The sequence below is a fragment of the Hippocampus guttulatus genome, chromosome 10 (genome assembly GCF_054856545.1).
Source record: "Hippocampus guttulatus isolate MCC_2025c chromosome 10, RoL_Hgut_1.0, whole genome shotgun sequence".
Lineage (NCBI taxonomy): Eukaryota > Metazoa > Chordata > Actinopteri > Syngnathiformes > Syngnathidae > Hippocampus > Hippocampus guttulatus.
The window spans coordinates 21,552,078-21,624,166 of record NC_141270.1 but is presented as its reverse complement, the minus strand read 5'-3'; positions in this window follow the sequence as shown (position 1 = coordinate 21,624,166).

The following is a 72,089-nucleotide window of genomic DNA, read 5'->3' as shown; positions in this document are numbered from 1 at the left end:
CATAGGAATGAGTTGTGTGGTCAAATTAATGCTCATATGGGCTTCAGGAGGTCATCCTGAACAAAATACATGTTGAAGTGTGTGCATAAGTCCTTTGGTTTAGGTGTGACACTCAATTTGAGTTTTTATTGCTTTAAATGCATTTTCAGCCCGAGCTGAGCACGTTTTTTGAGTTTGAATGTATCTTCATAGGAATGAGTTGTGTGGTCAAATTATTGCTCATTTAGGCTTGAGGAGGTCATCCTGAACAAAATACATGTTGAAGTGTGTGCATAAGTCCTTTGGTTTAGGCGTGACACTCGTTTTGAGTTTTTATTGCTTTAAATGCATTTTCAGCCCGAGCTGAGCACGTTTTGTGAGTTTGAATGTATCTTCATAGGAATGAGTTGTGTGGTCAAATTAATGCTCATTTACGCTTCAGGTGGTCATCCTGAACTAAATACATGTTGAAGTGTGTGCATAAGTCCTTTGGTTTAGGCGTGACACTCAATTTGAGTTTTTATTGCTTTAAATGCATTTTCAGCCCGAGCTGAGCACGTTTTGTGTGTTTGAATGTATCTTCATAGGAATGAGTTGTGTGGTCAAATTAATGCTCATATGGGCTTCAGGAGGTCATCCTGAACAAAATACATGTTGAAGTGTGTGCATAAGTCCTTTGGTTTAGGCGTGACACTCAATTTGAGTTTTTATTGCTTTAAATGCATTTTCAGCCCGAGCTGAGCACGTTTTGTGTGTTTGAATGTATCTTCATAGGAATGAGTTGTGTGGTCAAATTAATGCTCATATGGGCTTCAGGAGGTCATCCTAAACAAAATACATGTTGAAGTGTGTGCATAAGTCCTTTGGTTTAGGCGTGACACTCAATTTGAGTTTTTATTGCTTTAAATGCATTTTTAGCCCGAGTTGAGCACGTTTTGTGAGTTTGAATATATCTTCATAGGAATGAGTTGTGTGGTCAAATTAATGCTCATTTAGGCTTCAGGTGGTCATCCTGAACTAAATACATGTTGAAGTGTGTGCATAAGTCCTTTGGTTTAGGCGTGACACTCAATTTGAGTTTTTATTGCTTTAAATGCATTTTCAGCCCGAGCTGAGCGCGCTTTCTGACTTTGAATGTATCTTCATAGGAATGAGTTGTGTGGTCAAATTATTGCTCATTTAGGCTTCAGGAGGTCATCCTGAACAAAATACATGTTGAAGTGTGTGCATAATTCCTTTGGTTTAGGCGTGACACTCAATTTGAGTTTTTATTGCTTTGAATGCATTTTCAGCCCGAGCTGAGCACTTTTTGTGACTTTGAATGTATCTTCATAGGAATGAGTTGTGTGGTCAAAATAATGCTCATTTAGGCTTCAGGTGGTCATCCTGAACTAAATACATGTTGAAGTGTGTGCATAAGTCCTTTGGTTTAGGCGTGACACTCAATTTGAGTTTTTATTGCTTTAAATGCATTTTCAGACCGAGCTGAGTGCGCTTTCTGACTTTGAATGTATCTTCATAGGAATGAGTTGTGTGGTCAAATTATTGCTCATTTAGGCTTCAGGAGGTCATCCTGAACAAAATACATGTTGAAGTGTGTGTATAAGTCCTTTGGTTTAGGCGTGACACTCAATTTGAGTTTTTATTGCTTTAAATGCATTTTCAGCCCGAGCTGAGCGCGCTTTCTGACTTTGAATGTATCTTCATAGGAATGAGTTGTGTGGTCAAATTATTGCTCATTTAGGCTTCAGGAGGTCATCCTGAACAAAATACATGTTGAAGTGTGTGCATAATTCCTTTGGTTTAGGCGTGACACTCAATTTGAGTTTTTATTGCTTTGAATGCATTTTCAGCCCGAGCTGAGCACTTTTTGTGACTTTGAATGTATCTTCATAGGAATGAGTTGTGTGGTCAAATTAATGCTCATTTAGGCTTCAGGTGGTCATCCTGAACTAAATACATGTTGAAGTGTGTGCATAAGTCCTTTGGTTTAGGCGTGACACTCAATTTGAGTTTTTATTGCTTTAAATGCATTTTCAGACCGAGCTGAGCGCGCTTTCTGACTTTGAATGTATCTTCATAGGAATGAGTTGTGTGGTCAAATTATTGCTCATTTAGGCTTCAGGAGGTCATCCTGAACAAAATACATGTTGAAGTGTGTGTATAAGTCCTTTGGTTTAGGCGTGACACTCAATTTGAGTTTTTATTGCTTTAAATGCATTTTCAGCCCGAGCTGAGCACGTTTTGTGAGTTTGAATGTATCATCATAGGAATGAGTTGTGTGGTCAAATTAATGCTCATTTAGGCGTCAGGTGGTCATCCTGAACAAAATACATGTTGAAGTGTGTGCATAAGTCCTTTGGTTTAGGCGTGACACTCAATTTGAGTTTTTATTGCTTTAAATGCATTTTCAGCCCGAGCTGAGCACGTTTTGTGAGTTTGAATGTATCTTCATAGGAATGAGTTGTGTGGTCAAATTAATGCTCATTTAGGCGTCAGGTGGTCATCCTTAACAAAATACATGTTGAAGTGTGTGCATAAGTCCTTTGGTTTAGGCGTGACACTCAATTTGAGTTTTTATTGCTTTAAATGCATTTTCAGCCCGAGCTGAGCACGTTTTGTGAGTTTGAATGTATCTTCATAGGAATGAGTTGTGTGGTCAAATTAATGCTCATATGGGCTTCAGGAGGTCATCCTGAACAAAATACATGTTGAAGTGTGTGCATAAGTCCTTTGGTTTAGGCGTGACACTCAATTTGAGTTTTTATTGCTTTAAATGCATTTTCAGCCCGAGTTGAGCACGTTTTGTGAGTTTGAATTTATCTTCATAGGAATGAGTTGTGTGGTCAAATTAATGCTCATTTAGGCTTCAGGTGGTCATCCTGAACAAAATACATGTTGAAGTGTGTGCATAAGTCCTTTGGTTTAGGCGTGACACTCAATTTGACTTTTTATTGCTTTAAATGCATTTTCAGCCCGAGCTGAGCACGTTTTGTGAGTTTGAATGTATCTTCATAGGAATGAGTTGTGTGGTCAAATTATTGCTCATTTAGGCTTGAGGAGGTCATCCTGAACAAAATACATGTTGAAGTGTGTGCATAAGTCCTTTGGTTTAGGCGTGCCACTCGTTTTGAGTTTTTATTGCTTTAAATGCATTTTCAGCCCGAGCTGAGCACGTTTTGTGAGTTTGAATGTATCTTCATAGGAATGAGTTGTGTGGTCAAATTAATGCTCATTTACGCTTCAGGTGGTCATCCTGAACTAAATACATGTTGAAGTGTGTGCATAAGTCCTTTGGTTTAGGCGTGACACTCAATTTGAGTTTTTATTGCTTTAAATGCATTTTCAGCCCGAGCTGAGCACGTTTTGTGAGTTTGAATGTATCTTCATAGGAATGAGTTGTGTAGTCAAATTAATGCTCATATGGGCTTCAGGAGGTCATCCTGAACAAAATACATGTTGAAGTGTGTGCATAAGTCCTTTGGTTTAGGCGTGACACTCAATTTGAGTTTTTATTGCTTTAAATGCATTTTCAGCCCGAGCTGAGCACGTTTTGTGAGTTTGAATGTATCTTCATAGGAATGAGTTGTGTGGTCAAATTAATGCTCATTTAGGCTTCAGGTGGTCATCCTGAACTAAATACATGTTGAAGTGTGTGCATAAGTCCTTTGGTTTAGGCGTGACACTCAATTTGAGTTTTTATTGCTTTAAATGCATATTCACCCCGAGCTGAGCGCGCTTTCTGACTTTGAATGTATCTTAATAGGAATGAGTTGTGTAGTCAAATTAATGCTTATTTAGGCTTCAGGAGGGCATCCTGAACAAAATACATGTTGAAGTGTGTGCATAAGTCCTTTTGTTTAGGCGTGACACTCAATTTGAGTTTTTATTGCTTTAAATGCATTTTGAGCCCGAGCTGAGCACGTTTTGTGAGTTTGAATGTATCTTCATAGGAATGAGTTGTGTAGTCAAATTAATGCTCATATGGGCTTCAGGAGGTCATCCTGAACAAAATACATGTTGAAGTGTGTGCATAAGTCCTTTGGTTTAGGCGTGACACTCAATTTGAGTTTTTATTGCTTTAAATGCATTTTCAGCCCGAGCTGAGCACGTTTTGTGAGTTTGAATGTATCTTCATAGGAATGAGTTGTGTGGTCAAATTAATGCTCATTTAGGCTTCAGGTGGTCATCCTGAACTAAATACATGTTGAAGTGTGTGCATAAGTCCTTTGGTTTAGGCGTGACACTCAATTTGAGTTTTTATTGCTTTAAATGCATATTCACCCCGAGCTGAGCGCGCTTTCTGACTTTGAATGTATCTTAATAGGAATGAGTTGTGTAGTCAAATTAATGCTTATTTAGGCTTCAGGAGGGCATCCTGAACAAAATACATGTTGAAGTGTGTGCATAAGTCCTTTTGTTTAGGCGTGACACTCAATTTGAGTTTTTATTGCTTTAAATGCATTTTCAGCCCGAGCTGAGCACGTTTTGTGAGTTTGAATGTATCTTCATAGGAATAAATTGTGTGGTCAAATTAATGCTTATTTAGGCTTCAGGACGTCATCCTGAACAAAATACATGTTGAAGTGTGTGCATAAGTCCTTTGGTTTAGGCGTGACACTCAATTTGAGTTTTTATTGCTTTAAATGCATTTTCAGCCCGAGCTGAGCACGTTTTGTGAGTTTGAATGTATCTTCATAGGAATGAGTTGTGTGGTCAAATTAATGCTCATTTAGGCTTCAGGTGGTCATCCTGAACTAAATACATGTTGAAGTGTGTGCATAAGTCCTTTGGTTTAGGCGTGACACTCAATTTGAGTTTTTATTGCTTTAAATGCATATTCACCCCGAGCTGAGCGCGCTTTCTGACTTTGAATGTATCTTAATAGGAATGAGTTGTGTAGTCAAATTAATGCTTATTTAGGCTTCAGGAGGGCATCCTGAACAAAATACATGTTGAAGTGTGTGCATAAGTCCTTTTGTTTAGGCGTGACACTCAATTTGAGTTTTTATTGCTTTAAATGCATTTTGAGCCCGAGCTGAGCACGTTTTGTGAGTTTGAATGTATCTTCATAGGAATGAGTTGTGTAGTCAAATTAATGCTCATATGGGCTTCAGGAGGTCATCCTGAACAAAATACATGTTGAAGTGTGTGCATAAGTCCTTTGGTTTAGGTGTGACACTCAATTTGAGTTTTTATTGCTTTAAATGCATTTTCAGCCCGAGCTGAGCACGTTTTGTGAGTTTGAATGTATCTTCATAGGAATAAATTGTGTGGTCAAATTAATGCTTATTTAGGCTTCAGGACGTCATCCTGAACAAAATACATGTTGAAGTGTGTGCATAAGTCCTTTGGTTTAGGCGTGACACTCAATTTGAGTTTTTATTGCTTTAAATGCATTTTCAGCCCGAGCTGAGCACGTTTTGTGAGTTTGAATGTATCTTCATAGGAATGAGTTGTGTGGTCAAATTAATGCTCATTTAGGCTTCAGGTGGTCATCCTGAACTAAATACATGTTGAAGTGTGTGCATAAGTCCTTGGGTTTAGGCGTGACACTCATTTTTAGTTTTTATTGCTTTAAATGCATTTTCACCCCGAGCTGAGCGTGCTTTCTGAGTTTGAATGTATCTTCATAGGAATGAGTTGTGTGGTCAAATTAATGCTCATTTAGGCTTCAGGTGGTCATCCTGAACAAAATACATGTTGAAGTGTGTGCATAAGTTCTTTGGTTTAGGCGTGACACTCAATTTGAGTTTTTATTGCTTTAAATGCATTTTCAGCCCAAGCTGAGCACGTTTTGAGAGTTTGAATGTATCTTCATAGGAATGAGTTGTGTGGTCAAATTAATGCTCATATGGGCTTCAGGAGGTCATCCTGAACAAAATACATGTGGAAGTGTGTGCATAAGTCCTTTGGTTTAGGTGTGACACTCAATTTGAGTTTTTATTGCTTTAAATGCATTTTCAGCCCGAGCTGAGCACGTTTTGAGAGTTTGAATGTATCTTCATAAGAATGAGTTGTGTGGTCAAATTAATGCTCATATGGGCTTCAGGAGGTCATCCTGAACTAAATACATGTTGAAGTGTGTGCATAAGTCCTTTGGTTTAGGCGTGACACTCAATTTGATTTTTTATTGCTTTAAATGCATTTTCAGCCCGAGCTGAGCACGTTTTGTGAGTTTGAATGTATCTTCATAGGAATGAGTTGTGTGGTCAAATTAATGCTCATTTAGGCCTCAGGTGGTCATCCTGAACAAAATACATGTTGAAGTGTGTGCATAAGTCCTTTTGTTTAGGCGTGACACTCAATTTGAGTTTTTATTGCTTTAAATGCATTTTCAGCCCGAGCTGAGCACGTTTTGTGAGTTTGAATGTATCTTCATAGGAATGAGTTGGGTTGTCAAATTAAAGCTCATTTAGGCTTCAGGTGGTCATCCTGAACAAAATACATGTTGAAGTGTGTTCATAAGTCCTTTGGTTTAGGTGTGACACTCAATTTGAATTTTTATTGCTTTAAATGCATTTTCAGCCCGAGCTGAGCGCGCTTTCTGACTTTGAATGTATCTTCATAGGAATGAGTTGTGTGGTCAAATTATTGCTCATTTAGGCTTCAGGAGGTCATCCTGAACAAAATACATGTTGAAGTGTGTGCATAAGTCCTTTGGTTTAGGCGTGACACTCAATTTGAGTTTTTATTGTTTTAAATGCATTTTCAGCCCGAGCCGAGCACGTTTTGTGAGTTTGAATGTATCTTCATAGGAATGAGTTGTGTAGTCAAATTAATGCTCATATGGGCTTCAGGAGGTCATCCTGAACAAAATACATGTTGAAGTATGTGCATAAGTCCTTTTGTTTAGGCGTGACACTCAATTTGAGTTTTTATTGCTTTAAATGCATTTTCAGCCCGAGCTGAGCACGTTTTGTGAGTTTGAATGTATCTTCATAGGAATGAGTTGTGTGGTCAAATTAATGCTCATTAGGCTTCAGGTGGTCATCCTGAACTAAATACATGTTGAAGTGTGTGCATAAGTCCTTTGGTTTAGGCGTGACACTCAATTTGAGTTTTTATTGCTTTAAATGCTTTTTCAGCCCGAGCTGAGCGCGCTTTCTGACTTTGAATGGATCTTCATAGGAATGAGTTGTGTGGTCAAATTAATGCTCATATGGGCTTCAGGAGGTCATCCTGAACAAAATACATGTTGAAGTGTGTGCATAAGTCTTTTGGTTTAGGCGTGACACTCAATTTGAGTTTTTATTGCTTTAAATGCATTTTCAGCCCGAGCTGAGCACGTTTTCTGACTTTGAATGTATCTTCATAGGAATGAGTTGTGTAGTCAAATTAATGCTCATTTAGGCTTCAGGAGGACATCCTGAACTAAATACATTGAAGTGTGTGCAAAAGTCCTTTGGTTTGGGAGTGACACTCAATTTGAGTTATTATTGCTTTAAATGCATTTTCAGGCCGAGTGGAACAAGTTTTCAAAATGTGTCTTGAATCATGTTATAGTCTATGTTTCCCTCTACTGACCAAAGTCCGTTATTGTCTCCGAGGCCTGAAACCATTTTACGTTTATATGACTGTATAACTGTACTCTTGAGCCAATTATTCAATTTTTCTTTGTTCTTGAACCAATTATAACTCAACGCGGGTACCATGACTATACACAATTTCAGTTTTTATTGCTTTAAGTGCAGTTTCGGGCCGAGCTGAGCACGTGTTCTGAGTTTGAATGTATCTTCATAGGAATGAGATGTATGATCATATTAATGCTCATTTAGGCTTCAGGAGGACATCTTGAACAAAGTACATGTTGAAGTGTGTGCATAAGTCCTTTGGTTGGGGCGTGACACTCAATTTGAGTTTTTATTGCTTTAAATGCATTTTCAGGCCGAGCTGAGCATTTTTTGTGAGTTAGAATGTATCTTCATAGGAATGAGTTGTGTCGTCAAATGAATGCTCATTTAGGCTTCAGGAGGTCATCTTGAACAAAATACATGTTGAAGTGTGTGCATAAGTCCTTTGGTTTAGGCGTGACACTCAATTTGAGTTTTTATTGCTTTAAATGCATTTTCAGCCCGAGCTGAGCGCGCTTTCTGACTTTGAATGTATCTTCATAGGAATGAGTTGTGTAGTCAAATTAATGCTCATTTAGGCTTCAGGAGGACATCCTGAACTATATACATGTTGAAGTGTGTGCATAAGCCCTTTGGTTTAGGCGTGACACCCAATTTGAGTTTTTATTGCGAAATGCATTTTCAGGCCGAACTGAGCGCGTTTTCTGAGTTTGAATGTATCTTCATAGGAATGAGTTGTGTAGTCAAATTAATGCTCATTTAGGCTTCAGGAGGACATCCTGAACTAAATACATGTTGAAGTGTGTGCATAAGCCCTTTGGTTTAGGCGTGACACTCAATTTGAGTTTTTATTGCGAAATGCATTTTCAGGCCGAACTGAGCGCGTTTTCTGAGTTTGAATGTATCTTCATAGGAATGAGTTGTGTGGTCAAATTAATGCTCATTTAGGCTTCAGGAGGTCATCCTGAACAAAATACATGTTGAAGTGTGTGCATAAGTCCTTTGGTTTAGGCGTGACACTCAATTTGAGTTTTTATTGCTTTTAATGCATTTTCAGCCCGAGCTGAGCGCGCTTTCTGACCTTGAATGTATCTTCATAGGAATGAGTTGTGTGGTCAAATTATTGCTCATTTAGGCTTCAGAGGTCATCCTGAACAAAATACATGTTGAAGTGTGTGCATAAGTCCTTTGGTTTAGGCGTGACACTCAATTTGAGTTTTTATTGCTTTAAATGCATTTTCAGACCGAGCTGAGCACGTTTTGTGTGTTTGAATGTATCTTCATAGGAATGAGTTGTGTGGTCAAATTAATGCTCATATGGGCTTCAGGAGGTCATCCTGAACAAAATACATGTTGAAGTGTGTGCATAAGTCCTTTGGTTTAGGCGTGACACTCAATTTGAGTTTTTATTGCTTTAAATGCATTTTCAGCCCGAGCTGAGCACGTTTTGTGAGTTTGAATGTATCTTCATAGGAATGAGTTGTGTAGTCAAATTAATGCTCATATGGGCTTCAGGAGGTCATCCTGAACAAAATACATGTTGAAGTGTGTGCATAAGTCCTTTGGTTTAGGCGTGACACTCAATTTGAGTTTTTATTGCTTTAAATGCATTTTCAGCCCGAGCTGAGCACGTTTTGTGAGTTTGAATGTATCTTCATAGGAATGAGTTGTGTAGTCAAATTAATGCTCATATGGGCTTCAGGAGGTCATCCTGAACAAAATACATGTTGAAGTGTGTGCATAAGTCCTTTGGTTTAGGTGTGACACTCAATTTGAGTTTTTATTGCTTTAAATGCATTTTCAGCCCGAGCTGAGCACGTTTTGTGAGTTTGAATGTATCTTCATAGGAATGAGTTGTGTGGTCAAATTAATGCTCATTTAGGCTTCAGGTGGTCATCCTGAACTAAATACATGTTGAAGTGTGTGCATAAGTCCTTTGGTTTAGGCGTGACACTCAATTTGAGTTTTTATTGCTTTAAATGCATTTTCAGCCCGAGCTGAGCACGTTTTTTGTGTTTGAATGTATCTTCATAGGAATGAGTTGTGTGGTCAAATTAATTCTCATATGGGCTTCAGGAGGTCATCCTGAACAAAATACATGTCGAAGTGTGTGCATAAGTCCTTTGGTTTAGGTGTGACACTCAATTTGAGTTTTATTGCTTTAAATGCATTTTCAGCCCGAGCTGAGCACGTTTTGTGAGTTTGAATGTATCTTCATAGGAATGAGTTGTGTGGTCAAATTAATGCTCATTTAGGCTTCAGGTGGTCATCCTGAACTAAATACATGTTGAAGTGTGTGCATAAGTCCTTTGGTTTAGGCGTGACACTCATTTTTAGTTTTTATTGCTTTAAATGCATTTTCAGCCCGAGCTGAGCGTGCTTTCTGACTTTGAATGTATCTTCATAGGAATGAGTTGTGTGGTCAAATTATTGCTCATTTAGGCTTCAGGAGGTCATCCTGAACAAAATACATGTTGAAGTGTGTGCATAAGTCCTTTGGTTGAGGCGTGACACTCAATTTGAGTTTTTATTGCTTTAAATGCATTTTAAGCCCGAGTTGAGCACGTTTTGTGAGTTTGAATGTATCTTCATAGGAATGAGTTGTGTGGTCAAATTAATGCTCATTTAGGCTCCAGGTGGTCATCCTGAACAAAATACATGTTGAAGTGTGTGCATAAGTCCTTTGGTTTAGGCGTGACACTCAATTTGAGTTTTTATTGCTTTAAATGCATTTTCAGCCCGAGCTGAGCACGTTTTGTGAGTTTGAATGTATCTTCATAGGAATGAGTTGTGTGGTCAAATTAATTCTCATATGGGCTTCAGGAGGTCATCCTGAACAAAATACATGTTGAAGTGTGTGCATAAGTCCTTTGGTTTAGGCGTGACACTCAATTTGAGTTTTGATTGCTTTAAATGCATTTTCAGCCCGAGCTGAGCACGTTTTGTGAGTTTGAATGTATCTTCATAGGAATGAGTTGTGTGATCAAATTAATGCTCATTTAGGCTTCAGGTGGTCATCCTGAACTAAATACATGTTGAAGTGTGTGCATAAGTCCTTTGGTTTTAGGCGTGACACTCAATTTGAGTTTTTATTGCTTTAAATGCATTTTCAGCCCGAGCAGAGCGCGCTTTCTGACTTTGAATGTATCTTCATAGGAATGAGTTGTGTGGTCAAATTATTGCTCATTTAGGCTTCAGGAGGTCATCCTGAACAAAATACATGTTGAAGTGTGTGCATAGGTCCTTTGGTTTAGGCGTGACACTCAATTTGAGTTTTTATTGCTTTAAATGCATTTTCAGCCCGAGCTGAGCACGTTTTGTGAGTTTGAATGTATCCTCATAGGAATGAGTTGTGTGGTCAAATTAATGCTCATTTAGGCTTCAGGTGGTCATCCTGAACAAAATACATGTTGAAGTGTGTGCATAAGTCCTTTGGTTTAGGCGTGACACTCAATTTGAGTTTTTATTGCTTTAAATGCATTTTCAGCCCGAGCTGAGCATGTTTTGTGAGTTCGAATGTATCTTCATAGGAATGAGTTGTGTGGTCAAATTAATGCTCATATGGGCTTCAGGAGGTCATCCTGAACAAAATACATGTTGAAGTGTGTGAATAAGTCCTTTGGTTTAGGTGTGACACTCAATTTGAGTTTTATTGCTTTAAATGCATTTTCAGCCCGAGCTGAGCACGTTTTGTGAGTTTGAATGTATCTTCATAGGAATGAGTTGTGTGGTCAAATTAATGCTCATTTAGGCTTCAGGTGGTCATCCGGAACTAAATACATGTAGAAGTGTTTGCATAAATCCTTTGGTTTAGGCGTGACACTCAATTTGAGTTTTTATTGCTTTAAATGCCTTTTCAGCCCGAGCTGAGCGCACTTTCTGACTTTGAATGTATCTTCATAGGAATGAGTTGTGTGGTCAAAATATTGCTGATTTAGGCTTCAGGAGGTCATCCTGAACAAAATACATGTTGAAGTGTGTGCATAAGTCCTTTGGTTTAGGCGTGACACTCAATTTGAGTTTTTATTGCTTTAAATGCATTTTCAGCCCGAGCTGAGCACGTTTTGTGAGTTTGAATGTATCTTCATAGGAATGAGTTGTGTATTCAAATTAATGCTCATATGGGCTTCAGGAGGTCATCCTGAACAAAATACATGTTGAAGTGTGTGCATAAGTCCTTTGGTTTAGGTGTGACACTCAATTTGAGTTTTTATTGCTTTAAATGCATTTTCAGCCCGAGCTGAGCACGTTTTGAGAGTTTGAATGTATCTTCATAAGAATGAGTTGTGTGGTCAAATTAATGCTCATTTAGGCTTCAGGAGGACATCCTGAACTAAATACATGTTGAAGAGTGTGCATAAGCCCTTTGGTTTAGGCGTGACACTCAATTTGAGTTTTTATTGCGAAATGCATTTTCAGGCCGAGCTGAGCACGTTTTGTGAGTTTGAATGTATCTTCATAGGAATGAGTTGTGTGGTCAAATTAATGCTTATTTAGGCTTCAGGAGGTCATCCTGAACAAAATACATGTTGAAGTGTGTGCATAAGTCCTTGGGTTTAGGCGTGACACTCAATTTGAGTTTTTATTGCTTTAAATGCATTTTCAGCCCGAGCTGAGCACGTTTTGTGAGTTTGAATGTATCTTCATAGGAATGAGTTGGGTTGTCAAATTAAAGCTCATTTAGGCTTCAGGTGGTCATCCTGAACAAAATACATGTTGAAGTGTGTTCATAAGTCCTTTGGTTTAGGTGTGACACTCAATTTGAGTTTTTATTGCTTTAAATGCATTTTCAGCCCGAGCAGAGCGCGCTTTCTGACTTTGAATGTATCTTCATAGGAATGAGTTGTGTGGTCAAATTATTGCTCATTTAGGCTTCAGGTGGTCATCCTGAACAAAATACATGTTGAAGTGTGTGCATAAGTTCTTTGGTTTAGGCGTGACACTCAATTTGAATTTTTATTGCTTTAAATGCATTTTCAGCCCGAGCTGAGCGCGCTTTCTGACTTTGAATGTATCTTCATAGGAATGAGTTGTGTGGTCAAATTATTGCTCATTTAGGCTTCAGGAGGTCATCCTGAACAAAATACATGTTGAAGTGTGTGCATAAGTCCTTTGGTTTAGGCGTGACACTCAATTTGAGTTTTTATTGTTTTAAATGCATTTTCAGCCCGAGCCGAGCACGTTTTGTGAGTTTGAATGTATCTTCATAGGAATGAGTTGTGTAGTCAAATTAATGCTCATATGGGCTTCAGGAGGTCATCCTGAACAAAATACATGTTGAAGTGTGTGCATAAGTCCTTTGGTTTAGGCGTGACACTCAATTTGCGTTTTTATTGCTTTAAATGCATTTTCAGCCCGAGCTGAGCACGTTTTGTGAGTTTGACTGTATCTTCATAGGAATGAGTTGTGAATTCAAATTACTGCTCATTTAGGCTTCAGGAGGCCATCCTGAACAAAATAAATACATGAAGTGTGTGCATCAGTCCTTTGGTGTAGGCGTGACACTCAATTTGAGTTTTTATTGCTTTAAATGCATTTCCAGCCCGAGCTGAGCACGTTTTGTGAGTTTGAATGTATCTTCATAGGAATGAGTTGTGTGGTCAAATTAATGCTCATATGGGCTTCAGGAGGTCATCCTGAACAAAATACATGTTGAAGTGTGTGCATAAGTCCTTTGGTTTAGGCGTGACACTCAATTTGAGTTTTTATTGCTTTAAATGCATTTTCAGCCCAAGCTGAGCGCGCTTTCTGACTTTGAATGTATCTTCATAGGAATGAGTTGTGTGGTCAAATTATTGCTCATTTAGGCTTCAGGAGGTCATCCTGAACAGAATACATGAAGTGTGTGCATCAGTCCTTTGGTTTAGGCGTGACACTCAATTTGAGTTTTTATTGCTTAAAATGCATTTTCAGCCCGAGCTGAGCACGTTTTGTGAGTTTGAATGTATCTTCATAGGAATGAGTTGTGTGGTCAAATTAATGCTCATTTAGGCTTCAGGTGGTCATCCTGAACTAAATACATGTTGAAGTGTGTGCATAAGTCCTTTGGTTTGGGCGTAACACTCAATTTGGGTTTTTATTGCTTTAAATGCATTTTCAGCCCGAGCTGAGCACGTTTTGTGAGTTTGAATGTATCTTCATAGAAATGAGTTGTGTGGTCAAATTAATGCTCATTTAGGCTTCAGGTGGTCATCCTGAACAAAATACATGTTGAAGTGTGTGCATAAGTCCTTTGGTTTAGGCGTGACACTCAATTTGGGTTTTTATTGCTTTAAATGCATTTTCAGCCCGAGCTGAGCGCGCTTTCTGACTTTGAATGTATCTTCATAGGAATGAGTTGTGTGGTCAATTTATTGCTCATTTAGGCTTCAGGAGGACATCCTGAACTAAGTACATGTTGAAGTGTGTGCATAAGTCCTTTGGTTTGGGCGTGACACTCAATTTGAGTTTTTATTGCTTTAAATGCATTTTCAGCCCGAGCTGAGCACGTTTTGTGAGTTTGAATGTATCTTCATAGGAATGAGTTGTGTGGTCAAATTAATTCTCATATGGGCTTCAGGAGGTCATCCTGAACAAAATACATGTCGAAGTGTGTGCATAAGTCCTTTGGTTTAGGTGTGACACTCAATTTGAGTTTTATTGCTTTAAATGCATTTTCAGCCCGAGCTGAGCACGTTTTGTGAGTTTGAATGTATCTTCATAGGAATGAGTTGTGTGGTCAAATTAATGCTCATTTAGGCTTCAGGTGGTCATCCTGAACTAAATACATGTTGAAGTGTGTGCATAAGTCCTTTGGTTTAGGCGTGACACTCATTTTTAGTTTTTATTGCTTTAAATGCATTTTCAGCCCGAGCTGAGCGTGCTTTCTGACTTTGAATGTATCTTCATAGGAATGAGTTGTGTGGTCAAATTATTGCTCATTTAGGCTTCAGGAGGTCATCCTGAACAAAATACATGTTGAAGTGTGTGCATAAGTCCTTTGGTTGAGGCGTGACACTCAATTTGAGTTTTTATTGCTTTAAATGCATTTTAAGCCCGAGTTGAGCACGTTTTGTGAGTTTGAATGTATCTTCATAGGAATGAGTTGTGTGGTCAAATTAATGCTCATTTAGGCTCCAGGTGGTCATCCTGAACAAAATACATGTTGAAGTGTGTGCATAAGTCCTTTGGTTTAGGCGTGACACTCAATTTGAGTTTTTATTGCTTTAAATGCATTTTCAGCCCGAGCTGAGCACGTTTTGTGAGTTTGAATGTATCTTCATAGGAATGAGTTGTGTGGTCAAATTAATTCTCATATGGGCTTCAGGAGGTCATCCTGAACAAAATACATGTTGAAGTGTGTGCATAAGTCCTTTGGTTTAGGCGTGACACTCAATTTGAGTTTTGATTGCTTTAAATGCATTTTCAGCCCGAGCTGAGCACGTTTTGTGAGTTTGAATGTATCTTCATAGGAATGAGTTGTGTGATCAAATTAATGCTCATTTAGGCTTCAGGTGGTCATCCTGAACTAAATACATGTTGAAGTGTGTGCATAAGTCCTTTGGTTTTAGGCGTGACACTCAATTTGAGTTTTTATTGCTTTAAATGCATTTTCAGCCCGAGCAGAGCGCGCTTTCTGACTTTGAATGTATCTTCATAGGAATGAGTTGTGTGGTCAAATTATTGCTCATTTAGGCTTCAGGAGGTCATCCTGAACAAAATACATGTTGAAGTGTGTGCATAGGTCCTTTGGTTTAGGCGTGACACTCAATTTGAGTTTTTATTGCTTTAAATGCATTTTCAGCCCGAGCTGAGCACGTTTTGTGAGTTTGAATGTATCCTCATAGGAATGAGTTGTGTGGTCAAATTAATCCTCATTTAGGCTTCAGGTGGTCATCCTGAACAAAATACATGTTGAAGTGTGTGCATAAGTCCTTTGGTTTAGGCGTGACACTCAATTTGAGTTTTTATTGCTTTAAATGCATTTTCAGCCCGAGCTGAGCATGTTTTGTGAGTTTGAATGTATCTTCATAGGAATGAGTTGTGTGGTCAAATTAATGCTCATATGGGCTTCAGGAGGTCATCCTGAACAAAATACATGTTGAAGTGTGTGAATAAGTCCTTTGGTTTAGGTGTGACACTCAATTTGAGTTTTATTGCTTTAAATGCATTTTCAGCCCGAGCTGAGCACGTTTTGTGAGTTTGAATGTATCTTCATAGGAATGAGTTGTGTGGTCAAATTAATGCTCATTTAGGCTTCAGGTGGTCATCCGGAACTAAATACATGTAGAAGTGTTTGCATAAATCCTTTGGTTTAGGCGTGACACTCAATTTGAGTTTTTATTGCTTTAAATGCCTTTTCAGCCCGAGCTGAGCGCACTTTCTGACTTTGAATGTATCTTCATAGGAATGAGTTGTGTGGTCAAAATATTGCTGATTTAGGCTTCAGGAGGTCATCCTGAACAAAATACATGTTGAAGTGTGTGCATAAGTCCTTTGGTTTAGGCGTGACACTCAATTTGAGTTTTTATTGCTTTAAATGCATTTTCAGCCCGAGCTGAGCACGTTTTGTGAGTTTGAATGTATCTTCATAGGAATGAGTTGTGTATTCAAATTAATGCTCATATGGGCTTCAGGAGGTCATCCTGAACAAAATACATGTTGAAGTGTGTGCATAAGTCCTTTGGTTTAGGTGTGACACTCAATTTGAGTTTTTATTGCTTTAAATGCATTTTCAGCCCGAGCTGAGCACGTTTTGAGAGTTTGAATGTATCTTCATAAGAATGAGTTGTGTGGTCAAATTAATGCTCATTTAGGCTTCAGGAGGACATCCTGAACTAAATACATGTTGAAGAGTGTGCATAAGCCCTTTGGTTTAGGCGTGACACTCAATTTGAGTTTTTATTGCGAAATGCATTTTCAGGCCGAGCTGAGCACGTTTTGTGAGTTTGAATGTATCTTCATAGGAATGAGTTGTGTGGTCAAATTAATGCTTATTTAGGCTTCAGGAGGTCATCCTGAACAAAATACATGTTGAAGTGTGTGCATAAGTCCTTGGGTTTAGGCGTGACACTCAATTTGAGTTTTTATTGCTTTAAATGCATTTTCAGCCCGAGCTGAGCACGTTTTGTGAGTTTGAATGTATCTTCATAGGAATGAGTTGGGTTGTCAAATTAAAGCTCATTTAGGCTTCAGGTGGTCATCCTGAACAAAATACATGTTGAAGTGTGTTCATAAGTCCTTTGGTTTAGGTGTGACACTCAATTTGAGTTTTTATTGCTTTAAATGCATTTTCAGCCCGAGCAGAGCGCGCTTTCTGACTTTGAATGTATCTTCATAGGAATGAGTTGTGTGGTCAAATTATTGCTCATTTAGGCTTCAGGTGGTCATCCTGAACAAAATACATGTTGAAGTGTGTGCATAAGTTCTTTGGTTTAGGCGTGACACTCAATTTGAATTTTTATTGCTTTAAATGCATTTTCAGCCCGAGCTGAGCGCGCTTTCTGACTTTGAATGTATCTTCATAGGAATGAGTTGTGTGGTCAAATTATTGCTCATTTAGGCTTCAGGAGGTCATCCTGAACAAAATACATGTTGAAGTGTGTGCATAAGTCCTTTGGTTTAGGCGTGACACTCAATTTGAGTTTTTATTGTTTTAAATGCATTTTCAGCCCGAGCCGAGCACGTTTTGTGAGTTTGAATGTATCTTCATAGGAATGAGTTGTGTAGTCAAATTAATGCTCATATGGGCTTCAGGAGGTCATCCTGAACAAAATACATGTTGAAGTGTGTGCATAAGTCCTTTGGTTTAGGCGTGACACTCAATTTGAGTTTTTATTGCTTTAAATGCTTTTTCAGCCCGAGCTGAGCGCGCTTTCTGACTTTGAATGGATCTTCATAGGAATGAGTTGTGTGGTCAAATTAATGCTCATTTAGGCTTCAGGTGGTCATCCTGAACTAAATACATGTTGAAGTGTGTGCATAAGTCCTTTGGTTAAGTCGTGACACTCAATTTGAGTTTTTATTGCTTTAAATGCATTTTCAGCCCGAGCTGAGCACGTTTCGTGAGTTTGAATGTATCTTCATAGGAATGAGTTGTGTGGTCAAATTAATGCTCATTTAGGCTTCAGGTGGTCATCCTGAACTAAATACATGTTGAAGTGTGTGCATAAGTCCTTTGGTTTAGGCGTGACACTCAATTTGAGTTTTTATTGCTTTAAATGCATTTTCAGCCCGAGCTGAACACGTTTTGTGAGTTTGAATGTATCTTCATAGGAATGAGTTGTGTAGTCAAATTAATGCTCATTTAGGCTTCAGGAGGACATCCTGAACTAAATACATTGAAGTGTGTGCAAAAGTCCTTTGGTTTGCGAGTGACACTCAATTTGAGTTATTATTGCTTTAAATGCATTTTCAGGCCGAGTGGAACAAGTTTTCAAAATGTGTCTTGAATCATGTTATGGTCTATGTTGCCCTCTACTGACCAAAGTCCGTTATTGTCTCCGAGGCCTGAAACCATTTTACATTTATATGACTGTATAACTGTACTCTTGAGCCAATTATTCAATTTTTCTTTGTTCTTGAACTAATTATAACTCAACGCGGGTACCATGACTATACTCAATTTCAGTTTTTATTGCTTTAAGTGCAGTTTCGGGCCGAGCTGAGCACGTGTTCTGAGTTTGAATGTATCTTCATAGGAATGAGATGTGTGATCATATTAATGCTCATTTAGGCTTCAGGAGGACATCTTGAACAAAATACATGTTGAAGTGTGTGCATAAGTCCTTTGGTTTGGGCGTGACACTCAATTTGAGTTTTTATTGCTTTCAATGCATTTTCAGGCCGAGCTGAGCATTTTTTGTGAGTTAGAATGTATCTTCATAGGAATGAGTTGTGTCGTCAAATGAATGCTCATTTAGGCTTCAGGAGGTCATCTTGAACAAAATACATGTTGAAGTGTGTGCATAAGTCCTTTGGTTTAGGCGTGACACTCAATTTGAGTTTTTATTGCTTTAAATGCATTTTCAGCACGAGCTGAGCGCGCTTTCTGACTTTGAATGTATCTTCATAGGAATGAGTTGTGTAGTCAAATTAATGCTCATTTGGGCTTCAGGGGGTCATCCTGAACAAAATACATGTTGAAGTGTGTGCATAATCCTTTGGTTTAGGTGTGACACTCAATTTGAGTTTTTATTGCTTTAAATGCATTTTCAGCCCGAGCTGAGCGCGCTTTCTGACTTTGAATGTATCTTCATAGGAATGAGTTGTGTGGTCAAATTATTGTTCATTTAGGCTTCAGGAGGTCATCCTGAACAAAATACATGTTGAAGTGTGTGCATAAGTCCTTTGGTTTAGGTGTGGCACTCAATTTGAGTTTTTATTGCCTTAAATGCATTTTCAGCCCGAGCTGAGCGCGCTTTCTAACTTTGAATGTATCTTCATAGGAATGAGTTGTGTAGTCAAATTAATGCTCATTTAGGCTTCAGGAGGTCATCCTGAACAAAATACATGTTGAAGTGTGTGCATAAGTCCTTTGGTTTAGGCGTGACACTCAATTTGAGTTTTTATTGCTTTAAATGCATTTTCAGCCCAAGCTAAACACGTTTTGTGAGTTTGAATGTATCTTCATAGGAATGAGTTGTGTGGTCAAATTAATGCTCATTTAGGCTTCAGGTGGTCATCCTGAACAAAATACATGTTGAAGTGTGTGCATAAGTCCTTTGGTTTAGGCGTGACACTCAATTTGAGTTTTTATTACTTTAAATGCATTTTCAGCCCGAGTTGAGCACGTTTTGTGAGTTTGAATGTATCTTCATAGGAATGAGTTGTGTGGTCAAATTAATGCTCATTTAGGCTTCAGGTGGTCATCCTGAACAAAATACATGTTGAAGTTTGTGCATAAGTCCTTTGGTTTAGGCGTGACACTCAATTTGAATTTTTATTGCTTTAAATGCATTTTCAGCCCGAGCTGAGCATGTTTTGTGAGTTTGAATGTATCTTCATAAGAATGAGTTGTGTGGTCAAATTAATGCTCATTTAGGCTTCAGGTGGTCATCCTGATCTAAATACATGTTGAAGTGTGTGCATAAGTCCTTTGGTTTAGGCGTGACACTCCATTTGAGTTTTTATTGCTTTAAATGCATTTTCAGTCCGAGCTGAGCGCGCTTTCTGACTTTGAATGTATCTTCATAGGAATGAGTTGTGTGGTCAAATTATTGCTCATTTAGGCTTCAGGAGGTCATCCTGAACAAAATACATCTTGAAGTGTGTGCATAAGTCCTTCGGTTTAGGCGTGACACTCAATTTGAGTTTTTATTGCTTTAAATGCATTTTCAGCCCGAGCTGAGCACGTTTTGTGAGTTTGAATGTATCTTCATAGGAATGAGTTGTGTGGTCAAATTAATGCTCATTTAGGCTTCAGGTGGTCATCCTGAACAAAATACATGTTAAAGTGTGTGCATAAGTCCTTTGGTTTAGGCGTGACACTCAATTTGAGTTTTAATTGCTTTAAATGCATTTTCAGCCCGAGCTGAGCACGTTTTGTGAGTTTGAATGTAGCTTCATAGGAATTAGTTGTGTGGTCAAATTAATGCTCATTTAGGCTTCAGGTGGTCATCCTGAACTAAATAAATGTTGAAGTGTGTGCATAAGTCCTTTGGTTTGGGCGTGACACTCAATTTGAGTTTTTATTGCTTTAAATGCATTTTCAGCCCAAGCTAAACACGTTTTGTGAGTTTGAATGTATCTTCATAGGAATGAGTTGTGTGGTCAAATTAATGCTCATTTAGGCTTCAGGTGGTCATCCTGAACAAAATACATGTTGAAGTGTGTGCATAAGTCCTTTGGTTTAGGCGTGACACTCAATTTGAGTTTTTATTACTTTAAATGCATTTTCAGCCCGAGTTGAGCACGTTTTGTGAGTTTGAATGTATCTTCATAGGAATGAGTTGTGTGGTCAAATTAATGCTCATTTAGGCTTCAGGTGGTCATCCTGAACAAAATACATGTTGAAGTGTGTGCATAAGTCCTTTGGTTTAGGCGTGACACTCAATTTGAATTTTTATTGCTTTAAATGCATTTTCAGCCCGAGCTGAGCATGTTTTGTGAGTTTGAATGTATCTTCATAAGAATGAGTTGTGTGGTCAAATTAATGCTCATTTAGGCTTCAGGTGGTCATCCTGAACTAAATACATGTTGAAGTGTGTGCATAAGTCCTTTGGTTTAGGCGTGACACTCCATTTGAGTTTTTATTGCTTTAAATGCATTTTCAGTCCGAGCTGAGCGCGCTTTCTGACTTTGAATGTATCTTCATAGGAATGAGTTGTGTGGTCAAATTATTGCTCATTTAGGCTTCAGGAGGTCATCCTGAACAAAATACATCTTGAAGTGTGTGCATAAGTCCTTCGGTTTAGGCGTGACACTCAATTTGAGTTTTTATTGCTTTAAATGCATTTTCAGCCCGAGCTGAGCACGTTTTGTGAGTTTAAATGTATCTTCATAGGAATGAGTTGTGTGGTCAAATTAATGCTCATTTAGGCTTCAGGTGGTCATCCTGAACAAAATACATGTTAAAGTGTGTGCATAAGTCCTTTGGTTTAGGCGTGACACTCAATTTGAGTTTTTATTGCTTTAAATGCATTTTCAGCCCGAGCTGAGCACGTTTTGTGAGTTTGAATGTAGCTTCATAGGAATTAGTTGTGTGGTCAAATTAATGCTCATTTAGGCTTCAGGTGGTCATCCTGAACTAAATAAATGTTGAAGTGTGTGCATAAGTCCTTTGGTTTGGGCGTGACACTCAATTTGAGTTTTTATTGCTTTAAATGCATTTTCAGCCCGAGCTGAGCACTTTTTGTGAGTTTGAATGTATCTTCATAGGAATGAGTTGTGTGGTCAAATTAATGCTCATTTAGGCTTCAGGAGGACATCCTGAACAAAATACAGGTTGAAGTGTGTGCATAAGTCCTTTGGTTTAGGCGTGACACTCAATTTGAGTTTTTATTGCTTTAAATGCATTTTCAGCCCGAGCTGAGCGCGCTTTCTGACTTTGAATGTATCTTCATAGGAATGAGTTGTGAATTCAAATTACTGCTCATTTAGGCTTCAGGAGGCCATCCTGAACAAAATAAATACATGAAGTGTGTGCATCAGTCCTTTGATGTAGGCGTGAACTCAATTTGAGTTTTTATTGCTTTAAATGCATTTCCAGCCCGAGCTGAGCATGTTTTGTGAGTTTGAATGTATCTTCATAGGAATGAGTTGTGAATTCAAATTACTGCTCATTTAGGCTTCAGGAGGCCATCCTGAACAAAATAAATACATGAAGTGTGTGCATCAGTCCTTTGGTGTAGGCGTGACACTCAATTTGAGTTTTTATTGCTTTAAATGCATTTCCAGCCCGAGCTGAGCACGTTTTGTGAGTTTGATTGTATCTTCATAGGAATGAGTTGTGTGGTCAAATTAATGCTCATATGGGCTTCAGGAGGTCATCCTGAACAAAATACATGTTGAAGTGTGTGCATAAGTCCTTTGGTTTAGGCGTGACACTCAATTTGAGTTTTTATTGCTTTAAATGCATTTTCAGCCCAAGCTGAGCGCGCTTTCTGACTTTGAATGTATCTTCATAGGAATGAGTTGTGTGGTCAAATTATTGCTCATTTAGGCTTCAGGAGGTCATCCTGAACAGAATACATGTTGAAGTGTGTGCATCAGTCCTTTGGTTTAGGCGTGACACTCAATTTGAGTTTTTATTGCTTAAAATGCATTTTCAGCCCGAGCTGAGCACGTTTTGTGAGTTTGAATGTATCTTCATAGGAATGAGTTGTGTGGTCAAATTAATGCTCATTTAGGCTTCAGGTGGTCATCCTGAACTAAATACATGTTGAAGTGTGTGAATAAGTCCTTTGGTTTGGGCGTAACACTCAATTTGAGTTTTTATTGCTTTAAATGCATTTTCAGCCCGAGCTGAGCACGTTTTGTGAGTTTGAATGTATCTTCATAGAAATGAGTTGTGTGGTCAAATTAATGCTCATTTAGGCTTCAGGTGGTCATCCTGAACAAAATACATGTTGAAGTGTGTGCATAAGTCCTTTGGTTTAGGCGTGACACTCAATTTGAGTTTTTATTGCTTTAAATGCATTTTCAGCCCAAGCTGAGCGCGCTTTCTGACTTTGAATGTATCTTCATAGGAATGAGTTGTGTGGTCAAATTATTGCTCATTTAGGCTTCAGGAGGTCATCCTGAACAGAATACATGTTGAAGTGTGTGCATCAGTCCTTTGGTTTAGGCGTGACACTCAATTTGAGTTTTTATTGCTTAAAATGCATTTTCAGCCCGAGCTGAGCACGTTTTGTGAGTTTGAATGTATCTTCATAGGAATGAGTTGTGTGGTCAAATTAATGCTCATTTAGGCTTCAGGTGGTCATCCTGAACTAAATACATGTTGAAGTGTGTGAATAAGTCCTTTGGTTTGGGCGTAACACTCAATTTGAGTTTTTATTGCTTTAAATGCATTTTCAGCCCGAGCTGAGCACGTTTTGTGAGTTTGAATGTATCTTCATAGAAATGAGTTGTGTGGTCAAATTAATGCTCATTTAGGCTTCAGGTGGTCATCCTGAACAAAATACATGTTGAAGTGTGTGCATAAGTCCTTTGGTTTAGGCGTGACACTCAATTTGAGTTTTTATTGCTTTAAATGCATTTTCAGCCCGAGCTGAGCGCGCTTTCTGACTTTGAATGTATCTTCATAGGAATGAGTTGTGTGGTCAATTTATTGCTCATTTAGGCTTCAGGAGGACATCCTGAACTAAGTACATGTTGAAGTGTGTGCATAAGTCCTTTGGTTTGGGCGTGACACTCAATTTGAGTTTTTATTGCTTTAAATGCATTTTCAGCCCGAGCTGAGCACGTTTTGTGAGTTTGAATGTATCTTCATAGGAATGAGTTGTGTAGTCAAATTAATGCTCATATGGGCTTCAGTCGGTCATCCTGAACAAAATACATGTTGAAGTGTGTGCATAAGTCCTTTGGTTTAGGCGTGACACACAATTTGAGTTTTTATTGCTTTAAATGCATTTTCAGCCCGACCTGAGCACGTTTTGTGAGTTTGAATGTATCTTCATAGGAATGAGTTGTGTGGTCAAATTAATTCTCATATGGGCTTCAGGAGGTCATCCTGAACAAAATACATGTCGAAGTGTGTGCATAAGTCCTTTGGTTTAGGTGTGACACTCAATTTGAGTTTTATTGCTTTTTAATGCATTTTCAGCCCGAGCTGAGCACGTTTTGTGAGTTTGAATGTATCTTCATAGGAATGAGTTGTGTGGTCAAATTAATGCTCATTTAGGCTTCAGGTGGTCATCCTGAACTAAATACATGTTGAAGTGTGTGCATAAGTCCTTTGGTTTAGGCGTGACACTCATTTTTAGTTTTTATTGCTTTAAATGCATTTTCAGCCCGAGCTGAGCGTGCTTTCTAACTTTGAATGTATCTTCATAGGAATGAGTTGTGTGGTCAAATTATTGCTCATTTAGGCTTCAGGAGGTCATCCTGAACAAAATACATGTTGAAGTGTGTGCATAAGTCCTTTGGTTGAGGTGTGACACTCAATTTGAGTTTTTATTGCTTTAAATGCATTTTCAGCCCGAGTTGAGCACGTTTTGTGAGTTTGAATGTATCTTCATAGGAATGAGTTGTGTGGTCAAATTAATGCTCATTTAGGCTCCAGGTGGTCATCCTGAACAAAATACATGTTGAAGTGTGTGCATAAGTCCTTTGGTTTAGGCGTGACACTCAATTTGAGTTTTTATTGCTTTAAATGCATTTTCAGCCCGAGCTGAGCACGTTTTGTGAGTTTGAATGTATCTTCATAGGAATGAGTTGTGTGGTCAAATTAATTCTCATATGGGCTTCAGGAGGTCATCCTGAACAAAATACATGTTGAAGTGTGTGCATAAGTCCTTTGGTTTAGGCGTGACACTCAATTTGAGTTTTGATTGCTTTAAATGCATTTTCAGCCCGAGCTGAGCACGTTTTGTGAGTTTGAATGTATCTTCATAGGAATGAGTTGTGTGGACAAATTAATGCTCATTTAGGCTTCAGGTGGTCATCCTGAACTAAATACATGTTGAAGTGTGTGCATAAGTCCTTTGGTTTTAGGCGTGACACTCAATTTGAGTTTTTATTGCTTTAAATGCATTTTCAGCCCGAGCAGAGCGCGCTTTCTGACTTTGAATGTATCTTCATAGGAATGAGTTGTGTGGTCAAATTATTGCTCATTTAGGCTTCAGGAGGTCATCCTGAACAAAATACATGTTGAAGTGTGTGCATAGGTCCTTTGGTTTAGGCGTGACACTCAATTTGAGTTTTTATTGCTTTAAATGCATTTTCAGCCCGAGCTGAGCACGTTTTGTGAGTTTGAATGTATCCTCATAGGAATGAGTTGTGTGGTCAAATTAATGCTCATTTAGGCTTCAGGTGGTCATCCTGAACAAAATACATGTTGAAGTGTGTGCATAAGTCCTTTGGTTTAGGCGTGACACTCAATTTGAGTTTTTTTTGCTTTAAATGCATTTTCAGCCCGAGCTGAGCATGTTTTGTGAGTTTGAATGTATCTTCATAGGAATGAGTTGTGTGGTCAAATTAATGCTCATATGGGCTTCAGGAGGTCATCCTGAACAAAATACATGTTGAAGTGTGTGAATAAGTCCTTTGGTTTAGGTGTGACACTCAATTTGAGTTTTATTGCTTTAAATGCATTTTCAGCCCGAGCTGAGCACGTTTTGTGAGTTTGAATGTATCTTCATAGGAATGAGTTGTGTGGTCAAATTAATGCTCATTTAGGCTTCAGGTGGTCATCCGGAACTAAATACATGTTGAAGTGTGTGCATAAGTCCTTTGGTTTAGGCGTGACACTCAATTTGAGTTTTTATTGCTTTAAATGCATTTTCAGCCCGAGCTGAGCACGTTTTGTGAGTTTGGTTTAGGCGTGACACTCAATTTGAGTTTTTATTGCTTTAAATGCCTTTTCAGCCCGAGCTGAGCGCACTTTCTGACTTTGAATGTATCTTCATAGGAATGAGTTGTGTGGTCAAAATATTGCTGATTTAGGCTTCAGGAGGTCATCCTGAAAAAAATACATGTTGAAGTGTGTGCATAAGTCCTTTGGTTTAGGCGTGACACTCAATTTGAGTTTTTATTGCTTTAAATGCATTTTCAGCCCGAGCTGAGCACGTTTTGTGAGTTTGAATGTATCTTCATAGGAATGAGTTGTGTATTCAAATTAATGCTCATATGGGCTTCAGGAGGTCATCATGAACAAAATACATGTTGAAGTGTGTGCATAAGTCCTTTGGTTTAGGTGTGACACTCAATTTGAGTTTTCATTGCTTTAAATGCATTTTCAGCCCGAGCTGAGCACCTTTTGTGAGTTTGAATGTATCTTCATAGGAATGAGTTGTGTGGTCAAATTAATGCTCATATGGGCTTCAGGAGGTCATCCTGAACTAAATACATGTTGAAGTGTGTGCATAAGTCCTTTGGTTTAGGCGTGACACTCAATTTGAGTTTTTATTGCTTTACATGCATATTCACCCCGAGCTGAGCGCACTTACTGACTTTGAATGTATCTTAATAGGAATGAGTTGTGTGGTCAAATTAATGCTTATTTAGGCTTCAGGAGGGCATCCTGAACAAAATACATGTTGAAGTGTGTGCATAAGTCCTTTTGTTTAGGCGTGACACTCAATTTGAGTTTTTATTGCTTTAAATACATTTTCAGCCCGAGCTGAGCACGTTTTGTGAGTTTGAATGTATCTTCATAGGAATGAATTGTGTGGTCAAATTAATGCTTATTTAGGCTTCAGGACGTCATCCTGAACAAAATACATGTTGAAGTGTGTGCATAAGTCCTTTGGTTTAGGCGTGACACTCAATTTGAGTTTTTATTGCTTTAAATGCATTTTCAGCCCGAGCTGAGCACGTTTTGTGAGTTTGAATGTATCTTCATAGGAATGAGTTGTGTGGTCAAATTAATGCTCATTTAGGCTTCAGGTGGTCATCCTGAACAAAATACATGTTGAAGTGTGTGCATAAGTCCTTTGGTTTAGGCGTGACACTCAATTTGAGTTTTTATTGCTTTAAATGCATTTTCAGCCCGAGCTGAGCACGTTTTGTGAGTTTGAATGTATCTTCATAGGAATGAGTTGTGTGGTCAAATTAATGCTCATTTAGGCTTCAGGTGGTCATCCTGAACAAAATACATGTTGAAGTGTGTGCATAAGTTCTTTGGTTTAGGCGTGACACTCAATTTGAGTTTTTATTGCTTTAAATGCATTTTCAGCCCAAGCTGAGCACGTTTTGAGAGTTTGAATGTATCTTCATAGGAATGAGTTGTGTGGTCAAATTAATGCTCATATGGGCTTCAGGAGGTCATCCTGAACAAAATACATGTTGAAGTGTGTGCATAAGTCCTTTGGTTTAGGTGTGACACTCAATTTGAGTTTTTATTGCTTTAAATGCATTTTCAGCCCGAGCTGAGCACGTTTTGAGAGTTTGAATGTATCTTCATAAGAATGAGTTGTGTGGTCAAATTAATGCTCATTTAGGCTTCAGGAGGACATCCTGAACTAAATACATGTTGAAGTGTGTGCATAAGCCCTTTGGTTTAGGCGTGACACTCAATTTGAGTTTTTATTGCGAAATGCATTTTCAGGCCGAGCTGAGCACGTTTTGTGAGTTTGAATGTATCTTCATAGGAATGAGTTGTGTGGTCAAATTAATGCTTATTTAGGCTTCAGGAGGTCATCCTGAACAAAATACATGTTGAAGTGTGTGCATAAGTCCTTGGGTTTAGGCGTGACACTCAATTTGAGTTTTTATTGCTTTAAATGCATTTTCAGCCCGAGCTGAGCACGTTTTGTGAGTTTGAATGTATCTTCATAGGAATGAGTTGGGTTGTCAAATTAAAGCTCATTTAGGCTTCAGGTGGTCATCCTGAACAAAATACATGTTGAAGTGTGTTCATAAGTCCTTTGGTTTAGGTGTGACACTCAATTTGAGTTTTTATTGCTTTAAATGCATTTTCAGCCCGAGCAGAGCGCGCTTTCTGACTTTGAATGTATCTTCATAGGAATGAGTTGTGTGGTCAAATTATTGCTCATTTAGGCTTCAGGTGGTCATCCTGAACAAAATACATGTTGAAGTGTGTGCATAAGTTCTTTGGTTTAGGCGTGACACTCAATTTGAATTTTTATTGCTTTAAATGCATTTTCAGCCCGAGCTGAGCGCGCTTTCTGACTTTGAATGTATCTTCATAGGAATGAGTTGTGTGGTCAAATTATTGCTCATTTAGGCTTCAGGAGGTCATCCTGAACAAAATACATGTTGAAGTGTGTGCATAAGTCCTTTGGTTTAGGCGTGACACTCAATTTGAGTTTTTATTGTTTTAAATGCATTTTCAGCCCGAGCCGAGCACGTTTTGTGAGTTTGAATGTATCTTCATAGGAATGAGTTGTGTAGTCAAATTAATGCTCATATGGGCTTCAGGAGGTCATCCTGAACAAAATACATGTTGAAGTGTGTGCATAAGTCCTTTGGTTTAGGCGTGACACTCAATTTGAGTTTTTATTGCTTTAAATGCTTTTTCAGCCCGAGCTGAGCGCGCTTTCTGACTTTGAATGGATCTTCATAGGAATGAGTTGTGTGGTCAAATTAATGCTCATATGGGCTTCAGGAGGTCATCCTGAACAAAATACATGTTGAAGTGTGTGCATAAGTCCTTTGGTTTAGGTGTGACACTCAATTTGAGTTTTTATTGCTTTAAATGCATTTTCAGCCCGAGCTGAGCACGTTTTTTGAGTTTGAATGTATGTTCATAGGAATGAGTTGTGTGGTCAAATTAATGCTCATTTAGGCTTCAGGTGGTCATCCTGAACTAAATACATGTTGAAGTGTGTGCATAAGTTCTTTGGTTTAGGCGTGACACTCAATTTGAGTTTTTATTGCTTTAAATGCATTTTCAGCCCGAGCTGAACACGTTTTGTGAGTTTGAATGTATCTTCATAGGAATGAGTTGTGTAGTCAAATTAATGCTCATTTAGGCTTCAGGAGGACATCCTGAACTAAATACATTGAAGTGTGTGCAAAAGTCCTTTGGTTTGGGAGTGACACTCAATTTGAGTTATTATTGCTTTAAATGCATTTTCAGGCCGAGTGGAACAAGTTTTCAAAATGTGTCTTGAATCATGTTATGGTCTATGTTGCCCTCTACTGACCAAAGTCCGTTATTGTCTCCGAGGCCTGAAACCATTTTACATTTATATGACTGTATAACTGTACTCTTGAGCCAATTATTCAATTTTTCTTTGTTCTTGAACTAATTATAACTCAACGCGGGTACCATGACTATACTCAATTTCAGTTTTTATTGCTTTAAGTGCAGTTTCGGGCCGAGCTGAGCACGTGTTCTGAGTTTGAATGTATCTTCATAGGAATGAGATGTGTGATCATATTAATGCTCATTTAGGCTTCAGGTGGTCATCCTGAACAAAATCCATGTTGAAGTGTGTGCATAAGTCCTTTGGTTTAGGTGTGACACTCAATTTGAGTTTTTATTGCTTTAAATGCATTTTCAGCCCGAGCTGAGCACGTTTTGTGAGTTTGAATGTATCTTCATAGGAATGAGTTGTGTGGTCAAATTAATGCTCATTTAGGCTTCCGGAGGTCATCCTGAACAAAATACATGTTGAAGTGTGTTCATAAGTCCTTTGGTTTAGGCGTGACACTCAATTTGAGTTTTTATTGCTTTAAATGCATTTTCAGCCCGAGCTGAGCGCGCTTTCTGACTTTGAATGTATCTTCATAGGAATGAGTTGTGTGGTCAAATTATTGCTCATTTAGGCTTCAAGAGGTCATCCTGAACAAAATACATGTTGAAGTGTTTGCATAAGTCCTTTGGTTTAGGCGTGATATTCATTTTGAGGTTTTATTGCTTTAAATGCATTTTCAGCCCGAGCTGAGCACGTTTTGTAAGTTTGAATGTATCTTCATAGAAATGAGTTGTGTAGTCAAATTAATGCTCATATGGCCTTCAGGAGGTCATCCTGAACAAAATACATGTTGAAGTGTGTGCATAAGTCCTTTGGTTTAGGTGTGACACTCAATTTGAGTTTTTATTGCTTTAAATGCATTTTCAGCCGGAGCTGAGCACGTTTTGTGAGTTTGAATGTATCTTCATAGGAATGAGTTGTGTGGTCAAATTATTGCTCATTTAGGCTTCAGGAGGTCATCCTGAACAAAATACATGTTGAAGTGTGTGCATAAGTCCTTTGGTTTAGGCGTGACATTCAATTTGAGTTTTTATTGCTTTAAATGCATTTTCAGCCCGAGCTGAGCACGTTTTGTGAGTTTGAATGTATCTTCATAGGAATGAGTTGTGTAGTCAAATTAATGCTCATATGGGCTTCAGGAGGTCATCCTGAACAAAATACATGTTGAAGTGTGTGCATAAGTCCTTTGGTTTAGGTGTGACACTCAATTTGAGTTTTTATTGCTTTAAATGCATTTTCAGCCCGAGCTGAGCACGTTTTGTAAGTTTGAATGTATCTTCATAGGAATGAGTTGTGTGGTCAAATTAATGCCCATTTAGGTGTCAGGGGGACATCCTGAACAAAATACATGTTGAAGTGTGTGCATAAGTCCTTTGGTTTGGGCGTGACACTCAATTTGAGTTTTTATTGCTTTAAAATTCATTTTCAGGCCAAGCTGAGCACGTTTTGTGAGTTTGAATGTATCTTCATAGGAATGAGTTGTGTGGTAGAATTAATGCTCATATAGGCTTCAGGAGGTCATCCTGAACAAAATACATGTTGAAGTGTGTGCATAATCCTTTGGTTTAGGTGGGACACTCAATTTGAGTTTTTATTGCTTTAAATGCATTTTCAGCCCGAGCTGAGCACGTTTTTTGAATTTGAAATCTTCATAGGAATGAGTTGTTTGGTCAAATTAATGCTCATTTAGGCTTCAGGTGGTCATCCTGAACAAAATACATGTTGAAGTGTGTGCATAAGTCCTTTGGTTTAGGTGTGACACTCAATTTGAGTTTTTATTGCTTTAAATGCATTTTCAGCCTGAGCTGAGCGTGCTTTCCGACTTTGAATGTATCTTAATAGGAATGAGTTGTGTAGTCAAATTACTGCTCCTTTAGGCTTCAGGAGGTCATCCTGAACAAAATACATGTTGAAGTGTGTGCATAAGTCCTTTGGTTTAGGCGTGACACTCAATTTGAGTTTTTATTGCTTTAAATGCATTTTCAGCCCGAGCTGAGCACGTTTTGTGAGTTTGAATGTATCTTCATAGAAATGAGTTGTGTGGTCAAATTAATGCTCATATAGGCTTCAGGAGGTCATCCTGAACAAAATACATGTTGAAGTGTGTGCATAAGTCCTTTGGTTTAGGTGTGACACTCAATTTGAGTTTTTATTGCTTTAAATGCATTTTCAGCCCGAGCTTCAGCGCGCTTTCTGACTTTGAATGTATCTTCAAAGGAATGAGTTGGTGGTCAAATGAATGCTCATTTAGGCTTCAGGTGGTCCTCCTGAACAAAATACATGTTGAAGTGTGTGCATAAGTCCTTTGGTTTAGGCGTGACACTCAATTTGAGTTTTTATTGCTTTAAATGCATTTTCAGCCCGAGCTGAGCACGTTTTGTGAGTTTGAATGTAGCTTCATAGGAATTAGTTGTGTGGTCAAATTAATGCTCATTTAGGCTTCAGGTGGTCATCCTGAACAAAATACATGTTGAAGTGTGTGCATAAGTCCTTTGGTTTAGGCGTGACACTCAATTTGAGTTTTTATTGCTTTAAATGCATTTTCAGCCCGAGCTGAGCATGTTTTGTGAGTTTGAATGTATCTTCATAAGAATGAGTTGTGTGGTCAAATTAATGCTCATTTAGGCTTCAGGTGGTCATCCTGAACTAAATACATGTTGAAGTGTGTGCATAAGTCCTTTGGTTTAGGCGTGACACTCCATTTGAGTTTTTATTGCTTTAAATGCATTTTCAGTCCGAGCTGAGCGCGCTTTCTGACTTTGAATGTATCTTCATAGGAATGAGTTGTGTGGTCAAATTATTGCTCATTTAGGCTTCAGGAGGTCATCCTGAACAAAATACATCTTGAAGTGTGTGCATAAGTCCTTCGGTTTAGGCGTGACACTCAATTTGAGTTTTTATTGCTTTAAATGCATTTACAGCCCGAGCTGAGCACGTTTTGTGAGTTTGAATGTATCTTCATAGGAATGAGTTGTGTGGTCAAATTAATGCTCATTTAGGCTTCAGGTGGTCATCCTGAACAAAATACATGTTAAAGTGTGTGCATAAGTCCTTTGGTTTAGGCGTGACACTCAATTTGAGTTTTTATTGCTTTAAATGCATTTTCAGCCCGAGCTGAGCACGTTTTGTGAGTTTGAATGTAGCTTCATAGGAATTAGTTGTGTGGTCAAATTAATGCTCATTTAGGCTTCAGGTGGTCATCCTGAACTAAATACATGTTGAAGTGTGTGCATAAGTCCTTTGGTTTAGGCGTGACACTCAATTTGCGTTTTTATTGCTTTAAATGCATTTTCAGCCCGAGCTGAGCACGTTTTGTGAGTTTGACTGTATCTTCATAGGAATGAGTTGTGAATTCAAATTACTGCTCATTTAGGCTTCAGGAGGCCATCCTGAACAAAATAAATACATGAAGTGTGTGCATCAGTCCTTTGGTGTAGGCGTGACACTCAATTTGAGTTTTTATTGCTTTAAATGCATTTCCAGCCCGAGCTGAGCACGTTTTGTGAGTTTGAATGTATCTTCATAGGAATGAGTTGTGTGGTCAAATTAATGCTCATATGGGCTTCAGGAGGTCATCCTGAACAAAATACATGTTGAAGTGTGTGCATAAGTCCTTTGGTTTAGGCGTGACACTCAATTTGAGTTTTTATTGCTTTAAATGCATTTTCAGCCCAAGCTGAGCGCGCTTTCTGACTTTGAATGTATCTTCATAGGAATGAGTTGTGTGGTCAAATTATTGCTCATTTAGGCTTCAGGAGGTCATCCTGAACAGAATACATGAAGTGTGTGCATCAGTCCTTTGGTTTAGGCGTGACACTCAATTTGAGTTTTTATTGCTTAAAATGCATTTTCAGCCCGAGCTGAGCACGTTTTGTGAGTTTGAATGTATCTTCATAGGAATGAGTTGTGTGGTCAAATTAATGCTCATTTAGGCTTCAGGTGGTCATCCTGAACTAAATACATGTTGAAGTGTGTGCATAAGTCCTTTGGTTTGGGCGTAACACTCAATTTGGGTTTTTATTGCTTTAAATGCATTTTCAGCCCGAGCTGAGCACGTTTTGTGAGTTTGAATGTATCTTCATAGAAATGAGTTGTGTGGTCAAATTAATGCTCATTTAGGCTTCAGGTGGTCATCCTGAACAAAATACATGTTGAAGTGTGTGCATAAGTCCTTTGGTTTAGGCGTGACACTCAATTTGGGTTTTTATTGCTTTAAATGCATTTTCAGCCCGAGCTGAGCGCGCTTTCTGACTTTGAATGTATCTTCATAGGAATGAGTTGTGTGGTCAATTTATTGCTCATTTAGGCTTCAGGAGGACATCCTGAACTAAGTACATGTTGAAGTGTGTGCATAAGTCCTTTGGTTTGGGCGTGACACTCAATTTGAGTTTTATTGCTTTAAATGCATTTTCAGCCCGAGCTGAGCACGTTTTGTGAGTTTGAATGTATCTTCATAGGAATGAGTTGTGTGGTCAAATTAATGCTCATTTAGGCTTCAGGTGGTCATCCTGAACTAAATACATGTTGAAGTGTGTGCATAAGTCCTTTGGTTTAGGCGTGACACTCATTTTTAGTTTTTATTGCTTTAAATGCATTTTCAGCCCGAGCTGAGCGTGCTTTCTGACTTTGAATGTATCTTCATAGGAATGAGTTGTGTGGTCAAATTATTGCTCATTTAGGCTTCAGGAGGTCATCCTGAACAAAATACATGTTGAAGTGTGTGCATAAGTCCTTTGGTTGAGGCGTGACACTCAATTTGAGTTTTTATTGCTTTAAATGCATTTTAAGCCCGAGTTGAGCACGTTTTGTGAGTTTGAATGTATCTTCATAGGAATGAGTTGTGTGGTCAAATTAATGCTCATTTAGGCTCCAGGTGGTCATCCTGAACAAAATACATGTTGAAGTGTGTGCATAAGTCCTTTGGTTTAGGCGTGACACTCAATTTGAGTTTTTATTGCTTTAAATGCATTTTCAGCCCGAGCTGAGCACGTTTTGTGAGTTTGAATGTATCTTCATAGGAATGAGTTGTGTGGTCAAATTAATTCTCATATGGGCTTCAGGAGGTCATCCTGAACAAAATACATGTTGAAGTGTGTGCATAAGTCCTTTGGTTTAGGCGTGACACTCAATTTGAGTTTTGATTGCTTTAAATGCATTTTCAGCCCGAGCTGAGCACGTTTTGTGAGTTTGAATGTATCTTCATAGGAATGAGTTGTGTGATCAAATTAATGCTCATTTAGGCTTCAGGTGGTCATCCTGAACTAAATACATGTTGAAGTGTGTGCATAAGTCCTTTGGTTTTAGGCGTGACACTCAATTTGAGTTTTTATTGCTTTAAATGCATTTTCAGCCCGAGCAGAGCGCGCTTTCTGACTTTGAATGTATCTTCATAGGAATGAGTTGTGTGGTCAAATTATTGCTCATTTAGGCTTCAGGAGGTCATCCTGAACAAAATACATGTTGAAGTGTGTGCATAGGTCCTTTGGTTTAGGCGTGACACTCAATTTGAGTTTTTATTGCTTTAAATGCATTTTCAGCCCGAGCTGAGCACGTTTTGTGAGTTTGAATGTATCCTCATAGGAATGAGTTGTGTGGTCAAATTAATGCTCATTTAGGCTTCAGGTGGTCATCCTGAACAAAATACATGTTGAAGTGTGTGCATAAGTCCTTTGGTTTAGGCGTGACACTCAATTTGAGTTTTTATTGCTTTAAATGCATTTTCAGCCCGAGCTGAGCATGTTTTGTGAGTTTGAATGTATCTTCATAGGAATGAGTTGTGTGGTCAAATTAATGCTCATATGGGCTTCAGGAGGTCATCCTGAACAAAATACATGTTGAAGTGTGTGAATAAGTCCTTTGGTTTAGGTGTGACACTCAATTTGAGTTTTATTGCTTTAAATGCATTTTCAGCCCGAGCTGAGCACGTTTTGTGAGTTTGAATGTATCTTCATAGGAATGAGTTGTGTGGTCAAATTAATGCTCATTTAGGCTTCAGGTGGTCATCCGGAACTAAATACATGTAGAAGTGTTTGCATAAATCCTTTGGTTTAGGCGTGACACTCAATTTGAGTTTTTATTGCTTTAAATGCCTTTTCAGACCGAGCTGAGCGCACTTTCTGACTTTGAATGTATCTTCATAGGAATGAGTTGTGTGGTCAAAATATTGCTGATTTAGGCTTCAGGAGGTCATCCTGAACAAAATACATGTTGAAGTGTGTGCATAAGTCCTTTGGTTTAGGCGTGACACTCAATTTGGGTTTTTATTGCTTTAAATGCATTTTCAGCCCGAGCTGAGCGCGCTTTCTGACTTTGAATGTATCTTCATAGGAATGAGTTGTGTGGTCAATTTATTGCTCATTTAGGCTTCAGGAGGACATCCTGAACTAAGTACATGTTGAAGTGTGTGCATAAGTCCTTTGGTTTGGGCGTGACACTCAATTTGAGTTTTATTGCTTTAAATGCATTTTCAGCCCGAGCTGAGCACGTTTTGTGAGTTTGAATGTATCTTCATAGGAATGAGTTGTGTGGTCAAATTAATGCTCATTTAGGCTTCAGGTGGTCATCCTGAACTAAATACATGTTGAAGTGTGTGCATAAGTCCTTTGGTTTAGGCGTGACACTCATTTTTAGTTTTTATTGCTTTAAATGCATTTTCAGCCCGAGCTGAGCGTGCTTTCTGACTTTGAATGTATCTTCATAGGAATGAGTTGTGTTGTCAAATTATTGCTCATTTAGGCTTCAGGAGGTCATCCTGAACAAAATACATGTTGAAGTGTGTGCATAAGTCCTTTGGTTGAGGCGTGACACTCAATTTGAGTTTTTATTGCTTTAAATGCATTTTAAGCCCGAGTTGAGCACGTTTTGTGAGTTTGAATGTATCTTCATAGGAATGAGTTGTGTGGTCAAATTAATGCTCATTTAGGCTCCAGGTGGTCATCCTGAACAAAATACATGTTGAAGTGTGTGCATAAGTCCTTTGGTTTAGGTGTGACACTCAATTTGAGTTTTTATTGCTTTAAATGCATTTTCAGCCCGAGCTGAGCGTGCTTTCTGACTTTGAATGTATCTTCATAGGAATGAGTTGTGTGGTCAAATTATTGCTCATTTAGGCTTCAGGAGGTCATCCTGAACAAAATACATGTTGAAGTGTGTGCATAAGTCCTTTGGTTTAGGCGTGACACTCAATTTGAGTTTTTATTGCTTTAAATGCATTTTCAGCCCGAGCAGAGCGCGCTTTCTGACTTTGAATGTATCTTCATAGGAATGAGTTGTGTGGTCAAATTATTGCTCATTTAGGCTTCAGGAGGTCATCCTGAACAAAATACATGTTGAAGTGTGTGCATAGGTCCTTTGGTTTAGGCGTGACACTCAATTTGAGTTTTTATTGCTTTAAATGCATTTTCAGCCCGAGCTGAGCACGTTTTGTGAGTTTGAATGTATCCTCATAGGAATGAGTTGTGTGGTCAAATTAATGCTCATTTAGGCTTCAGGTGGTCATCCTGAACAAAATACATGTTGAAGTGTGTGCATAAGTCCTTTGGTTTAGGCGTGACACTCAATTTGAGTTTTTATTGCTTTAAATGCATTTTCAGCCCGAGCTGAGCATGTTTTGTGAGTTTGAATGTATCTTCATAGGAATGAGTTGTGTGGTCAAATTAATGCTCATATGGGCTTCAGGAGGTCATCCTGAACAAAATACATGTTGAAGTGTGTGAATAAGTCCTTTGGTTTAGGTGTGACACTCAATTTGAGTTTTATTGCTTTAAATGCATTTTCAGCCCGAGCTGAGCACGTTTTGTGAGTTTGAATGTATCTTCATAGGAATGAGTTGTGTGGTCAAATTAATGCTCATTTAGGCTTCAGGTGGTCATCCGGAACTAAATACATGTAGAAGTGTTTGCATAAATCCTTTGGTTTAGGCGTGACACTCAATTTGAGTTTTTATTGCTTTAAATGCCTTTTCAGCCCGAGCTGAGCGCACTTTCTGACTTTGAATGTATCTTCATAGGAATGAGTTGTGTGGTCAAAATATTGCTGATTTAGGCTTCAGGAGGTCATCCTGAACAAAATACATGTTGAAGTGTGTGCATAAGTCCTTTGGTTTAGGCGTGACACTCAATTTGGGTTTTTATTGCTTTAAATGCATTTTCAGCCCGAGCTGAGCACGTTTTGTGAGTTTGAATGTATCTTCATAGGAATGAGTTGTGTATTCAAATTAATGCTCATATGGGCTTCAGGAGGTCATCCTGAACAAAATACATGTTGAAGTGTGTGCATAAGTCCTTTGGTTTAGGTGTGACACTCAATTTGAGTTTTTATTGCTTTAAATGCATTTTCAGCCCGAGCTGAGCACGTTTTGAGAGTTTGAATGTATCTTCATAAGAATGAGTTGTGTGGTCAAATTAATGCTCATTTAGGCTTCAGGAGGACATCCTGAACTAAATACATGTTGAAGAGTGTGCATAAGCCCTTTGGTTTAGGCGTGACACTCAATTTGAGTTTTTATTGCGAAATGCATTTTCAGGCCGAGCTGAGCACGTTTTGTGAGTTTGAATGTATCTTCATAGGAATGAGTTGTGTGGTCAAATTAATGCTTATTTAGGCTTCAGGAGGTCATCCTGAACAAAATACATGTTGAAGTGTGTGCATAAGTCCTTGGGTTTAGGCGTGACACTCAATTTGAGTTTTTATTGCTTTAAATGCATTTTCAGCCCGAGCTGAGCACGTTTTGTGAGTTTGAATGTATCTTCATAGGAATGAGTTGGGTTGTCAAATTAAAGCTCATTTAGGCTTCAGGTGGTCATCCTGAACAAAATACATGTTGAAGTGTGTTCATAAGTCCTTTGGTTTAGGTGTGACACTCAATTTGAGTTTTTGTTGCTTTAAATGCATTTTCAGCCCGAGCAGAGCGCGCTTTCTGACTTTGAATGTATCTTCATAGGAATGAGTTGTGTGGTCAAATTATTGCTCATTTAGGCTTCAGGTGGTCATCCTGAACAAAATACATGTTGAAGTGTGTGCATAAGTTCTTTGGTTTAGGCGTGACACTCAATTTGAATTTTTATTGCTTTAAATGCATTTTCAGCCCGAGCTGAGCGCGCTTTCTGACTTTGAATGTATCTTCATAGGAATGAGTTGTGTGGTCAAATTATTGCTCATTTAGGCTTCAGGAGGTCATCCTGAACAAAATACATGTTGAAGTGTGTGCATAAGTCCTTTGGTTTAGGCGTGACACTCAATTTGAGTTTTTATTGTTTTAAATGCATTTTCAGCCCGAGCCGAGCACGTTTTGTGAGTTTGAATGTATCTTCATAGGAATGAGTTGTGTAGTCAAATTAATGCTCATATGGGCTTCAGGAGGTCATCCTGAACAAAATACATGTTGAAGTGTGTGCATAAGTCCTTTGGTTTAGGCGTGACACTCAATTTGAGTTTTTATTGCTTTAAATGCTTTTTCAGCCCGAGCTGAGCGCGCTTTCTGACTTTGAATGGATCTTCATAGGAATGAGTTGTGTGGTCAAATTAATGCTCATTTAGGCTTCAGGTGGTCATCCTGAACTAAATACATGTTGAAGTGTGTGCATAAGTCCTTTGGTTAAGTCGTGACACTCAATTTGAGTTTTTATTGCTTTAAATGCATTTTCAGCCCGAGCTGAGCACGTTTCGTGAGTTTGAATGTATCTTCATAGGAATGAGTTGTGTGGTCAAATTAATGCTCATTTAGGCTTCAGGTGGTCATCCTGAACTAAATACATGTTGAAGTGTGTGCATAAGTCCTTTGGTTTAGGCGTGACACTCAATTTGAGTTTTTATTGCTTTAAATGCATTTTCAGCCCGAGCTGAACACGTTTTGTGAGTTTGAATGTATCTTCATAGGAATGAGTTGTGTAGTCAAATTAATGCTCATTTAGGCTTCAGGAGGACATCCTGAACTAAATACATTGAAGTGTGTGCAAAAGTCCTTTGGTTTGGGAGTGACACTCAATTTGAGTTATTATTGCTTTAAATGCATTTTCAGGCCGAGTGGAACAAGTTTTCAAAATGTGTCTTGAATCATGTTATGGTCTATGTTGCCCTCTACTGACCAAAGTCCGTTATTGTCTCCGAGGCCTGAAACCATTTTACATTTATATGACTGTATAACTGTACTCTTGAGCCAATTATTCAATTTTTCTTTGTTCTTGAACTAATTATAACTCAACGCGGGTACCATGACTATACTCAATTTCAGTTTTTATTGCTTTAAGTGCAGTTTCGGGCCGAGCTGAGCACGTGTTCTGAGTTTGAATGTATCTTCATAGGAATGAGATGTGTGATCATATTAATGCTCATTTAGGCTTCAGGAGGACATCTTGAACAAAATACATGTTGAAGTGTGTGCATAAGTCCTTTGGTTTGGGCGTGACACTCAATTTGAGTTTTTATTGCTTTCAATGCATTTTCAGGCCGAGCTGAGCATTTTTTGTGAGTTAGAATGTATCTTCATAGGAATGAGTTGTGTCGTCAAATGAATGCTCATTTAGGCTTCAGGAGGTCATCTTGAACAAAATACATGTTGAAGTGTGTGCATAAGTCCTTTGGTTTAGGCGTGACACTCAATTTGAGTTTTTATTGCTTTAAATGCATTTTCAGCCCGAGCTGAGCGCGCTTTCTGACTTTGAATGTATCTTCATAGGAATGAGTTGTGTAGTCAAATTAATGCTCATTTGGGCTTCAGGGGGTCATCCTGAACAAAATACATGTTGAAGTGTGTGCATAATCCTTTGGTTTAGGTGTGACACTCAATTTGAGTTTTTATTGCTTTAAATGCATTTTCAGCCCGAGCTGAGCGCGCTTTCTGACTTTGAATGTATCTTCATAGGAATGAGTTGTGTGGTCAAATTATTGTTCATTTAGGCTTCAGGAGGTCATCCTGAACAAAATACATGTTGAAGTGTGTGCATAAGTCCTTTGGTTTAGGTGTGGCACTCAATTTGAGTTTTTATTGCCTTAAATGCATTTTCAGCCCGAGCTGAGCGCGCTTTCTAACTTTGAATGTATCTTCATAGGAATGAGTTGTGTAGTCAAATTAATGCTCATTTAGGCTTCAGGAGGTCATCCTGAACAAAATACATGTTGAAGTGTGTGCATAAGTCCTTTGGTTTAGGCGTGACACTCAATTTGAGTTTTTATTGCTTTAAATGCATTTTCAGCCCAAGCTAAACACGTTTTGTGAGTTTGAATGTATCTTCATAGGAATGAGTTGTGTGGTCAAATTAATGCTCATTTAGGCTTCAGGTGGTCATCCTGAACAAAATACATGTTGAAGTGTGTGCATAAGTCCTTTGGTTTAGGCGTGACACTCAATTTGAGTTTTTATTACTTTAAATGCATTTTCAGCCCGAGTTGAGCACGTTTTCTGAGTTTGAATGTATCTTCATAGGAATGAGTTGTGTGGTCAAATTAATGCTCATTTAGGCTTCAGGTGGTCATCCTGAACAAAATACATGTTGAAGTGTGTGCATAAGTCCTTTGGTTTAGGTGTGGCACTCAATTTGAGTTTTTATTGCCTTAAATGCATTTTCAGCCCGAGCTGAGCGCGCTTTCTAACTTTGAATGTATCTTCATAGGAATGAGTTGTGTGGTCAAATTATTGTTCATTTAGGCTTCAGGAGGTCATCCTGAACAAAATACATGTTGAAGTGTGTGCATAAGTCCTTTGGTTTAGGTGTGGCACTCAATTTGAGTTTTTATTGCCTTAAATGCATTTTCAGCCCGAGCTGAGCGCGCTTTCTAACTTTGAATGTATCTTCATAGGAATGAGTTGTGTGGTCAAATTATTGCTCATTTAGGCTTCAGGAGGTCATCCTGAACAGAATACATGTTGAAGTGTGTGCATCAGTCCTTTGGTTTAGGCGTGACACTCAATTTGAGTTTTTATTGCTTAAAATGCATTTTCAGCCCGAGTTGAGCACGTTTTCTGAGTTTGAATGTATCTTCATAGGAATGAGTTGTGTGGTCAAATTAATGCTCATATGGGCTTCAGGAGGTCATCCTGAACAAAATACATGTTGAAGTGTGTGCATAAGTCCTTTGGTTTAGGCGTGACACTCAATTTGAGTTTTTATTGCTTTAAATGCATTTTCAGCCCAAGCTGAGCGCGCTTTCTGACTTTGAATGTATCTTCATAGGAATGAGTTGTGTGGTCAAATTATTGCTCATTTAGGCTTCAGGAGGTCATCCTGAACAGAATACATGTTGAAGTGTGTGCATCAGTCCTTTGGTTTAGGCGTGACACTCAATTTGAGTTTTTATTGCTTAAAATGCATTTTCAGCCCGAGCTGAGCACGTTTTGTGAGTTTGAATGTATCTTCATAGGAATGAGTTGTGTGGTCAAATTAATGCTCATTTAGGCTTCAGGTGGTCATCCTGAACTAAATACATGTTGAAGTGTGTGAATAAGTCCTTTGGTTTGGGCGTAACACTCAATTTGAGTTTTTATTGCTTTAAATGCATTTTCAGCCCGAGCTGAGCACGTTTTGTGAGTTTGAATGTATCTTCATAGAAATGAGTTGTGTGGTCAAATTAATGCTCATTTAGGCTTCAGGTGGTCATCCTGAACAAAATACATTTTGAAGTGTGTGCATAAGTCCTTTGGTTTAGGCGTGACACTCAATTTGAGTTTTTATTGCTTTAAATGCATTTTCAGCCCGAGCTGAGCGCGCTTTCTGACTTTGAATGTATCTTCATAGGAATGAGTTGTGTGGTCAATTTATTGCTCATTTAGGCTTCAGGAGGACATCCTGAACTAAGTACATGTTGAAGTGTGTGCATAAGTCCTTTGGTTTGGGCGTGACACTCAATTTGAGTTTTTATTGCTTTAAATGCATTTTCAGCCCGAGCTGAGCACGTTTTGTGAGTTTGAATGTATCTTCATAGGAATGAGTTGTGTAGTCAAATTAATGCTCATATGGGCTTCAGTCGGTCATCCTGAACAAAATACATGTTGAAGTGTGTGCATAAGTCCTTTGGTTTAGGCGTGACACTCAATTTGAGTTTTTATTGCTTTAAATGCATTTTCAGCCCGAGCTGAGCGCGCTTTCTGACTTTGAATGTATCTTCATAGGAATGAGTTGTGTGGTCAAATTATTGTTCATTTAGGCTTCAGGAGGTCATCCTGAACAAAATACATGTTGAAGTGTGTGCATAAGTCCTTTGGTTTAGGTGTGGCACTCAATTTGAGTTTTTATTGCCTTAAATGCATTTTCAGCCCGAGCTGAGCGCGCTTTCTAACTTTGAATGTATCTTCATAGGAATGAGTTGTGTAGTCAAATTAATGCTCATTTAGGCTTCAGGAGGTCATCCTGAACAAAATACATGTTGAAGTGTGTGCATAAGTCCTTTGGTTTAGGCGTGACACTCAATTTGAGTTATTATTGCTTTAAATGCATTTTCAGCCCAAGCTAAACACGTTTTGTGAGTTTGAATGTATCTTCATAGGAATGAGTTGTGTGGTCAAATTAATGCTCATTTAGGCTTCAGGTGGTCATCCTGAACAAAATACATGTTGAAGTGTGTGCATAAGTCCTTTGGTTTAGGCGTGACACTCAATTTGAGTTTTTATTACTTTAAATGCATTTTCAGCCCGAGTTGAGCACGTTTTCTGAGTTTGAATGTATCTTCATAGGAATGAGTTGTGTGGTCAAATTAATGCTCATTTAGGCTTCAGGTGGTCATCCTGAACAAAATACATGTTGAAGTGTGTGCATAAGTCCTTTGGTTTAGGCGTGACACTCAATTTGAATTTTTATTGCTTTAAATGCATTTTCAGCCCGAGCTGAGCATGTTTTGTGAGTTTGAATGTATCTTCATAAGAATGAGTTGTGTGGTCAAATTAATGCTCATTTAGGCTTCAGGTGGTCATCCTGAACTAAATACATGTTGAAGTGTGTGCATAAGTCCTTTGGTTTAGGCGTGACACTCCATTTGAGTTTTTATTGCTTTAAATGCATTTTCAGTCCGAGCTGAGCGCGCTTTCTGACTTTGAATGTATCTTCATAGGAATGAGTTGTGTGGTCAAATTATTGCTCATTTAGGCTTCAGGAGGTCATCCTGAACAAAATACATCTTGAAGTGTGTGCATAAGTCCTTCGGTTTAGGCGTGACACTCAATTTGAGTTTTTATTGCTTTAAATGCATTTTCAGCCCGAGCTGAGCACGTTTTGTGAGTTTGAATGTATCTTCATAGGAATGAGTTGTGTGGTCAAATTAATGCTCATTTAGGCTTCAGGTGGTCATCCTGAACAAAATACATGTTAAAGTGTGTGCATAAGTCCTTTGGTTTAGGCGTGACACTCAATTTGAGTTTTTATTGCTTTAAATGCATTTTCAGCCCGAGCTGAGCACGTTTTGTGAGTTTGAATGTAGCTTCATAGGAATTAGTTGTGTGGTCAAATTAATGCTCATTTAGGCTTCAGGTGGTCATCCTGAACTAAATAAATGTTGAAGTGTGTGCATAAGTCCTTTGGTTTGGGCGTGACACTCAATTTGAGTTTTTATTGCTTTAAATGCATTTTCAGCCCGAGCTGAGCACTTTTTGTGAGTTTGAATGTATCTTCATAGGAATGAGTTGTGTGGTCAAATTAATGCTCATTTAGGCTTCAGGAGGACATCCTGAACTAAATACATGTTGAAGTGTGTGCATAAGTCCTTTGGTTTAGGCGTGACACTCAATTTGCGTTTTTATTGCTTTAAATGCATTTTCAGCCCGAGCTGAGCACATTTTGTGAGTTTGAATGTATCTTCATAGGAATGAGTTGTGTGGTCAAATTAATGCTCATTTAGGCTTCAGGTGGTCATCCTGAACAAAATACAGGTTGAAGTGTGTGCATAAGTCCTTTGGTTTAGGCGTGACACTCAATTTGAGTTTTTATTGCTTTAAATGCATTTTCAGCCCGAGCTGAGCGCGCTTTCTGACTTTGAATGTATCTTCATAGGAATGAGTTGTGAATTCAAATTACTGCTCATTTAGGCTTCAGGAGGCCATCCTGAACAAAATAAATACATGAAGTGTGTGCATCAGTCCTTTGGTGTAGGCGTGAACTCAATTTGAGTTTTTATTGCTTTAAATGCATTTCCAGCCCGAGCTGAGCACGTTTTGTGAGTTTGAATGTATCTTCATAGGAATGAGTTGTGAATTCAAATTACTGCTCATTTAGGCTTCAGGAGGCCATCCTGAACAAAATAAATACATGAAGTGTGTGCATCAGTCCTTTGGTGTAGGCGTGACACTCAATTTGAGTTTTTATTGCTTTAAATGCATTTCCAGCCCGAGCTGAGCACGTTTTGTGAGTTTGAATGTATCTTCATAGGAATGAGTTGTGTGGTCAAATTAATGCTCATATGGGCTTCAGGAGGTCATCCTGAACAAAATACATGTTGAAGTGTGTGCATAAGTCCTTTGGTTTAGGCGTGACACTCAATTTGAGTTTTTATTGCTTTAAATGCATTTTCAGCCCAAGCTGAGCGCGCTTTCTGACTTTGAATGTATCTTCATAGGAATGAGTTGTGTGGTCAAATTATTGCTCATTTAGGCTTCAGGAGGTCATCCTGAACAGAATACATGTTGAAGTGTGTGCATCAGTCCTTTGGTTTAGGCGTGACACTCAATTTGAGTTTTTATTGCTTAAAATGCATTTTCAGCCCGAGCTGAGCACGTTTTGTGAGTTTGAATGTATCTTCATAGGAATGAGTTGTGTGGTCAAATTAATGCTCATTTAGGCTTCAGGTGGTCATCCTGAACTAAATACATGTTGAAGTGTGTGAATAAGTCCTTTGGTTTGGGCGTAACACTCAATTTGAGTTTTTATTGCTTTAAATGCATTTTCAGCCCGAGCTGAGCACGTTTTGTGAGTTTGAATGTATCTTCATAGAAATGAGTTGTGTGGTCAAATTAATGCTCATTTAGGCTTCAGGTGGTCATCCTGAACAAAATACATTTTGAAGTGTGTGCATAAGTCCTTTGGTTTAGGCGTGACACTCAATTTGAGTTTTTATTGCTTTAAATGCATTTTCAGCCCGAGCTGAGCGCGCTTTCTGACTTTGAATGTATCTTCATAGGAATGAGTTGTGTGGTCAATTTATTGCTCATTTAGGCTTCAGGAGGACATCCTGAACTAAGTACATGTTGAAGTGTGTGCATAAGTCCTTTGGTTTGGGCGTGACACTCAATTTGAGTTTTTATTGCTTTAAATGCATTTTCAGCCCGAGCTGAGCACGTTTTGTGAGTTTGAATGTATCTTCATAGGAATGAGTTGTGTAATCAAATTAATGCTCATATGGGCTTCAGTCGGTCATCCTGAACAAAATACATGTTGAAGTGTGTGCATAAGTCCTTTGGTTTAGGCGTGACACTCAATTTGAGTTTTTATTGCTTTAAATGCATTTTCAGCCCGAGCTGAGCACGTTTTGTGAGTTTGAATGTATCTTCATAGGAATGAGTTGTGTGGTCAAATTAATTCTCATATGGGCTTCAGGAGGTCATCCTGAACAAAATACATGTCGAAGTGTGTGCATAAGTCCTTTGGTTTAGGTGTGACACTCAATTTGAGTTTTATTGCTTTTTAATGCATTTTCAGCCCGAGCTGAGCACGTTTTGTGAGTTTGAATGTATCTTTATAGGAATGAGTTGTGTGGTCAAATTAATGCTCATTTAGGCTTCAGGTGGTCATCCTGAACTAAATACATGTTGAAGTGTGTGCATAAGTCCTTTGGTTTAGGCGTGACACTCATTTTTAGTTTTTATTGCTTTAAATGCATTTTCAGCCCGAGCTGAGCGTGCTTTCTAACTTTGAATGTATCTTCATAGGAATGAGTTGTGTGGTCAAATTATTGCTCATTTAGGCTTCAGGAGGTCATCCTGAACAAAATACATGTTGAAGTGTGTGCATAAGTCCTTTGGTTGAGGTGTGACACTCAATTTGAGTTTTTATTGCTTTAAATGCATTTTCAGCCCGAGTTGAGCACGTTTTGTGAGTTTGAATGTATCTTCATAGGAATGAGTTGTGTGGTCAAATTAATGCTCATTTAGGCTCCAGGTGGTCATCCTGAACAAAATACATGTTGAAGTGTGTGCATAAGTCCTTTGGTTTAGGCGTGACACTCAATTTGAGTTTTTATTGCTTTAAATGCATTTTCAGCCCGAGCTGAGCACGTTTTGTGAGTTTGAATGTATCTTCATAGGAATGAGTTGTGTGGTCAAATTAATTCTCATATGGGCTTCAGGAGGTCATCCTGAACAAAATACATGTTGAAGTGTGTGCATAAGTCCTTTGGTTTAGGCGTGACACTCAATTTGAGTTTTGATTGCTTTAAATGCATTTTCAGCCCGAGCTGAGCACGTTTTGTGAGTTTGAATGTATCTTCATAGGAATGAGTTGTGTGGACAAATTAATGCTCATTTAGGCTTCAGGTGGTCATCCTGAACTAAATACATGTTGAAGTGTGTGCATAAGTCCTTTGGTTTTAGGCGTGACACTCAATTTGAGTTTTTATTGCTTTAAATGCATTTTCAGCCCGAGCAGAGCGCGCTTTCTGACTTTGAATGTATCTTCATAGGAATGAGTTGTGTGGTCAAATTATTGCTCATTTAGGCTTCAGGAGGTCATCCTGAACAAAATACATGTTGAAGTGTGTGCATAGGTCCTTTGGTTTAGGCGTGACACTCAATTTGAGTTTTTATTGCTTTAAATGCATTTTCAGCCCGAGCTGAGCGCGCTTTCTGACTTTGAATGTATCTTCATAGGAATGAGTTGTGTGGTCAAATTATTGCTCATTTAGGCTTCAGGAGGTCATCCTGAACAAAATACATGTTGAAGTGTGTGCATAAGTCCTTTGGTTTAGGCGTGACACTCAATTTGAGTTTTTATTGTTTTAAATGCATTTTCAGCCCGAGCCGAGCACGTTTTGTGAGTTTGAATGTATCTTCATAGGAATGAGTTGTGTAGTCAAATTAATGCTCATATGGGCTTCAGGAGGTCATCCTGAACAAAATACATGTTGAAGTGTGTGCATAAGTCCTTTGGTTTAGGCGTGACACTCAATTTGAGTTTTTATTGCTTTAAATGCTTTTTCAGCCCGAGCTGAGCGCGCTTTCTGACTTTGAATGGATCTTCATAGGAATGAGTTGTGTGGTCAAATTAATGCTCATATGGGCTTCAGGAGGTCATCCTGAACAAAATACATGTTGAAGTGTGTGCATAAGTCCTTTGGTTTAGGTGTGACACTCAATTTGAGTTTTTATTGCTTTAAATGCATTTTCAGCCCGAGCTGAGCACGTTTTTTGAGTTTGAATGTATGTTCATAGGAATGAGTTGTGTGGTCAAATTAATGCTCATTTAGGCTTCAGGTGGTCATCCTGAACTAAATACATGTTGAAGTGTGTGCATAAGTTCTTTGGTTTAGGCGTGACACTCAATTTAAGTTTTTATTGCTTTAAATGCATTTTCAGCCCGAGCTGAACACGTTTTGTGAGTTTGAATGTATCTTCATAGGAATGAGTTGTGTAGTCAAATTAATGCTCATTTAGGCTTCAGGAGGACATCCTGAACTAAATACATTGAAGTGTGTGCAAAAGTCCTTTGGTTTGGGAGTGACACTCAATTTGAGTTATTATCGCTTTAAATGCATTTTCAGGCCGAGTGGAACAAGTTTTCAAAATGTGTCTTGAATCATGTTATGGTCTATGTTGCCCTCTACTGACCAAAGTCCGTTATTGTCTCCGAGGCCTGAAACCATTTTACATTTATATGACTGTATAACTGTACTCTTGAGCCAATTATTCAATTTTTCTTTGTTCTTGAACTAATTATAACTCAACGCGGGTACCATGACTATACTCAATTTCAGTTTTTATTGCTTTAAGTGCAGTTTCGGGCCGAGCTGAGCACGTGTTCTGAGTTTGAATGTATCTTCATAGGAATGAGATGTGTGATCATATTAATGCTCATTTAGGCTTCAGGAGGACATCTTGAACAAAATACATGTTGAAGTGTGTGCATAAGTCCTTTGGTTTGGGCGTGACACTCAATTTGAGTTTTTATTGCTTTCAATGCATTTTCAGGCCGAGCTGAGCATTTTTTGTGAGTTAGAATGTATCTTCATAGGAATGAGTTGTGTCGTCAAATGAATGCTCATTTAGGCTTCAGGAGGTCATCTTGAACAAAATACATGTTGAAGTGTGTGCATAAGTCCTTTGGTTTAGGCGTGACACTCAATTTGAGTTTTTATTGCTTTAAATGCATTTTCAGCCCGAGCTGAGCGCGCTTTCTGACTTTGAATGTATCTTCATAGGAATGAGTTGTGTAGTCAAATTAATGCTCATTTAGGCTTCAGGGGGTCATCCTGAACAAAATACATGTTGAAGTGTGTGCATAATCCTTTGGTTTAGGTGTGACACTCAATTTGAGTTTTTATTGCTTTAAATGCATTTTCAGCCCGAGCTGAGCGCGCTTTCTGACTTTGAATGTATCTTCATAGGAATGAGTTGTGTGGTCAAATTATTGTTCATTTAGGCTTCAGGAGGTCATCCTGAACAAAATACATGTTGAAGTGTGTGCATAAGTCCTTTGGTTTAGGTGTGGCACTCAATTTGAGTTTTTATTGCCTTAAATGCATTTTCAGCCCGAGCTGAGCGCGCTTTCTAACTTTGAATGTATCTTCATAGGAATGAGTTGTGTAGTCAAATTAATGCTCATTTAGGCTTCAGGAGGTCATCCTGAACAAAATACATGTTGAAGTGTGTGCATAAGTCCTTTGGTTTAGGCGTGACACTCAATTTGAGTTTTTATTGCTTTAAATGCATTTTCAGCCCAAGCTAAACACGTTTTGTGAGTTTGAATGTATCTTCATAGGAATGAGTTGTGTGGTCAAATTAATGCTCATTTAGGCTTCAGGAGGTCATCCTGAACAAAATACATGTTGAAGTGTGTGCATAAGTCCTTTGGTTTAGGTGTGACACTCAATTTGAGTTTTTATTGCTTTAAATGCATTTTCAGCCCGAGCTGAGCTTGATTTGTGAGTTTGAATGTATCTTCATAGGAATGAGTTGTGTGATCAAAATAATGCTCATTTAGGCTTCAGGAGGTCATCCTGAACTAAATACATGTTGAAGTGTGTGCATTAGTCCTTTGGTTTAGGCGTGACACTCAATTTGAGTTTTTATTGCTTTAAATGCATTTTCAGCCCGAGCTGAGCGCGCTTTCTGACTTTGAATGTATCTTCATAGGAATGAGTTGTGTGGTCAAATTATTGTTCATTGAGGCTTCAGGAGGTCATCCTGAACAAAATACATGTTGAAGTGTGTGCATAAGTCCTTTGGTTTAGGCGTGACACTCAATTTGAGTTTTTAATGCTTTAAATGCATTTTCAGCCCAAGCTGAGCACGTTTTGTGAGTTTGAATATATCTTCATAGGAATGAGTTGTGTGGTCAAATTAATGCACATTTAGGCTTCAGGAGGTCATCCTGAACAAAATACATGTTGAAGTGTGTGCATAAGTCCTTTGGTTCAGGCGTGACATTCAATTTGAGTTTTTATTGCTTTAAATGCATTTTCAGCCCGAGCTGAGCACGTGTTCTGACTTTGAATGTATCTTCATAGGAATGAGATGTGTGATCATATTAATGCTCATTTAGGCTTCAGGTGGTCATCCTGAACAAAATCCATGTTGAAGTGTGTGCATAAGTCCTTTGGTTTAGGTGTGACACTCAATTTGAGTTTTTATTGCTTTAAATGCATTTTCAGCCCGAGCTGAGCACGTTTTGTGAGTTTGAATGTATCTTCATAGGAATGAGTTGTGTGGTCAAATTAATGCTCATTTAGGCTTCCGGAGGTCATCCTGAACAAAATACATGTTGAAGTGTGTGCATAAGTCCTTTGGTTTAGGCGTGACACTCAATTTGAGTTTTTATTGCTTTAAATGCATTTTCAGCCCGAGCTGAGCGCGCTTTCTGACTTTGAATGTATCTTCATAGGAATGAGTTGTGTGGTCAAATTATTGCTCATTTAGGCTTCAAGAGGTCATCCTGAACAAAATACATGTTGAAGTGTGTGCATAAGTCCTTTGGTTTAGGCGTGATATTCATTTTGAGGTTTTATTGCTTTAAATGCATTTTCAGCCCGAGCTGAGCACGTTTTGTAAGTTTGAATGTATCTTCATAGAAATGAGTTGTGTAGTCAAATTAATGCTCATATGGGCTTCAGGAGGTCATCCTGAACAAAATACATGTTGAAGTGTGTGCATAAGTCCTTTGGTTTAGGTGTGACACTCAATTTGAGTTTTTATTGCTTTAAATGCATTTTCAGCCGGAGCTGAGCACGTTTTGTGAGTTTGAATGTATCTTCATAGGAATGAGTTGTGTGGTCAAATTATTGCTCATTTAGGCTTCAGGAGGTCATCCTGAACAAAATACATGTTGAAGTGTGTGCATAAGTCCTTTGGTTTAGGCGTGACATTCAATTTGAGTTTTTATTGCTTTAAATGCATTTTCAGCCCGAGCTGAGCACGTTTTGTGAGTTTGAATGTATCTTCATAGGAATGAGTTGTGTAGTCAAATTAATGCTCATATGGGCTTCAGGAGGTCATCCTGAACAAAATACATGTTGAAGTGTGTGCATAAGTCCTTTGGTTTAGGTGTGACACTCAATTTGAGTTTTTATTGCTTTAAATGCATTTTCAGCCCGAGCTGAGCACGTTTTGTGAGTTTGAATGTATCTTCATAGGAATGAGTTGTGTGGTCAAATTAATGCCCATTTAGGTGTCAGGGGGACATCCTGAACAAAATACATGTTGAAGTGTGTGCATAAGTCCTTTGGTTTAGGCGTGACACTCAATTTGAGTTTTTATTGCTTTAAATGCATTTTCAGCCCGAGCTAAGCACGTTTTGTGAGTTTGAATGTATCTTCATAGGAATGAGTTGTGTGGTCAAATTAATGCTCATTTAGGCTTCAAGTGGTCATCCTGAACAAAATACATGTTGAAGTGTGTGCATAAGTCCTTTGGTTTAGGCGTGACACTCAATTTGAAATTTTATTGCTTTAAATGCATTTTCAGCCCGAGCTAAGCACATTTTGTGAGTTTGAATGTATCTTCTTAGGAATGAGTTGTGTATTCAAATTACTGCCCATTTAGGTGTCAGGGGGACATCCTGAACAAAATACATGTTGAAGTGTGTGCATAAGTCCTTTGGTTTAGGCGTGACACTCACTTTGAGTTTTTATTGCTTTAAATGCATTTTCAGCCCGTGCTGAGCACGTTTTGTGAGTTTAAATGTATCTTCATAGGAATGAGTTGTGTGGTCAAAATTATGCTCATATAGGCTTCAGGAGGTCATCCTGAACAAAATACATGTTGAAGTGTGTGCATAATCCTTTGGTTTAGGTGTGACACTCAATTTGAGTTTTTATTGCTTTAAATGCATTTTCAGCCCAAGCTGAGCGCGCTTTCTGACTTTGAATGTATCTTCATAGGAATGAGTTGTGTGGTCAAATTATTGCTCATTTAGGCTTCAGGAGGTCATCCTGAACAGAATACATGAAGTGTGTGCATCAGTCCTTTGGTTTAGGCGTGACACTCAATTTGAGTTTTTATTGCTTAAAATGCATTTTCAGCCCGAGCTGAGCACGTTTTGTGAGTTTGAATGTATCTTCATAGGAATGAGTTGTGTGGTCAAATTAATGCTCATTTAGGCTTCAGGTGGTCATCCTGAACTAAATACATGTTGAAGTGTGTGCATAAGTCCTTTGGTTTGGGCGTAACACTCAATTTGGGTTTTTATTGCTTTAAATGCATTTTCAGCCCGAGCTGAGCACGTTTTGTGAGTTTGAATGTATCTTCATAGAAATGAGTTGTGTGGTCAAATTAATGCTCATTTAGGCTTCAGGTGGTCATCCTGAACAAAATACATGTTGAAGTGTGTGCATAAGTCCTTTGGTTTAGGCGTGACACTCAATTTGGGTTTTTATTGCTTTAAATGCATTTTCAGCCCGAGCTGAGCGCGCTTTCTGACTTTGAATGTATCTTCATAGGAATGAGTTGTGTGGTCAATTTATTGCTCATTTAGGCTTCAGGAGGACATCCTGAACTAAGTACATGTTGAAGTGTGTGCATAAGTCCTTTGGTTTGGGCGTGACACTCAATTTGAGTTTTATTGCTTTAAATGCATTTTCAGCCCGAGCTGAGCACGTTTTGTGAGTTTGAATGTATCTTCATAGGAATGAGTTGTGTGGTCAAATTAATGCTCATTTAGGCTTCAGGTGGTCATCCTGAACTAAATACATGTTGAAGTGTGTGCATAAGTCCTTTGGTTTAGGCGTGACACTCATTTTTAGTTTTTATTGCTTTAAATGCATTTTCAGCCCGAGCTGAGCGTGCTTTCTGACTTTGAATGTATCTTCATAGGAATGAGTTGTGTGGTCAAATTATTGCTCATTTAGGCTTCAGGAGGTCATCCTGAACAAAATACATGTTGAAGTGTGTGCATAAGTCCTTTGGTTGAGGCGTGACACTCAATTTGAGTTTTTATTGCTTTAAATGCATTTTAAGCCCGAGTTGAGCACGTTTTGTGAGTTTGAATGTATCTTCATAGGAATGAGTTGTGTGGTCAAATTAATGCTCATTTAGGCTCCAGGTGGTCATCCTGAACAAAATACATGTTGAAGTGTGTGCATAAGTCCTTTGGTTTAGGCGTGACACTCAATTTGAGTTTTTATTGCTTTAAATGCATTTTCAGCCCGAGCTGAGCACGTTTTGTGAGTTTGAATGTATCTTCATAGGAATGAGTTGTGTGGTCAAATTAATTCTCATATGGGCTTCAGGAGGTCATCCTGAACAAAATACATGTTGAAGTGTGTGCATAAGTCCTTTGGTTTAGGCGTGACACTCAATTTGAGTTTTGATTGCTTTAAATGCATTTTCAGCCCGAGCTGAGCACGTTTTGTGAGTTTGAATGTATCTTCATAGGAATGAGTTGTGTGATCAAATTAATGCTCATTTAGGCTTCAGGTGGTCATCCTGAACTAAATACATGTTGAAGTGTGTGCATAAGTCCTTTGGTTTTAGGCGTGACACTCAATTTGAGTTTTTATTGCTTTAAATGCATTTTCAGCCCGAGCAGAGCGCGCTTTCTGACTTTGAATGTATCTTCATAGGAATGAGTTGTGTGGTCAAATTATTGCTCATTTAGGCTTCAGGAGGTCATCCTGAACAAAATACATGTTGAAGTGTGTGCATAGGTCCTTTGGTTTAGGCGTGACACTCAATTTGAGTTTTTATTGCTTTAAATGCATTTTCAGCCCGAGCTGAGCACGTTTTGTGAGTTTGAATGTATCCTCATAGGAATGAGTTGTGTGGTCAAATTAATGCTCATTTAGGCTTCAGGTGGTCATCCTGAACAAAATACATGTTGAAGTGTGTGCATAAGTCCTTTGGTTTAGGCGTGACACTCAATTTGAGTTTTTATTGCTTTAAATGCATTTTCAGCCCGAGCTGAGCATGTTTTGTGAGTTTGAATGTATCTTCATAGGAATGAGTTGTGTGGTCAAATTAATGCTCATATGGGCTTCAGGAGGTCATCCTGAACAAAATACATGTTGAAGTGTGTGAATAAGTCCTTTGGTTTAGGTGTGACACTCAATTTGAGTTTTATTGCTTTAAATGCATTTTCAGCCCGAGCTGAGCACGTTTTGTGAGTTTGAATGTATCTTCATAGGAATGAGTTGTGTGGTCAAATTAATGCTCATTTAGGCTTCAGGTGGTCATCCGGAACTAAATACATGTAGAAGTGTTTGCATAAATCCTTTGGTTTAGGCGTGACACTCAATTTGAGTTTTTATTGCTTTAAATGCCTTTTCAGCCCGAGCTGAGCGCACTTTCTGACTTTGAATGTATCTTCATAGGAATGAGTTGTGTGGTCAAAATATTGCTGATTTAGGCTTCAGGAGGTCATCCTGAACAAAATACATGTTGAAGTGTGTGCATAAGTCCTTTGGTTTAGGCGTGACACTCAATTTGGGTTTTTATTGCTTTAAATGCATTTTCAGCCCGAGCTGAGCGCGCTTTCTGACTTTGAATGTATCTTCATAGGAATGAGTTGTGTGGTCAATTTATTGCTCATTTAGGCTTCAGGAGGACATCCTGAACTAAGTACATGTTGAAGTGTGTGCATAAGTCCTTTGGTTTGGGCGTGACACTCAATTTGAGTTTTATTGCTTTAAATGCATTTTCAGCCCGAGCTGAGCACGTTTTGTGAGTTTGAATGTATCTTCATAGGAATGAGTTGTGTGGTCAAATTAATGCTCATTTAGGCTTCAGGTGGTCATCCTGAACTAAATACATGTTGAAGTGTGTGCATAAGTCCTTTGGTTTAGGCGTGACACTCATTTTTAGTTTTTATTGCTTTAAATGCATTTTCAGCCCGAGCTGAGCGTGCTTTCTGACTTTGAATGTATCTTCATAGGAATGAGTTGTGTTGTCAAATTATTGCTCATTTAGGCTTCAGGAGGTCATCCTGAACAAAATACATGTTGAAGTGTGTGCATAAGTCCTTTGGTTGAGGCGTGACACTCAATTTGAGTTTTTATTGCTTTAAATGCATTTTAAGCCCGAGTTGAGCACGTTTTGTGAGTTTGAATGTATCTTCATAGGAATGAGTTGTGTGGTCAAATTAATGCTCATTTAGGCTCCAGGTGGTCATCCTGAACAAAATACATGTTGAAGTGTGTGCATAAGTCCTTTGGTTTAGGTGTGACACTCAATTTGAGTTTTTATTGCTTTAAATGCATTTTCAGCCCGAGCTGAGCGTGCTTTCTGACTTTGAATGTATCTTCATAGGAATGAGTTGTGTGGTCAAATTATTGCTCATTTAGGCTTCAGGAGGTCATCCTGAACAAAATACATGTTGAAGTGTGTGCATAAGTCCTTTGGTTTAGGCGTGACACTCAATTTGAGTTTTTATTGCTTTAAATGCATTTTCAGCCCGAGCAGAGCGCGCTTTCTGACTTTGAATGTATCTTCATAGGAATGAGTTGTGTGGTCAAATTATTGCTCATTTAGGCTTCAGGAGGTCATCCTGAACAAAATACATGTTGAAGTGTGTGCATAGGTCCTTTGGTTTAGGCGTGACACTCAATTTGAGTTTTTATTGCTTTAAATGCATTTTCAGCCCGAGCTGAGCACGTTTTGTGAGTTTGAATGTATCCTCATAGGAATGAGTTGTGTGGTCAAATTAATGCTCATTTAGGCTTCAGGTGGTCATCCTGAACAAAATACATGTTGAAGTGTGTGCATAAGTCCTTTGGTTTAGGCGTGACACTCAATTTGAGTTTTTATTGCTTTAAATGCATTTTCAGCCCGAGCTGAGCATGTTTTGTGAGTTTGAATGTATCTTCATAGGAATGAGTTGTGTGGTCAAATTAATGCTCATATGGGCTTCAGGAGGTCATCCTGAACAAAATACATGTTGAAGTGTGTGAATAAGTCCTTTGGTTTAGGTGTGACACTCAATTTGAGTTTTATTGCTTTAAATGCATTTTCAGCCCGAGCTGAGCACGTTTTGTGAGTTTGAATGTATCTTCATAGGAATGAGTTGTGTGGTCAAATTAATGCTCATTTAGGCTTCAGGTGGTCATCCGGAACTAAATACATGTAGAAGTGTTTGCATAAATCCTTTGGTTTAGGCGTGACACTCAATTTGAGTTTTTATTGCTTTAAATGCCTTTTCAGCCCGAGCTGAGCGCACTTTCTGACTTTGAATGTATCTTCATAGGAATGAGTTGTGTGGTCAAAATATTGCTGATTTAGGCTTCAGGAGGTCATCCTGAACAAAATACATGTTGAAGTGTGTGCATAAGTCCTTTGGTTTAGGCGTGACACTCAATTTGGGTTTTTATTGCTTTAAATGCATTTTCAGCCCGAGCTGAGCACGTTTTGTGAGTTTGAATGTATCTTCATAGGAATGAGTTGTGTATTCAAATTAATGCTCATATGGGCTTCAGGAGGTCATCCTGAACAAAATACATGTTGAAGTGTGTGCATAAGTCCTTTGGTTTAGGTGTGACACTCAATTTGAGTTTTTATTGCTTTAAATGCATTTTCAGCCCGAGCTGAGCACGTTTTGAGAGTTTGAATGTATCTTCATAAGAATGAGTTGTGTGGTCAAATTAATGCTCATTTAGGCTTCAGGAGGACATCCTGAACTAAATACATGTTGAAGAGTGTGCATAAGCCCTTTGGTTTAGGCGTGACACTCAATTTGAGTTTTTATTGCGAAATGCATTTTCAGGCCGAGCTGAGCACGTTTTGTGAGTTTGAATGTATCTTCATAGGAATGAGTTGTGTGGTCAAATTAATGCTTATTTAGGCTTCAGGAGGTCATCCTGAACAAAATACATGTTGAAGTGTGTGCATAAGTCCTTGGGTTTAGGCGTGACACTCAATTTGAGTTTTTATTGCTTTAAATGCATTTTCAGCCCGAGCTGAGCACGTTTTGTGAGTTTGAATGTATCTTCATAGGAATGAGTTGGGTTGTCAAATTAAAGCTCATTTAGGCTTCAGGTGGTCATCCTGAACAAAATACATGTTGAAGTGTGTTCATAAGTCCTTTGGTTTAGGTGTGACACTCAATTTGAGTTTTTGTTGCTTTAAATGCATTTTCAGCCCGAGCAGAGCGCGCTTTCTGACTTTGAATGTATCTTCATAGGAATGAGTTGTGTGGTCAAATTATTGCTCATTTAGGCTTCAGGTGGTCATCCTGAACAAAATACATGTTGAAGTGTGTGCATAAGTTCTTTGGTTTAGGCGTGACACTCAATTTGAATTTTTATTGCTTTAAATGCATTTTCAGCCCGAGCTGAGCGCGCTTTCTGACTTTGAATGTATCTTCATAGGAATGAGTTGTGTGGTCAAATTATTGCTCATTTAGGCTTCAGGAGGTCATCCTGAACAAAATACATGTTGAAGTGTGTGCATAAGTCCTTTGGTTTAGGCGTGACACTCAATTTGAGTTTTTATTGTTTTAAATGCATTTTCAGCCCGAGCCGAGCACGTTTTGTGAGTTTGAATGTATCTTCATAGGAATGAGTTGTGTAGTCAAATTAATGCTCATATGGGCTTCAGGAGGTCATCCTGAACAAAATACATGTTGAAGTGTGTGCATAAGTCCTTTGGTTTAGGCGTGACACTCAATTTGAGTTTTTATTGCTTTAAATGCTTTTTCAGCCCGAGCTGAGCGCGCTTTCTGACTTTGAATGGATCTTCATAGGAATGAGTTGTGTGGTCAAATTAATGCTCATTTAGGCTTCAGGTGGTCATCCTGAACTAAATACATGTTGAAGTGTGTGCATAAGTCCTTTGGTTAAGTCGTGACACTCAATTTGAGTTTTTATTGCTTTAAATGCATTTTCAGCCCGAGCTGAGCACGTTTCGTGAGTTTGAATGTATCTTCATAGGAATGAGTTGTGTGGTCAAATTAATGCTCATTTAGGCTTCAGGTGGTCATCCTGAACTAAATACATGTTGAAGTGTGTGCATAAGTCCTTTGGTTTAGGCGTGACACTCAATTTGAGTTTTTATTGCTTTAAATGCATTTTCAGCCCGAGCTGAACACGTTTTGTGAGTTTGAATGTATCTTCATAGGAATGAGTTGTGTAGTCAAATTAATGCTCATTTAGGCTTCAGGAGGACATCCTGAACTAAATACATTGAAGTGTGTGCAAAAGTCCTTTGGTTTGGGAGTGACACTCAATTTGAGTTATTATTGCTTTAAATGCATTTTCAGGCCGAGTGGAACAAGTTTTCAAAATGTGTCTTGAATCATGTTATGGTCTATGTTGCCCTCTACTGACCAAAGTCCGTTATTGTCTCCGAGGCCTGAAACCATTTTACATTTATATGACTGTATAACTGTACTCTTGAGCCAATTATTCAATTTTTCTTTGTTCTTGAACTAATTATAACTCAACGCGGGTACCATGACTATACTCAATTTCAGTTTTTATTGCTTTAAGTGCAGTTTCGGGCCGAGCTGAGCACGTGTTCTGAGTTTGAATGTATCTTCATAGGAATGAGATGTGTGATCATATTAATGCTCATTTAGGCTTCAGGAGGACATCTTGAACAAAATACATGTTGAAGTGTGTGCATAAGTCCTTTGGTTTGGGCGTGACACTCAATTTGAGTTTTTATTGCTTTCAATGCATTTTCAGGCCGAGCTGAGCATTTTTTGTGAGTTAGAATGTATCTTCATAGGAATGAGTTGTGTCGTCAAATGAATGCTCATTTAGGCTTCAGGAGGTCATCTTGAACAAAATACATGTTGAAGTGTGTGCATAAGTCCTTTGGTTTAGGCGTGACACTCAATTTGAGTTTTTATTGCTTTAAATGCATTTTCAGCCCGAGCTGAGCGCGCTTTCTGACTTTGAATGTATCTTCATAGGAATGAGTTGTGTAGTCAAATTAATGCTCATTTGGGCTTCAGGGGGTCATCCTGAACAAAATACATGTTGAAGTGTGTGCATAATCCTTTGGTTTAGGTGTGACACTCAATTTGAGTTTTTATTGCTTTAAATGCATTTTCAGCCCGAGCTGAGCGCGCTTTCTGACTTTGAATGTATCTTCATAGGAATGAGTTGTGTGGTCAAATTATTGTTCATTTAGGCTTCAGGAGGTCATCCTGAACAAAATACATGTTGAAGTGTGTGCATAAGTCCTTTGGTTTAGGTGTGGCACTCAATTTGAGTTTTTATTGCCTTAAATGCATTTTCAGCCCGAGCTGAGCGCGCTTTCTAACTTTGAATGTATCTTCATAGGAATGAGTTGTGTAGTCAAATTAATGCTCATTTAGGCTTCAGGAGGTCATCCTGAACAAAATACATGTTGAAGTGTGTGCATAAGTCCTTTGGTTTAGGCGTGACACTCAATTTGAGTTTTTATTGCTTTAAATGCATTTTCAGCCCAAGCTAAACACGTTTTGTGAGTTTGAATGTATCTTCATAGGAATGAGTTGTGTGGTCAAATTAATGCTCATTTAGGCTTCAGGTGGTCATCCTGAACAAAATACATGTTGAAGTGTGTGCATAAGTCCTTTGGTTTAGGCGTGACACTCAATTTGAGTTTTTATTACTTTAAATGCATTTTCAGCCCGAGTTGAGCACGTTTTCTGAGTTTGAATGTATCTTCATAGGAATGAGTTGTGTGGTCAAATTAATGCTCATTTAGGCTTCAGGTGGTCATCCTGAACAAAATACATGTTGAAGTGTGTGCATAAGTCCTTTGGTTTAGGTGTGGCACTCAATTTGAGTTTTTATTGCCTTAAATGCATTTTCAGCCCGAGCTGAGCGCGCTTTCTAACTTTGAATGTATCTTCATAGGAATGAGTTGTGTGGTCAAATTATTGTTCATTTAGGCTTCAGGAGGTCATCCTGAACAAAATACATGTTGAAGTGTGTGCATAAGTCCTTTGGTTTAGGTGTGGCACTCAATTTGAGTTTTTATTGCCTTAAATGCATTTTCAGCCCGAGCTGAGCGCGCTTTCTAACTTTGAATGTATCTTCATAGGAATGAGTTGTGTGGTCAAATTATTGCTCATTTAGGCTTCAGGAGGTCATCCTGAACAGAATACATGTTGAAGTGTGTGCATCAGTCCTTTGGTTTAGGCGTGACACTCAATTTGAGTTTTTATTGCTTAAAATGCATTTTCAGCCCGAGTTGAGCACGTTTTCTGAGTTTGAATGTATCTTCATAGGAATGAGTTGTGTGGTCAAATTAATGCTCATATGGGCTTCAGGAGGTCATCCTGAACAAAATACATGTTGAAGTGTGTGCATAAGTCCTTTGGTTTAGGCGTGACACTCAATTTGAGTTTTTATTGCTTTAAATGCATTTTCAGCCCAAGCTGAGCGCGCTTTCTGACTTTGAATGTATCTTCATAGGAATGAGTTGTGTGGTCAAATTATTGCTCATTTAGGCTTCAGGAGGTCATCCTGAACAGAATACATGTTGAAGTGTGTGCATCAGTCCTTTGGTTTAGGCGTGACACTCAATTTGAGTTTTTATTGCTTAAAATGCATTTTCAGCCCGAGCTGAGCACGTTTTGTGAGTTTGAATGTATCTTCATAGGAATGAGTTGTGTGGTCAAATTAATGCTCATTTAGGCTTCAGGTGGTCATCCTGAACTAAATACATGTTGAAGTGTGTGAATAAGTCCTTTGGTTTGGGCGTAACACTCAATTTGAGTTTTTATTGCTTTAAATGCATTTTCAGCCCGAGCTGAGCACGTTTTGTGAGTTTGAATGTATCTTCATAGAAATGAGTTGTGTGGTCAAATTAATGCTCATTTAGGCTTCAGGTGGTCATCCTGAACAAAATACATTTTGAAGTGTGTGCATAAGTCCTTTGGTTTAGGCGTGACACTCAATTTGAGTTTTTATTGCTTTAAATGCATTTTCAGCCCGAGCTGAGCGCGCTTTCTGACTTTGAATGTATCTTCATAGGAATGAGTTGTGTGGTCAATTTATTGCTCATTTAGGCTTCAGGAGGACATCCTGAACTAAGTACATGTTGAAGTGTGTGCATAAGTCCTTTGGTTTGGGCGTGACACTCAATTTGAGTTTTTATTGCTTTAAATGCATTTTCAGCCCGAGCTGAGCACGTTTTGTGAGTTTGAATGTATCTTCATAGGAATGAGTTGTGTAGTCAAATTAATGCTCATATGGGCTTCAGTCGGTCATCCTGAACAAAATACATGTTGAAGTGTGTGCATAAGTCCTTTGGTTTAGGCGTGACACTCAATTTGAGTTTTTATTGCTTTAAATGCATTTTCAGCCCGAGCTGAGCGCGCTTTCTGACTTTGAATGTATCTTCATAGGAATGAGTTGTGTGGTCAAATTATTGTTCATTTAGGCTTCAGGAGGTCATCCTGAACAAAATACATGTTGAAGTGTGTGCATAAGTCCTTTGGTTTAGGTGTGGCACTCAATTTGAGTTTTTATTGCCTTAAATGCATTTTCAGCCCGAGCTGAGCGCGCTTTCTATTTTTGAATGTATCTTCATAGGAATGAGTTGTGTAGTCAAATTAATGCTCATTTAGGCTTCAGGAGGTCATCCTGAACAAAATACATGTTGAAGTGTGTGCATAAGTCCTTTGGTTTAGGCGTGACACTCAATTTGAGTTTTTATTGCTTTAAATGCATTTTCAGCCCAAGCTAAACACGTTTTGTGAGTTTGAATGTATCTTCATAGGAATGAGTTGTGTGGTCAAATTAATGCTCATTTAGGCTTCAGGTGGTCATCCTGAACAAAATACATGTTGAAGTGTGTGCATAAGTCCTTTGGTTTAGGCGTGACACTCAATTTGAGTTTTTATTACTTTAAATGCATTTTCAGCCCGAGTTGAGCACGTTTTCTGAGTTTGAATGTATCTTCATAGGAATGAGTTGTGTGGTCAAATTAATGCTCATTTAGGCTTCAGGTGGTCATCCTGAACAAAATACATGTTGAAGTGTGTGCATAAGTCCTTTGGTTTAGGCGTGACACTCAATTTGAATTTTTATTGCTTTAAATGCATTTTCAGCCCGAGCTGAGCATGTTTTGTGAGTTTGAATGTATCTTCATAAGAATGAGTTGTGTGGTCAAATTAATGCTCATTTAGGCTTCAGGTGGTCATCCTGAACTAAATACATGTTGAAGTGTGTGCATAAGTCCTTTGGTTTAGGCGTGACACTCCATTTGAGTTTTTATTGCTTTAAATGCATTTTCAGTCCGAGCTGAGCGCGCTTTCTGACTTTGAATGTATCTTCATAGGAATGAGTTGTGTGGTCAAATTATTGCTCATTTAGGCTTCAGGAGGTCATCCTGAACAAAATACATCTTGAAGTGTGTGCATAAGTCCTTCGGTTTAGGCGTGACACTCAATTTGAGTTTTTATTGCTTTAAATGCATTTTCAGCCCGAGCTGAGCACGTTTTGTGAGTTTGAATGTATCTTCATAGGAATGAGTTGTGTGGTCAAATTAATGCTCATTTAGGCTTCAGGTGGTCATCCTGAACAAAATACATGTTAAAGTGTGTGCATAAGTCCTTTGGTTTAGGCGTGACACTCAATTTGAGTTTTTATTGCTTTAAATGCATTTTCAGCCCGAGCTGAGCACGTTTTGTGAGTTTGAATGTAGCTTCATAGGAATTAGTTGTGTGGTCAAATTAATGCTCATTTAGGCTTCAGGTGGTCATCCTGAACTAAATAAATGTTGAAGTGTGTGCATAAGTCCTTTGGTTTGGGCGTGACACTCAATTTGAGTTTTTATTGCTTTAAATGCATTTTCAGCCCGAGCTGAGCACTTTTTGTGAGTTTGAATGTATCTTCATAGGAATGAGTTGTGTGGTCAAATTAATGCTCATTTAGGCTTCAGGAGGACATCCTGAACTAAATACATGTTGAAGTGTGTGCATAAGTCCTTTGGTTTAGGCGTGACACTCAATTTGCGTTTTTATTGCTTTAAATGCATTTTCAGCCCGAGCTGAGCACATTTTGTGAGTTTGAATGTATCTTCATAGGAATGAGTTGTGTGGTCAAATTAATGCTCATTTAGGCTTCAGGTGGTCATCCTGAACAAAATACAGGTTGAAGTGTGTGCATAAGTCCTTTGGTTTAGGCGTGACACTCAATTTGAGTTTTTATTGCTTTAAATGCATTTTCAGCCCGAGCTGAGCGCGCTTTCTGACTTTGAATGTATCTTCATAGGAATGAGTTGTGAATTCAAATTACTGCTCATTTAGGCTTCAGGAGGCCATCCTGAACAAAATAAATACATGAAGTGTGTGCATCAGTCCTTTGGTGTAGGCGTGAACTCAATTTGAGTTTTTATTGCTTTAAATGCATTTCCAGCCCGAGCTGAGCACGTTTTGTGAGTTTGAATGTATCTTCATAGGAATGAGTTGTGAATTCAAATTACTGCTCATTTAGGCTTCAGGAGGCCATCCTGAACAAAATAAATACATGAAGTGTGTGCATCAGTCCTTTGGTGTAGGCGTGACACTCAATTTGAGTTTTTATTGCTTTAAATGCATTTCCAGCCCGAGCTGAGCACGTTTTGTGAGTTTGAATGTATCTTCATAGGAATGAGTTGTGTGGTCAAATTAATGCTCATATGGGCTTCAGGAGGTCATCCTGAACAAAATACATGTTGAAGTGTGTGCATAAGTCCTTTGGTTTAGGCGTGACACTCAATTTGAGTTTTTATTGCTTTAAATGCATTTTCAGCCCAAGCTGAGCGCGCTTTCTGACTTTGAATGTATCTTCATAGGAATGAGTTGTGTGGTCAAATTATTGCTCATTTAGGCTTCAGGAGGTCATCCTGAACAGAATACATGTTGAAGTGTGTGCATCAGTCCTTTGGTTTAGGCGTGACACTCAATTTGAGTTTTTATTGCTTAAAATGCATTTTCAGCCCGAGCTGAGCACGTTTTGTGAGTTTGAATGTATCTTCATAGGAATGAGTTGTGTGGTCAAATTAATGCTCATTTAGGCTTCAGGTGGTCATCCTGAACTAAATACATGTTGAAGTGTGTGAATAAGTCCTTTGGTTTGGGCGTAACACTCAATTTGAGTTTTTATTGCTTTAAATGCATTTTCAGCCCGAGCTGAGCACGTTTTGTGAGTTTGAATGTATCTTCATAGAAATGAGTTGTGTGGTCAAATTAATGCTCATTTAGGCTTCAGGTGGTCATCCTGAACAAAATACATTTTGAAGTGTGTGCATAAGTCCTTTGGTTTAGGCGTGACACTCAATTTGAGTTTTTATTGCTTTAAATGCATTTTCAGCCCGAGCTGAGCGCGCTTTCTGACTTTGAATGTATCTTCATAGGAATGAGTTGTGTGGTCAATTTATTGCTCATTTAGGCTTCAGGAGGACATCCTGAACTAAGTACATGTTGAAGTGTGTGCATAAGTCCTTTGGTTTGGGCGTGACACTCAATTTGAGTTTTTATTGCTTTAAATGCATTTTCAGCCCGAGCTGAGCACGTTTTGTGAGTTTGAATGTATCTTCATAGGAATGAGTTGTGTAGTCAAATTAATGCTCATATGGGCTTCAGTCGGTCATCCTGAACAAAATACATGTTGAAGTGTGTGCATAAGTCCTTTGGTTTAGGCGTGACACTCAATTTGAGTTTTTATTGCTTTAAATGCATTTTCAGCCCGAGCTGAGCACGTTTTGTGAGTTTGAATGTATCTTCATAGGAATGAGTTGTGTGGTCAAATTAATTCTCATATGGGCTTCAGGAGGTCATCCTGAACAAAATACATGTCGAAGTGTGTGCATAAGTCCTTTGGTTTAGGTGTGACACTCAATTTGAGTTTTATTGCTTTTTAATGCATTTTCAGCCCGAGCTGAGCACGTTTTGTGAGTTTGAATGTATCTTTATAGGAATGAGTTGTGTGGTCAAATTAATGCTCATTTAGGCTTCAGGTGGTCATCCTGAACTAAATACATGTTGAAGTGTGTGCATAAGTCCTTTGGTTTAGGCGTGACACTCATTTTTAGTTTTTATTGCTTTAAATGCATTTTCAGCCCGAGCTGAGCGTGCTTTCTAACTTTGAATGTATCTTCATAGGAATGAGTTGTGTGGTCAAATTATTGCTCATTTAGGCTTCAGGAGGTCATCCTGAACAAAATACATGTTGAAGTGTGTGCATAAGTCCTTTGGTTGAGGTGTGACACTCAATTTGAGTTTTTATTGCTTTAAATGCATTTTCAGCCCGAGTTGAGCACGTTTTGTGAGTTTGAATGTATCTTCATAGGAATGAGTTGTGTGGTCAAATTAATGCTCATTTAGGCTCCAGGTGGTCATCCTGAACAAAATACATGTTGAAGTGTGTGCATAAGTCCTTTGGTTTAGGCGTGACACTCAATTTGAGTTTTTATTGCTTTAAATGCATTTTCAGCCCGAGCTGAGCACGTTTTGTGAGTTTGAATGTATCTTCATAGGAATGAGTTGTGTGGTCAAATTAATTCTCATATGGGCTTCAGGAGGTCATCCTGAACAAAATACATGTTGAAGTGTGTGCATAAGTCCTTTGGTTTAGGCGTGACACTCAATTTGAGTTTTGATTGCTTTAAATGCATTTTCAGCCCGAGCTGAGCACGTTTTGTGAGTTTGAATGTATCTTCATAGGAATGAGTTGTGTGGACAAATTAATGCTCATTTAGGCTTCAGGTGGTCATCCTGAACTAAATACATGTTGAAGTGTGTGCATAAGTCCTTTGGTTTTAGGCGTGACACTCAATTTGAGTTTTTATTGCTTTAAATGCATTTTCAGCCCGAGCAGAGCGCGCTTTCTGACTTTGAATGTATCTTCATAGGAATGAGTTGTGTGGTCAAATTATTGCTCATTTAGGCTTCAGGAGGTCATCCTGAACAAAATACATGTTGAAGTGTGTGCATAGGTCCTTTGGTTTAGGCGTGACACTCAATTTGAGTTTTTATTGCTTTAAATGCATTTTCAGCCCGAGCTGAGCGCGCTTTCTGACTTTGAATGTATCTTCATAGGAATGAGTTGTGTGGTCAAATTATTGCTCATTTAGGCTTCAGGAGGTCATCCTGAACAAAATACATGTTGAAGTGTGTGCATAAGTCCTTTGGTTTAGGCGTGACACTCAATTTGAGTTTTTATTGTTTTAAATGCATTTTCAGCCCGAGCCGAGCTCGTTTTGTGAGTTTGAATGTATCTTCATAGGAATGAGTTGTGTAGTCAAATTAATGCTCATATGGGCTTCAGGAGGTCATCCTGAACAAAATACATGTTGAAGTGTGTGCATAAGTCCTTTGGTTTAGGCGTGACACTCAATTTGAGTTTTTATTGCTTTAAATGCTTTTTCAGCCCGAGCTGAGCGCGCTTTCTGACTTTGAATGGATCTTCATAGGAATGAGTTGTGTGGTCAAATTAATGCTCATATGGGCTTCAGGAGGTCATCCTGAACAAAATACATGTTGAAGTGTGTGCATAAGTCCTTTGGTTTAGGTGTGACACTCAATTTGAGTTTTTATTGCTTTAAATGCATTTTCAGCCGGAGCTGAGCACGTTTTGTGAGTTTGAATGTATCTTCATAGGAATGAGTTGTGTGGTCAAATTATTGCTCATTTAGGCTTCAGGAGGTCATCCTGAACAAAATACATGTTGAAGTGTGTGCATAAGTCCTTTGGTTTAGGCGTGACATTCAATTTGAGTTTTTATTGCTTTAAATGCATTTTCAGCCCGAGCTGAGCACGTTTTGTGAGTTTGAATGTATCTTCATAGGAATGAGTTGTGTAGTCAAATTAATGCTCATATGGGCTTCAGGAGGTCATCCTGAACAAAATACATGTTGAAGTGTGTGCATAAGTCCTTTGGTTTAGGTGTGACACTCAATTTGAGTTTTTATTGCTTTAAATGCATTTTCAGCCCGAGCTGAGCACGTTTTGTGAGTTTGAATGTATCTTCATAGGAATGAGTTGTGTGGTCAAATTAATGCCCATTTAGGTGTCAGGGGGACATCCTGAACAAAATACATGTTGAAGTGTGTGCATAAGTCCTTTGGTTTAGGCGTGACACTCAATTTGAGTTTTTATTGCTTTAAATGCATTTTCAGCCCGAGCTAAGCACGTTTTGTGAGTTTGAATGTATCTTCATAGGAATGAGTTGTGTGGTCAAATTAATGCTCATTTAGGCTTCAAGTGGTCATCCTGAACAAAATACATGTTGAAGTGTGTGCATAAGTCCTTTGGTTTAGGCGTGACACTCAATTTGAAATTTTATTGCTTTAAATGCATTTTCAGCCCGAGCTAAGCACATTTTGTGAGTTTGAATGTATCTTCTTAGGAATGAGTTGTGTATTCAAATTACTGCCCATTTAGGTGTCAGGGGGACATCCTGAACAAAATACATGTTGAAGTGTGTGCATAAGTCCTTTGGTTTAGGCGTGACACTCACTTTGAGTTTTTATTGCTTTAAATGCATTTTCAGCCCGTGCTGAGCACGTTTTGTGAGTTTAAATGTATCTTCATAGGAATGAGTTGTGTGGTCAAAATTATGCTCATATAGGCTTCAGGAGGTCATCCTGAACAAAATACATGTTGAAGTGTGTGCATAATCCTTTGGTTTAGGTGTGACACTCAATTTGAGTTTTTATTGCTTTAAATGCATTTTCAGCCCAAGCTGAGCACGTTTTGTGAGTTTGAATGTATCTTCATAGGAATGAGTTGTGTGGTCAAATTAATGCTCATATAGGCTTCAGGAGGTCATCCTGAAAAAAAAATACATGTTGAAGTGTGTGCATAAGTCCTTTGGTTTAGGTGTGACACTCAATTTGAGTTTTTATTGCTTTAAATGCATTTTCAGCCCGAGCTGAGCACGTTTTGTGAGTTTGAATGTATCTTCATAGGAATGAGTTGTGTGGTCAAATTAATGCTCATTTAGGCTTCCGGAGGTCATCCTGAACAAAATACATGTTGAAGTGTGTGCATAAGTCCTTTGGTTTAGGCGTGACACTCAATTTGAGTTTTCATTTCTTTAAATGCATTTTCAGCCCGAGCTGAGCGCGCTTTCTGACTTTGAATATATCTTCATAGGAATGAGTTGTGTGGTCAAAATATTGTTCATTTAGGCTTCAGGAGGTCATCCTGAACAAAATACATGTTGAAGTGTGTGCATAAGTCCTTTGGTTTAGGTGTGACACTCAATTTGAGTTTTTATTGCATTAAATGCATTTTCAGCCCGAGCTGAGCACGTTTTGTGAGTTTGAATGTATCTTCATAGGAATGAGTTGTGTGGTCAAATTAATGCTCATTTAGGCTTCCGGAGGTCATCCTGAACAAAATACATGTTGAAGTGTGTGCATAAGTCCTTTGGTTTAGGCGTGACATTCAATTTGAGTTTTTATTGCTTTAAATGCATTTTCAGCCCGAGCTGAGCACGTTTTGTGAGTTTGAATGTATCTTCATAGGAATGAGTTGTGTAGTCAAATTAATGCTCATATGGGCTTCAGGAGGTCATCCTGAACAAAATACATGTTGAAGTGTGTGCAGAAGTCCTTTGGTTTAGGCGTGACACTCAATTTGAAATTTTATTGCTTTAAATGCATTTTCAGCCCGAGGTAAGCACATTTTGTGAGTTTGGATGTATCTTCTTAGGAATGAGTTGTGTGGTCAAATTAATGCCCATTTAGGTGTCAGGGGGACATCCTGAACAAAATACATGTTGAAGTGTGTGCATAAGTCCTTTGGTTTAGGCGTGACACTCAATTTGAGTTTTTATTGCTTTAAATGCATTTTCAGCCCGAGCTAAGCACGTTTTGTGAGTTTGAATGTATCTTCATAGGAATGAGTTGTGTGGTCAAATTAATGCTCATTTAGGCTTCAAGTGGTCATCCTGAACAAAATACATGTTGAAGTGTGTGCATAAGTCCTTTGGTTTAGGCGTGACACTCAATTTGAAATTTTATTGCTTTAAATGCATTTTCAGCCCGAGCTAAGCACATTTTGTGAGTTTGAATGTATCTTCTTAGGAATGAGTTGTGTATTCAAATTACTGCCCATTTAGGTGTCAGGGGGACATCCTGAACAAAATACATGTTGAAGTGTGTGCATAAGTCCTTTGGTTTAGGCGTGACACTCAATTTGAGTTTTTATTGCTTTAAATGCATTTTCAGCCCGAGCTAAGCACGTTTTGTGAGTTTGAATGTATCTTCATAGGAATGAGTTGTGTGGTCAAATTAATGCTCATTTAGGCTTCAGGTGGTCATCCTGAACAAAATACATGTTGAAGTGTGTGCATAAGTTCTTTGGTTTAGGCGTGACACTCACTTTGAGTTTTTATTGCTTTAAATGCATTTTCAACCCGTGCTGAGCACGTTTTGTGAGTTTAAATGTATCTTCATAGGAATGAGTTGTGTGGTCAAAATTATGCTCATATAGGCTTCAGGAGGTCATCCTGAACAAAATACATGTTGAAGTGTGTGCATAATCCTTTGTTTTAGGTGTGACACTCAATTTGAGTTTTTATTGCTTTAAATGCATTTTCAGCCCAAGCTGAGCACGTTTTGTGAATTTGAATGTATCTTCATAGGAATGAGTTGTGTGGTCAAATTAATGCTCATATAGGCTTCAGGAGGTCATCCTGAAAAAAAAATACATGTTGAAGTGTGTGCATAAGTCCTTTGGTTTAGGTGTGACACTCAATTTGAGTTTTTATTGCTTTAAATGCATTTTCAGCCCGAGCTGAGCACGTTTTGTGAGTTTGAATGTATCTTCATAGGAATGAGTTGTGTGGTCAAATTAATGCTCATTTAGGCTTCCGGAGGTCATCCTGAACAAAATACATGTTCAAGTGTGTGCATAAGTCCTTTGGTTTAGGCGTGACACTCAATTTGAGTTTTCATTTCTTTAAATGCATTTTCAGCCCGAGCTGAGCGCGCTTTCTGACTTTGAATGTATCTTCATAGGAATGAGTTGTGTGGTCAAATTATTGTTCATTTAGGCTTCAGGAGGTCATCCTGAACAAAATACATGTTGAAGTGTGTGCATAAGTCCTTTGGTTTAGGTGTGACACTCAATTTGAGTTTTTATTGCATTAAATGCATTTTCAGCCCGAGCTGAGCACGTTTTGTGAGTTTGAATGTATCTTCATAGGAATGAGTTGTGTGGTCAAATTAATGCTCATTTAGGCTTCCGGAGGTCATCCTGAACAAAATACATGTTGAAGTGTGTGCATAAGTCCTTTGGTTTAGGCGTGACATTCAATTTGAGTTTTTATTGCTTTAAATGCATTTTCAGCCCGAGCTGAGCACGTTTTGTGAGTTTGAATGTATCTTCATAGGAATGAGTTGTGTAGTCAAATTAATGCTCATATGGGCTTCAGGAGGTCATCCTGAACAAAATACATGTTGAAGTGTGTGCAGAAGTCCTTTGGTTTAGGCGTGACACTCAATTTGAGTTTTTATTGCTTTAAATGCATTTTTAACCCGAGCTGAGCGCGTTTTCTGACTTTGAATGTATCTTCATAGGAATGAGTTGTGTAGTCAAATTAATGCACATTAAGGCTTCAGGAGGACATCCTGAACTAAATACATGTTCAAGTGTGTGCATACGTCCTTTGGTTTAGGCGTGACACTCAATTTGAAATTTTATTGCTTTAAATGCATTTTCAGCCCGAGGTAAGCACATTTTGTGAGTTTGGATGTATCTTCTTAGGAATGAGTTGTGTATTCAAATTACTGCCCATTTAGGTGTCAGGGGGACATCCTGAACAAAATACATGTTGAAGTGTGTGCATAAGTTCTTTGGTTTAGGCGTGACACTCACTTTGAGTTTTAATGCTTTAAATGCATTTTCAGCCCGTGCTGAGAACGTTTTGTGAGTTTGAATGTATCTTCATAGGAATGAGTTGTGTGGTCAAATTAATGCTAATATAGGCTTCAGGAGGTCATCCTGAACAAAATACATGTTGAAGTGTGTGCATAATCCTTTGGTTTAGGTGTGACACTCAATTTGAGTTTTTATTGCTTTAAATGCATTTTCAGCCCGAGCTGAGCACGTTTTGTGAGTTTGAATGTATCTTCATAGGAATAAGTTATGTGATCAAATTAATGCTCATTTAGGCTTCAGGTAGGACATCCTGAACTAAGTACATGTTGAAGTGTGTGCATAAAGTCCTTTGGTTTGGGCGTGACACTCAATTTGAGTTTTTATTGCTTTAAAATTCATTTTCAGGCCAAGCTGAGCACGTTTTGTGAGTTTGAATGTATCTTCATAGGAATGAGTTGTGTGGTAGAATTAATGCTCATATAGGCTTCAGGAGGTCATCCTGAACAAAATACATGTTGAAGTGTGTGCATAATCCTGTGGTTTAGGTGGGACACTCAATTTGAGTTTTTATTGCTTTAAATGCATTTTCAGCCCGAGCTGAGCACGTTTTTTGAATTTGAAATCTTCATAGGAATGAGTTGTTTGGTCAAATTAATGCTCATTTAGGCTTCAGGTGGTCATCCTGAACAAAATACATGTTGAAGTGTGTGCATAAGTCCTTTGGTTTAGGTGTGACACTCAATTTGAGTTTTTATTGCTTTAAATGCATTTTCAGCCTGAGCTGAGCGCGCTTTCCGACTTTGAATGTATCTTAATAGGAATGAGTTGTGTAGTCAAATTACTGCTCCTTTAGGCTTCAGGAGGTCATCCTGAACAAAATACATGTTGAAGTGTGTGCATAAGTCCTTTGGTTTAGGCGTGACACTCAATTTGAGTTTTTATTGCTTTAAATGCATTTTCAGCCGAGCTGAGCACGTTTTGTGAGTTTGAATGTATCTTCATAGAAATGAGTTGTGTGGTCAAATTAATGCTCATATAGGCTTCAGGAGGTCATCCTGAACAAAATACATGTTGAAGTGTGTGCATAAGTCCTTTGGTTTAGGTGTGACACTCAATTTGAGTTTTTATTGCTTTAAATGCATTTTCAGCCCGAGCTTCAGCGCGCTTTCTGACTTTGAATGTATCTTCAAAGGAATGAGTTGGTGGTCAAATGAATGCTCATTTAGGCTTCAGGTGGTCCTCCTGAACAAAATACATGTTGAAGTGTGTGCATAAGTCCTTTGGTTTAGGCGTGACACTCAATTTGAATTTTTATTGCTTTAAATGCATTTTCAGCCCGAGCTTGAGCGCGCTTTCTGACTTTGAATGTATCTTCATAGGAATGAGTTGTGTGGTCAAATTAATGCTCATTTAGGCTTCAGGTGGTCATCCTGAACAAAATACATGTTGAAGTGTGTGCATAAGTCCTTTGGTTTAGGCGTGACACTCAATTTGAGTTTTTATTTCTCTAAATGCATTTTCAGCCCGAGCTGAGCACGTTTTGTGAGTTTGAATGTATCTTCATAGGAATGAGTTGTGTGGTCAAATTAATGCTCATATAGGCTTCAGGAGGTCATCCTGAACAAAATACATGTTGAAGTGTGTGCATAAATCCTTTGGTTTAGGTGTGACACTCAATTTGAGTTTTTATTGCTTTAAATGCATTTTCAGCCCGAGCTTGAGCGCGCTTTCTGACTTTGAATGTATCTTCATAGGAATGAGTTGTGTAGTCAAATTAATGCTCATTTAGGCTTCAGAGGCCATCCTGAACAAAATACATGTTGAAGTGTGTGCATAAGTCCTTTGGTTTAGGTGTGACACTCAAT